Raw genomic sequence first — 72,089 nt, forward strand, 5'->3', positions numbered from 1 at the left:
AGCACATTACCAAAAAAAACCAACAACAACAATAATGCATGTTTCACTTTGCATCACCTCAGTAAGGCCATGTAAAAATTAAAACAAATCATTTTAGATTGACTTAAATGCCCTTTGTTCCCCTTTTGTTAAAACATAGAAAAATGCACCACAGACAAATACTGAAAAAGGAAATGGTGCAATATGCATATAGTGTACAAACTCAAAAAACATATTTCTCTTAAAAAATTAAGATTAGCAAATGTGAACAAATCAACGTGTTAGAGATATTAATCTCCACTTGAAAAAACAACAACAATGGATTGTTGGAGCATTACGGCTACCGAGGAGCCTCGCCGAGTAATACGTACTGTGCTTCAATGTAATATTACCGTACTGTGTGTGTATAAGGATCACAAATGGCACATGTTAAGAGACATGGTTACAAAGAGGATTTCAAACTCCAGGCTGTCAGTCACGCAGTAGAACCTGGGAACAGAGGAGCTGCGAAATGTCTGTCTTTGTTATTATGCTCAGCGTCTTTTGGTTTACATTTTGACTGCACAATTGTGAGCCTTTTGTTATGCACAAAAACAACATTGTTTTATTTTATTTATGGAGCATTATTATTTAATAAATGCTGATAATTTATTTCTGAGTAATTTTTTCTTGTAAATCTACGCTGTATGTTAATAAAAGTGCCTGTGTGAGATTTGGGACACAACTTTGACTAAGAACTCTCTTATTGTTCTTACTTTATGTCTTTAAAAAATATCAAGATATATATCGTATATTGCCATCCAGCTAAAGAATATCGAGATATGAATTTTGGGTCATATCGCCCAGTCCTACTCAGTTAAGACTTTAAGAATGCACAAGCATCTACCTAAAATCTATTTATTTAGTCTGTCGTATTATTAGGTACAATTATAATGTATTGTTCATCTCCCTTAAATAAACAGGCAACCTTAAAGTATGAAATATTCATATATCAAAAACACTTAAATTTGTCTGTTGCCTCAGTGCCCCACAGGCCTCAATGTGAGCTTGAAGCCATTTATAATTTATAAAAAATAAACAGATTTTGAATGAAAGCCAGGGATGTGTTACGTACACATTCTCAAAAATTATTTACTAGGACTCACCTATCATGTGACTCGAGAGCGCAAACACTCATTAAAACGGCAGTCTCCAGGTATGTTAGTGCACTCATCCCTGACTGTCCAGGGAAGGGGCGGGGTCAGATATTGAAACGGACTGACATGCAGAGGTGCAAGTCAGCCCAGGTTGTATACTTTTTGCCCAGTTTGACCCATTTAGCAGAAGTCAGCCTGTTTAAGGCTCTAATATCTATTCTGTAAGACTTAACGTCAAATTTGACCCCATGGGTTCTCTAGAAAACCAATGGGGTCGGATCTGACCCCATGGGTTCTGCAGGGTTAAATGTGCTACGTAAAAAAAGCTGACTTGACTTGTGAAAATTTCAGCCTTTTCTTCATCATCAGTTGCATTTATATCGTTTACTTAGCACTACTGAATAGTGATAAATACTTCAGACTTTCCCAGGTACTAACACCTGCTGTCACAGCTGACCCGCGCATTAAATCAGTAACACTCTGTGAACTCTCTTTTTCCCTTTCAACATCAATACACACCAAAATATTATCTTATGGATAAGCCAGAATATTTTAGAGTTGGATGTCTTTACCTTGCTGAACCACATTCCTACAAACATTCGTCAGAGATCCGTTTCTCAGTATTATAGCTCTCTTATATTCTCCCTACAGGCGTATTTATCGCTGTTGTAGCTGAATCTGGTTCCACTCACCGAACGACGCCCGTCGGGAGACGATTTATGATCACTTTAAATTCGTCCTCGTGTCTCGTTGTCACGGTTACACTGCGCTCACTGTCCGTGTCCTCCACATTACAGGTTTACTTTCACTCTGGTTATTGCTCTCCTTTTACGCTTTGTTCTTTGTTAGTATCTTTTATGATATTTACCTTATTTCACTATCTCTCCCGCCATGTACTTCTGCGCTCATTTCACTTCCTCATACGTCACTTCCCTCTGCCGTCTTATTCTTCTTCTTAAATGTTATTGGCGGTTGGCAAACAACTGATTGGTGCATTACCGCCACCACTAGTATGGAGTGTGGACTGGAATGAGCCCCCCCCCCCAAAAAAAACAAAAAAAAATCCAAAAAACAAACAAACACCTCAAAGCCTTTCAAACACTCTTCCCGCTTTAAAAAACTGAAATAAAGCCTGGTAACCCTTACTTCCAGAATCCTTTTGCAATAGGTCAACCAGATCCAACTTCATTTTCATATTAATAAGGTTTTGGGATAATTGTCTCCTCTCCACCTGATATTTCTGACAGTGCAATATCACATGCTCTATAGTTTCTGTATCTCCACAGAAGGCACATTTCCCCATATCATGTTTCCCAATCAAGAACAATGTAGCATTTAACCCAGTGTGTCCAAATCTCAATATGATCATTTCCTCTCTCCTGCTCCTTCCAGTGGTCCTCATCTCTCCTACCCCCCCCTTTGTATTGTATACAACCACCGTCCTCTCCTTTCCTCCTCCTCGTCTGCTGTCCATTCACAGCCCAACTGGTCAGCTCAGTAGCTCCTCCCTGTTACGACCCGGCTCTGCTAGGCGACAGTGGATGTAACATAAATGAGCCCAGAGACCAGGGGGTTAGGTCAAAAGAAAAACATAAGGTTTATTAACACAACTGAAAACCGTTAGTGAAACTCACTAGGCAGTAGGGGGCTTTAAACGAACATAACAAACAGCTCATGTATTCAAATAACGCTAATATAACACTAGTCATCTAATGACAATCACCTAAACATCTCACAGGTGGCTACTCCAAAACAAAGGCTCAAAAGGGCAGCAGTACAAAGGCAAAGACAAAGGCCGTTTATCAATTCTCAAGTACGCGAGTACGTACTCGCGTTCTCGGCGAGTACGTACTGGCCGAGAACGCACGGGAGTACGGACTCGCCGAGAACGCGAGCACGGACTCGTGATTTGTACAATTGGAACACCAGCGTACGTGATGATGTCACAGGTCCGGAGTTTTTACTGCCGTCCCCTCTTAATTTAACTGTGAGTAACATGTTATGAAGCTCAACTTTAATCACAGCCAAACCTGTTTACTCAGGGACAAATAAAACACTGAAATAAACCAAACATTAACATTTAGAAGTGATCTAAGTGACTTATATATCATTTTTAACCTCAGTAGTGAAACCTCTATTAATAAAAATAGTGTACATGTACATACCATAACAAAAACAAGCAGGTGAGATGTTAGAACGCTTTTATTTTTATTTTAGTGGACATTTAATACAATAGACAGCTGCTGGGGTTTGTTTAACCTGAGTAGCGAAAAGACCGCGGGTGGGGGGGGGGGTTGAAAACGATGTGCTGGGAGTCCGCTGTTCTGGACGAAATGCATTCTGGGATATTTAGCTGTACCAAGTCCACACCGATGCATGCTCGATGAAACGGGCGGAGCGAGAACACATCCGGGACTTTTTCGCGTTCTCGGCTTGATGCGTACTTCGAATTGGAACAGTACTTGGTCTCCGACTGATGACGTATCATGAGTACACGAGAACGCAATTACGCACAAGTACGCATATTGAGAAACGCCCAAAGGCAAAGGCAGGGGGGGGGGACAATCTGCACAGTCTGTTCAAATCAACAAGTCCCCCACGAATGAAGACTCCTCAGCCTTTTATACTCTCAGGTAATTGCAGGCAGCTGTGTCATTGGTCTGTTGTACTCAAGGCTCCTGCAGCAGCCAATGGTGTGAGTGGTCTGGCACACTCTGATCTGCATGAAGTTGGGGCGGGCATAGGTCCGGGCCAGCCAATCCCCTGTGAGTCCCGGAACACTTTGATTTCCATAGAGGAAGGCGGGGCCACCTGAGGCCAGAGGTACTAAAACACCCCTCCCCTTAAAATACCAACTATGTTGGGCAGAGGCAGACATTAGAGTGAACAAAAACAAAGAACAAACACAGCAACACATGTTTACAACCGGGACAGACCATCAGCTAAAACATTTTCAGACCCCTTTTTGTGGTGAATACTTAAGTTGTATTCCTGCAACAACAGAGCCCAGCGCATAAGGCGCTGGTTATGATTAAACATGCGAGCAAGGAACACGAGTGGGTTGTGGTCGGTGTACACAACAAGAGGTAACATGCTGGACCTCAGGTATACGTGAAAGTGCTGAAGAGCCAACAACAAAGCCAGGGTCTCCTTTTCAATGGTGGAGTAGTTTAACTGATTTTTATTGAACTTGCGGGAAAAGTAACAAACGGGGTGGTTCAAACCCTGCAAGTCTTCTTGCAACAGCACTGCCCCAGCCCCAACAGCACTGGCATCAACCTCAAGTTTGAATGGTCGCGTCAAATCAGGTGCAGTTAACACAGAAGTGTGGCATAGGAGGGATTTTGTACTTTCAAGGTACCCAAGTAAATTTAAGTAAGTGAGTAAAATAAGTAAGACAAGTACTTTATCACTTACTCTGAGGTGTCTTTTGAGAGAAGCCTTATAAGTGCGTTTCATTTTTCTTTGTGAAACAGCAATGAGCTGCTCAGTCAGAGCATTGGCCTGACCCCAGTCCACACTTCCTGCACCAGGTGGGTACCATTGACACATTAGCACATCATGTTCTACAAAATAGGCTTGTTGCTCTTTATTGACTTGCTCAGCACTTACCGTACGTTTGAAACAGCTCTGCAGTCTTTCATCAGCTAATTGAGAAGCTGACAGCTGGTCTCTAGTCAAGGGCAGCGAAGAGACCTTAGGAAATGGATCAGGCTCCTCAGGTTTCACTGAGTCTGGGGGTGACAGAATATTGTTTCTTTTAGTTGGTACTTCATTCTCCTCGGAAAATGAGGACATCAACACCGAATCAGAGAGGGCAACATCAGTATCTTTACGAGCTTGTGCTCGAGTAATCGCAGAGGCTGGATACAGCCCAGGGTGCATGGAAACATCAGAGGATTTCTGATTCAGGGGGTTGTCTAAAACCTCCAGACGAGGGAGCACTAACCCTCCTGCAATATCATTGCCCAACAACATGGCCACACCCTCTATTGGCAAGGCCGGGCAAACAGCAACAGGGAAAAATCCTGTAGCAAGTTTTGATTTGATAAAAACTCTGTGAACTGGTCTGGGAGCGTAACCCATCTCTATCCCCCGTAGAACAGAATTAAAACCACATTCACTTTCAGCAGAAAATGGTAAAACACTTGAGAGGATGACAATTTGAGAACCTCCAGTTTCCCTTAAAATATGCACAGGTTTTAAATCAGATGGATTTTCTGTTAGCGATACTGAGCCATCAAAAATGAATGGTTCGAAACAGGGGTCCGGCACCTTACCACCACAACCATGGACCTCATTACGGGCCTCAGCTTTTACAAAACCCACCCCTTTGGGTTGCTGAGCATTTGATGTTTTGCATTTTAAGGCTAAACAGTCAGCAATCACATGTCCAGTTTTATGACAGTAAAAACATTCACGGTTTTCCCTGGAACCAGACACTTTAGCCGTGTGGGGCTGTTGCACAGTGCTAACCCGTGGCTTCTCACTGCCCGTAAACGAGGCTTTATGAGTGAGCACGAACTCATCAGCAAGAACAGCAGCAGATGCGAGTGACGTCACTTTCTGTTCATTTAAATATAGCACAATACGCTCAGGAATGCATTTCTTAAAATCCTGTAACAAAACTAATTCGCGCAGAGCGTCATAGTCACTCGCTTTTGAAGCAACACACCACTTATCAAAGAGAATCCCCTTTTCTCTAGCAAACTCCACATAAGTTTGGGTTGGCAATTTCTTTTGCTGACGAAACCTCTGCCTATAGGCCTCGGGGATTAACTCATATGCCTGCAAAACAGCTGTTTTAACACACGAGTAGTCTAAACTGTCCTTTAAAGAAAGCGCAGCCACCACCTCTTGGGCTTTGCCGGACAGTTTGCACTGTAACAAAAGAGGCCAAATCTCACTAGGCCACTGCAACGCGCCAGCGATACGTTCAAATACTGCAAAGTATGTATCAAACTCAGTTTCTCTAAAAGTGGGCACTAAAGAAATGCACTTATCGATTTTAAAAGCAGAAGCGGACGAGGAGGTGGGACCGGAATTGTCAGCAGAGACAGATGAGGCTTGAGACTGAGACTCCAGCTCAAGCTTTCGGAGCCTAACGGCTTTGTCTGCCTCTATCTCCAGCCTTCTTATTTCGAGCTGAACCCGCCTGTTCTGAGCCTTCTCCTCAGCCTCCAATTGGAGACGTGCCAGCCGCACCTTCAGCCGAGCTCCTTCTCTGCCTTCTGAACTCCCAGAAGAGAGTGGATCATAGCGAGGAAGCGTGCGCGGTGTTTTTCCCCGCTCATCCCCCTCACCATCCCCACAAGAACCATTTTGGCCCTCTTCAACTACGGCAGCTTGGCTTGGCACACCAGAGACCACAGGCAAAACAGGCGCTTCAAGCACACCAGCTCCCACCAATTTGTCCACCACTAAAGCTTTTAAATCACACTTACGAAGGGTTTTTGAAACCTGCAGCTGAAAGTGATCCACAATTTGCAGCAAATCATTTTTGCGACAGCTATTAATAATCTCAAGAGATAGGGCATCTATAAAGTGCTGTAAACAAAACGCAGCCGACATAGCGCCTAAAGTGATAGAGATACTCTAAAACAAACACCTCCCCTTCTTTTTTTTTTTTTTTAACCCCCCTCCCAGGAACAAAGACCCCCTATGAGGGATCCTGGACGAGCCCCCACTTATGTTACGACCCGGCTCTGCTAGGCGACAGTGGATGTAACATAAATGAGCCCAGAGACCAGGGGGTTAGGTCAAAAGAAAAACATAAGGTTTATTAACACAACTGAAAACCGTTAGTGAAACTCACTAGGCAGTAGGGGGCTTTAAACGAACATAACAAACAGCTCATGCATTCAAATAACGCTAATATAAAACTAGTCATCTAATGACAATCACCTAAACATCTCACAGGTGGCTACTCCAAAACAAAGGCTCAAAAGGGCAGCAGTACAAAGGCAGGGGGGGGGAACAATCTGCACAGTCTGTTCAAATCAACAAGTCCCCCACGAATGAAGACTCCTCAGCCTTTTATACTCTCAGGTAATTGCAGGCAGCTGTGTCACTGCTCTGTCGTACTCAAGGCTCCTGCAGCAGCCAATGGTGTGAGTGGTCTGGCACACTCTGATCTGCATGAAGTTGGGGCGGGCATAGGTCCGGGCCAGCCAATCCCCTGTGAGTCCCGGAACACTTTGATTTCCATAGAGGAAGGCGGGGCCACCTGAGGCCAGAGGCCGTAACACTCCCCCTCCCCTACAACACTGCTCTGCTGTGGTTTGTTGTGGTGTGGCCACGTGACTCAGCAGAAGCTTTTTTTTTTTTGTTTATTTTTGGTGTCCAAAACTTATAGAAGCAGTGTAAACGGGTCCATACAGCAAATCTGCGATATACTAAAAGAAACGTACTTAATTTTGTTATCGATACAGTATTTATTACAGGTCCTCCATGCATTCTCCTGCTGTATATCATTAAATAAGGAAGAGCAGGAGTGTTTAGAAGCAGAGACAGTAACATAACTAATTAGATTACTAGTATTGTTCTTTCTCTTTCAACACATCAGTGACAAAAATATATATAGCTGTGATAAATTCTTCTAAACTGAAGGCTAAATCATTAACAGCAGAGCTTGGTAGCAGTATGAGGACACTTTTTGCTACAGCATCCAAAACTACAGCATATTCTTTTGGTTTTATGGATAGGACTTTGGAGCGTGATGTCACGGGAGTGGGGCAATGCCCCCTCCCGCCATGACAGTAGGCCAAAGAAAGCACACAGAAGCGTCAGCTATGGTTCGTACGTGCTGTGTTGCAACGTTAGATCACACGATAGGGAAGGCAAGAAGCTGGAAAATGGGCTCTCTTTTCATCGTTTCCCCTCCTGGAGGCAACGGGAGGGATCTCATGTATCCGATATTACTAAACGAAGACGTCAGGCTTGGATTGCAGCGGTCAGACGAGCGGATATCGAGTTCTCTGCCATCCCCAATTTTTTGTTGGTTTGCTCGCGGCATTTTCTTTCCGGTGAGTTCTAAATAAATTCATATCTCTCTTAATAGGCTTTTAGTGTTATTTTGAATGCGCTGAGGTCCTAGATAATTAGATAAACATCCTAATGTGTGATGCTGCAGAACCACGTCATGTTGACGGAGTAGCGTATTATTTGGCATTATTGCAGGCAAACCAGCATATGAAATATGAAACAGAAAAGAAAAGTATGTTTATTTTTTTTTATTCAAGATCTGTTCACATGTACTTAGCAAGTACATACACATGAAATGCAAACTATTTACATGGCAACGCACAGCTGGCAACCTCTGGCTGTATCTTGGTCATATGGTCAACGTACTCACAATGTGGAGGCTTAAAAACGGCCAAATCTTGTACCCAACCGTTTGTGAATTAGATGTGCGCCTCCAGGAATTTATAATTCCGCAAATGATTCACCGTGTATGCGCTAACTCCACAGACAAGGTACGCGAAGATATCGGGATAGGACAACGGCGGTAGGCCGTCTGGGTTTCCACTCCACTGCCTTTTTTCATACAGGTCCACATTACCGATGCACGCTATTTTTTCCATGTACCGTCTCTTGGCGTCTGGGCGCAATCGTTCGCGATACAGCCCTTTGTCTTTTGCGCTGATTTTAAGCATGGTTCTGGCAGTCCTGCTATCAACACAGTGTGTTTGTTTTGATTTGTGGCCTTCTGACATGGCGCCGCGATCCCACAATGCACTGCAGCGTGACGTCAACTCCAAAGCCCTATAATTTAATTTGTCCAGAAATTATTTGTATGATAACAAAAATATTAAATGGGTGTCCTTATTGTTCCATATTAAGTACAGTGGAACCCCGACTTACGAATACCCCATTTAACAAAATATTCAAGTTACGAAGGCACTTAACTGCAATATTTCTGCCCGTGTTACGGCAAAATGTCCGCGTAACGAAATCCGCTGGCTCTGATTGACTGAGCCCAGAATGCCTTCCGAATCGTGTGACAGCCCCCTTGGCTTTCGTACTTGCGCTTTGCTGTTCCACTTGAACGACGTATTGTTGTTGCAGTTAGCAATTAGCCTATAGCCTATCCTTCACTCAAAAGGTACGATGGGTGTCTCGACTTACGAAAATTTTCGACTTACGAAAGACCCTTGGGAACGAATTAATTTCGTAAGTCGGGGTTCCACTGTATTTGTGTAGGGAGAAAACAGTTAAAATATGACACATGATACACAGTAATATGTGTTTGAATACAACCTGAAACCTGTTAATGTTCTGATTTAACAGCAGATTTCTCCACATGCAGGACAGAGAAATTCCTGCCTTTAACGCAAAAAGTGGACTTTTTTTTTTTTTTTTTTTACAGTGAATCAACCATCAGTAAAAGTGTAATTTATTTAGTTAAATTTCAGTGAATATGAATTATCTCCAGGGGGTAAAAAGGGTTGGAGCTCAGCAGTAGTCAGAAGAGGCAGATGAGATGATGAAGAAGAGAGTGTTGAGGGGGGAAAGGCCAGTGAGCTCATGTAAATGCTGCTTCTGCTGTAAATGCTCCATGATTTTCATTTCTATCCATCATCTTGAACACAGACTATAAATGTACTCACTTCATTATTGTGTGATTTGGTTTCTTCACGTCTCCTCAGTGCAAATAAAGGACTGTTAGAGTGTGTGCTGTGTGTTTTTCTGAAGCATGACAATCCTTTCCAACAAGTATTTCCAGCTGTTTGTCTCCCCTCTGCACTTTAGTCTTTCCTCTTGACATGTCTGTGTTTGTCCACCAGGTGTCTCCCTCAGCTCATTTTCTCCAAATCAGAAGCATCAGATTTGTGGAGATGCTCTGCCTGCATGCTGTTTTTTTTTTTTTTTTTTTTTGAACAGCGCATTGGTTTCTGCGTCCTGATTGGCTGTAGATCATTGTCAATAAATCTCATGCCGTGTCTCCTGTACAGTACAGAATGAATTTTGAACTTTGAGAGTGTTTAAACAAGTTCATGTATGTCTGAGAAAAGTGTATAAAGCGTGTAGTTAGGGGTTTTACAGCTTTAAAACATCTATAATAATTGCAACTTCGCAGATTTCACCTATCGCGGGTTATTTTTGGAACGTAAACCCCTCGATAAACGAGGGAACACTGCAAGGGCGTAGATTTGGTTTTGGCATTGGTGGGGACGGATGATTCAACCACTGAACCCTGCCCTGTTTCTTTTTTTTCCCTTTTTGTCTTTGCTTCTTGATAAAAAAAGGAGAAATGGTGTCTCTGCGTGGTGTCCTTGGTGTGTGGTTATCCTGCTCGTAGTGTGGAGTTGTGGAAGCAGTATAGCTGCTAGTGACAGGGTGAGCTTGTGGGCCCCTGGAAGTGCCTCCTCGTGGTGTGGAGTTTTTGTTTGAGTGTTCTTTGTTGTTGTAACCTTTGTTTTTCCTTTTTCCAGGGGTTATTGGTAAAACGGCGTTGCCGGCTCTTTATGTTAAGGTTATTTATAATAAAGACTATTTTATTTACTAAAAACACCTGTCTGTTCTCCTTTCGTTCTGTTCTGGACTCATTTGTTACTGGTCCCCCCACTTGCATGCCTAGACCCCTTCGGGGGGGACGTAACAAAGTGGGGGCTCGTCCGGGATCGGAATGAATGGAGTTGAGCTAATTACGATTGTGAACAGGTGTTTGTGTGTTGTGTGAGGGTCATTTGACTAGCTGCTGCTCTCCCTGGCTAGAACAGGGGAGTGTCTAGCTGAGCGTTTGCTCTTCCTTCGGACACTCATTTTTTGTTTTTCCTTTGTTATTTTCGGAGCAAACCCGGGTGGGGATTAATTCTCTGTTGGGGGTAGGCTTTTCGGTGCCTTTGGCACTTGATGATTTGCCTTTAAAGTGGCCTCGAGCCTGGTACGCTCCAGAAGCTAGGTGAGGCTAGTTTCTGAGTAGGCAGGACTGGGGAGAGGTAGTATTTCAGTTAATGGTTGACTTGACACAACACATTTTGTTTTGCCTGTTTGTTTTTGTGTTTTTATAAAGGTGTTGTGTGGCCCTTCAGTGGTTAGCTTTTGTTTTGCGGGCCGTTTTGAGGTTTCATGGCCACTTTTGATATTTCTGGGTTTACGGCAGAGCCGTCGCTTGCCCTGCTGGATGTTTGTAGGAAGAGGGATCTACATGAGGTGGCAACATATTACGGGATCAGTGTCTCCACTGGGCTACGCAAAGCAGAGCTGAAGGCCGCTCTGGTGTCCGGGTTGTTGGAGAAGGGGGTGGTTGTAATGCAAGAACCCCCGAGCACACCCGGTCCAGCTGGACCAAGTGCATCGCCTCATGTTCCAAGCCAGGTCGTAGGACCGCCAGTGTCTACACCTGTGGGCCAGGGGCTGCCCAAGGGCGGGCCAATGACGCTGCCCCGTTTTGATCCACTCTCCACCCAGTCATCAGAGGGTTCTAAGCAGGATGCTAGGCTCAAAGTCCGTCTGGCTCGTCTCCAGCTGGAAAAGGAGCAGCTCGAGAGAGAGTTCCAGCTCAAAAGGGAAATAGAGCTTAGGCGTTTGGACGCGGAACTGGCTAGGACTAGGGAGGTCGAGCTAAAGAAGGTGGAGGCGGAGACTAAGGTCAAGATGCGACAGCTGGAACTCCAGCAGGCCTCCTCCCCTCCTGTGGCGGCCTCTCTGTCACAGACAGAGGTGCAGTTTGATGTAGGCAGGAATAGTCGTCTGGTCCCTGTGTTTCGTGACACTGAGGTGGAGGTTTACTTTGAATCATTTGAGCGGATAGCAACAGCCTTGCGTTGGCCGCGGGATGCGTGGGCCATCCTGCTGCAGTGCAAGCTGGTGGGCAAGGCACAGGAGGTTTGTTCCTCGTTGTCCACTGAGTGCAGTTTGGACTACGACAAACTGAAAAGTGCTATCCTGTTAGCCTACGAGCTAGTCCCCGAGGCTTATAGGCAGCGATTTCGGGGGTTGAAAAAGGTGCAGGGTCAATCCTTCCTGGATTTCGCGAGGGAAAAAAGTGTCCTCTTTGACCGATGGTGTATGGCCTGTAAAGCTGCGGATCTAGTTTCGGTACGGGAGTTAATTCTCATTGAGGAATTTAGAAACTGCGTCTCCGAGCGGATGGCAGTATATCTGAATGAACAGAAAGTCTCCACTTTGCAGCAGGCTGCGACAATGGCTGACGAGTTCGCACTCGTCCATAAAGCCAGTGTCATTAAGCAAGAGCGACGCGACACACTAGCGAAGGCTAGCGGTGCTAGTGGTGAGCAAGGCCCAGGGGGGGAGGTGCCTGTGCCACGTCCCAGATCAGACCGTAAGTGTTTTTTCTGTTTCAAGTCTGGCCATTTAATAGCTAATTGTGGGGCCTACAAACAGAAACGGTCAGTCTCGAGGGCTAGGATTGTGCCAGCTAACAATGCTAATACAGGCATGGTGGCAAGAGCCAAAACAAAAATCTGTTTTTTCTGCCACAAACCTGGCCACCTGATTGCTCGCTGTCTGAAAGCCAAATCAAAGCAAAAACGATCTGCTGTCAAAACAGTGAACCGTGGTTTGCAGACAGACAAAGTTGCCAGTCCTAGGCCACAATTGGAGCACAATTGCTCAGTGGTGCCATTTGGCCAATGTCAGAGTTCACCCATGTATGAGAGGCCACCTGTTGACAATCTGTCAGGTCCAGATGACCTGCAGTGTGACACCTTGTGTACGACACACACATTCAAACCTGCACCTCTGGCTAACCAGCATGCCCATCGCCATGACCTAGCAACGAAGCGCCTGAACAGTGTTTCGGAAAGGCCTTCTAGCTATTCGCTGGGTTCTCCATGTGTGATGGCTCAAAGAACATCTGGCTGTCGCTTGGGACACTATTTTGGGGGACTTGAGCCAACCCCATTCAGTGTTTTCGACCCATCAAAAAGGTCTTGGCAGATTTGGCAGGGTATGCCTAACCGTTATTGTGGTGCATGGTAAGTGATATGTTTAAAAGTTGGGTAGGACATTCCGTGACAAACCACTGGTTTGTATTTATGGGAGGGGGTGTTACGGCCCTAGCTGGGCCTCCTGACATTGCCCTTGTGTGGGCGTGGTGTTTTCTCTGCCTCCTCCCTTCTTGCTCCACCCCTCTGTCTCTCTCTCGCTTCTTCTCTCTCCCCAGGGCACAGCTGATGCTCATTGGCCTCATTTACCACCTGGGCCTAGTCAGCAATCACCTCTCTGAGGTTATATAAGCTGGGGATGGACTGAATGTGGGAGGGTGGCTTTCTCTGGTGTCTCTGCGTGGTGTCCTTGGTGTGTGGTTATCCTGCTCGTAGTGTGGAGTTGTGGAAGCAGTATAGCTGCTTTACGTGAGTAGTGTGGGCTTGTGGGCCTCAGCAGCAGTGAAGCTAGCTGCTAGTGACAGGGTGAGCTTGTGGGCCCCTGGAAGTGCCTCCTCGTGGTGTGGAGTTTTTGTTTGAGTGTTCTTTGTTGTTGTAACCTTTGTTTTTCCTTTTTCCAGGGGTTATTGGTAAAACGGCGTTGCCGGCTCTTTATGTTAAGGTTATTTATAATAAAGACTATTTTATTTACTAAAAACACCTGTCTGTTCTCCTTTCGTTCTGTTCTGGACTCATTTGTTACTGGTCCCCCCACTTGCATGCCTAGACCCCTTCGGGGGGGACGTAACAGTGGGCCAAAGCCTAGCATAGCCTGTGACGTTATTATGACGGACACATTTTATGAGCGAACTTGACTTTAAGTGACTTACAGGTTTCTTTGAAAAATACTATCTTATATCCAGGTTCTTCCTTTTTGCTGCCATCGTCCTCTCCTCCTTGCAGGTCCTCGCTTGTTCAGTGTTTTATTTGTTCCTGAGTAAATCAGTTTAGCTGAGATTCAGTTACAGTTTTCACACCGCAGAATAAACGTCAAACTTAAAACTGATTAAACAAAAATGTGAGATGGTAGAGATTTTACGCCAATGTCCTATTATAGTTTAGGGAGCAAGGAGCAGATGGCTGAGTTTATTAAACTCCACCGAGACAGCGGTGACGCAAATCTGAAGGCTAGACCGTCCATTTTCACAGCCTTCTTAGGCTTTGGAGGACCCGACCCACGTAGACTGTGAAGGCCGGGACCTCCGAAGGATGCAGCCCCTGAATTGAGACACAGCCTGTGCTTCACTCCAGGAAGAGGAGCGGTATGAGAGCGATACTGTGTGTTTCACCTTTTTTAATTTATTCCTGACCTCAACTTTTAAGCTTGGTAATACTTTCTTCTATATAAATAAATTGAAAATCCCGCATTAATGAAACCAGACATAAATGTCTCATGGTTGTAATCACATCACCAGATTCTGCTGTATCAATTAAAGCATATATGTAACAGGGTTAGGTTAGCAGAATCATGCTGGCTAACATAACCGTGTTTTATTGTTGGTTGTCCAGTTTTGTCAGTAGAGTCTGCACACATGATTACACATGTCCCTGCAAAAAGTTTATAACTCAAAAGCATTGCATTTTGTTTTGGTTTTGCATTTAGCTGCTGCAAGAGAAATAACCATGTTCCTTATGTAAAAATATTTTTTTTTCCTCTTTTTGTTTCTTTGTCCAAACAGAGATTGTTGCAAGCAGCAATTTGTCCCCATTACCTCCACGTTTCTTCTTCATATTTCAATTCAATTCAATTTCTTTATTGTCCCACAAGGGGAAATTAGTTTAGCAGCAGGATAAAAATAAACAGAACAATACTATAAAATAATAATGACAATAATAATGATAGAAAGTTCAAGGACAATTATTTGCCATTAAGGAGACAAGACGCAGTAGGGATAAAAGAGACCTGGAGTCTTTTAGTCCTCCTCGGAGGTACTCTAAAACGGCGGCCGGAAGGCAACAACTCAAACTCACTGTGAAGTGGATGGTTCACACAATTAATAATAGAATGAGCCTTTCTAAGCACATTTCTATTGTAGATGGCCAAAAGTCCATCTTGCCAGCGCCCTGAAATTTTGCTAGCAGTTTTTACCAGAAGTCCCAACCGATTCTTATTCTTCACCGTCAGGTTACCAAACCACGCAGCGATACAAAAAGACATCACAGATTCGATAAAACTTCGATAAAACAAGGACAACATCTCAGATGAGACATTAAAGGATCTCATTTTCCTTAAAAAGAACAGTCTTTGTTGAACTTTTTTAGTAGTGGCATCAGCATGAGATTCAAAACACAATTTATGGTCAAGTACCACACCTAGATATTTATAACTCTCAACTATCCCAATATCGGCAGTATTAATGATAGTGGGTGATGAGCTATAAGAGGACTTCCTAAAATCAATAATCATGTCTTTAGTTTTTGACACATTAAGTGAAAGGAAGGACTCATCACACCAAGCCACAAAATCATCTACAACCTGTCCATGGCCTGACTCATCCCCCACTAGAAGACTGACGATCACTGTGTCGTCAGCAAACTTCAGGATGTGTCTGTTCGTGAAATTGCTGCGACACTCATTTGTGTACAGAATGAACAGAAGGGGAGAGAGGCAACAACCCTGGGGTGATCCAGTAGAGGAGGAGAGCACATCAGAAAATACATTATTCACCCTCACACATTGTGACCTATTGGTCAGAAAGTCTATCACCCAGCCGACCAGACTAGTGTCAAGCTTAAAATGATTGTAAAGCCTGTCAGCAAGTAAGAGGGGTTGAATTGTATTAAATGCAGATGAAAAGTCAGCAAATAATAATCTTGCATGGGTGTGAGGGGCCTCAACATGCTTATACAAGAGATGCAGGAGTGTGACAACAGCATCCTCCACACCCCTCCCGCTCTATAGGCAAACTGGAAGGGGTCAAGATGGTGTTCAACCTGCATTAAAATCTCCTTCTTAATTATCTTCTCAAATGACTTCATCACTAAAGAAGTCAGAGCCACAGGCCTAAAATCATTCAGTGCCTTAGGAGAACTGCCCTTAGCAACAGGAACAATAATAGCATGTTTCCAAATCTTAGGTACTGTCTGTAGCTCTAAAGAAAGTGAGAAGATATAGTGAAAAATCCCACTCAGCTGATCAGCACAAGTTCTCAGTACCTGTCCACAGATGTTGTCAGGTCCAGGACTCTTGCTTTTGGTGTGTCTAAAAAGATTAGCTACCCCCCTCTCATCAATACAAATTGATGGGGGAGTGATAGTCTTTTCCCTCTGTGTGCTGGTCTGCCTAGAACAGTCATAGTTCTCAAAACGAAGGTAAAAACTGTTAAGACTGTCTGCCAGATGTTTGTCAGAGGTAAACCCCTCTAAGGTAATGCTACTTTTACTTTCTGTGTGTAGCCCTGCCATTGTTTTCATACCAAGCCAAGCTCTTTTGAGGTTGTTACTGCTGAGTTCTGCCTCAATCTTATTTCTGTACCTCATCTTGGCAATCTTTATTGCAGCCCTCACCCCCTTCCTCAATATTCTCACAGTGGGAACGTCTCCCTCGTTAAAAGCAATTTTCCTTTTAAGAATCAGATCCTTAATATCTTTAGAGAGCCACGGTTTGTTATTAGGGAAAGTCTTAGATTCTCTGACTGGAATCACGGAGTCTTTGCAAAAAGAGATGTAGCTACACACCACATCAGTGAGTTCATCCAAATCAGAAGAGCTCTCTTGAAACAGGGACCAGTCAGTGCAATCAAAACACCCCTGAAGAGCAGCACAACTGTCTTTTGTCCAGACATTAGTCCGCTTCACACAGGCCTTCTCCCTCCTAATCACAGATCTGTAAGCAGGGAGGAGGTGAATAACATTGTGATCCGAAGAACCTAGCGCAGGTCCAGCCACAGACTTATATGCCCCCTTAATTGGTCCATAACACAAATCCAGCGTTTTGTTATGCCTTGTAGGGCAAGTGACATATTGAAAGAAATTGTTCAGTGATTTCTTAAGATTACAATCGTTAAAATCACCAAGAATAAAATTAGGAGCATCCGGAGAGAGAGTCTGCAGATTGTGTACCACTTTAAAAATGGCGTCAGCAGCAACTTTAACGTCCGCTTTAGGATGAATGTAAACAACAGTGACAGAGATTTGAGGGAACTCCCTCGGTAAGTAAAAAGGCCTGACAGATACTGAAAGGAGCTCGATGTCAGGAAGACACAACCGCTCCCGCACAGTAAAGTTATTGCACCAGCCCTGGTTGATATACAAACATACCCCTCCTCCGTGAGATTTGCGTGTTACTCCACAGTTCCGATCCAATCTCACAGGGGTCCCAAAGCCGCTGATTCGCAGTGAAGCGTCACTGTCCATATCGGTCAGCCATGTCTCGGTAAGCGCCATCAGACAAGCCTCCCTGTATTCCCGTAGATGCAGCACATTTCCTTGTAATTCATCCGTTTTGTTCCTAAGAGATTGGACATTGGCCAGAATCATAGAAGGCAGAGGAACACGATTCTTCCTCCGAAGTATTCTTACACGCTGACGCACGCCGCCTTTCTTTCCGCGTTTTCGCAAGCGGCGGGGCTTTCCAAAATTAGTCTTTGACCGGGCAAATAAATCCTCACCAAGAATCACATCTGTCCGAGAATTAGAAGAGTCGTACATAGACAAACAGGACCACCGTAATCCAAGTAGTTCCTTGCGTGTGTAAGTGATTGTCAGTGAGAGTGAATGACTCCAGGTGAATATCGCCAACAACAATAAAACTAAGGTGTAGAAGATCTCCATCTCGGCAAAAAGTTAAAACCACGGTTAAGAACAGAGTTAAAACAAAGTTGAAAACAAAAAGAAAGAAAAGAAAGATAAAGAGAAAGAAAACGCCAATAAACACCTGCTGCAGGTCGCCACAAGAGCAGCGCCCCTCCCACTATATGAACATAAACAGCTCTTTTAAGAGCCATTCCTGTACTTATCTCTGCATTTCTCTCTCTTTCTCTCTCACACACATATACACTAACAAACACACACACACACACTTTCTTCCTCTTGTTTCTCTTTCTCTGAGTCTCTCTTTCCCATGCTTTTCTGGAAGCCTTGCTGATTTCAGGTAAGTATTATCTTTGCTTTACTGTCTCCGACTGCCAAATATAGTCTACTTGATTGTGAGCATGCAAGTGCCTTTGCCCGCCATACATCTATTGTTTGGTCTTTTTTGTTTGTCTTTCTAATGTAGTAGAGTTGAAATGGCTTTTCAGCAATACGGCTGAAGAGCAGAAGATTATATTTTTCTTGCAGACATGCTTGTGACTCAGGAAAAAGCATGTGTTTTATGATTTAAGCATAAAACAAAACAAAACATTGTGAATTCAAGAGTGAAAATTGTGTAAAAGGCATCCAATGTCTGTACAATCTAAGGAAAAAAAACCGTCTTTCTCCACTCCGTTTAGTTTGTACCAATTTGTCTCACTTCCATTCAGCTTGTTGGGAATCCTTGCCACCTTCCAACACCTCATGGACTAGGCACCACTTCCCCACGCTGCATATGCTGCCACCTATTTGGCTGACGTCATCATCCACAGTGATACCTAGGTGGAGCATTTGCAGAGGTTGGCAGTGATCCTGGATTCCTTGAGGTAGGCAGGTCTCACGACCAACCCAACGAAGTGTGCAATTGGATGGCGGGAGACACAGTATTTGGGGCACCACTTGGGAGGCGGGCGGGTGCGTCCACAGATGATATAAGAGCAGCCATCGTATCCTGCCTGCGCCTCAAGACCAAAAAAGACATGAGGTGGCTTTTGGGGCTGGCTGGTTACTACCGCCACTTCATGCCCTGCTTTGCGAACCTGACCATCCCCTTACTGATCTCATCAGAAAGGGTGCCCCAGATCTGGGCCATTGGACAGAGCAGTGCAGGCAGCATTTGTGCAGGTGAGGAAGGCTCTCTGAGGAGAAGCCCTGCTCTAGACGCCTAATTTTCCTCCCTTTTGTTCTGCAGACTGATGCCTGTAGACACCTTGGCCTGGCCATTTTGTCCCAGCCAGTAAGGGGGTGTCGACCGCCCAAGAGTGTCTGGCCATCGGGCGGGTGGTTGACTCTCTTTGTTATTACCTCCTGGGCTGCTCGTTCACCATCTGTTTGGATCATGCCCCACTACAGTGGCTTTATTGCATCAAGGATCACCCAGAGGTATCTGGCTCTCCAGGCTTTTAAGTTCAAGTTGGTCTATAGGCCAGGGGCACAGATGGCCACCCGAGGAACGGGTTGGGGTGCAGGGATGGGTTGGGTCCTGGCCACCCTCACCCTAGGAGCCGAGACAGGTGCAGGAACAAGCTGGACACAAACCATCCCCACTTGAGGAACTGGTACGGGTGCTGAAGTGGACTGGGCCTCTGTTGGCCTCACCCTGTGAGCAGGCACAGGTGTAGATGACAAATGGGCACTAGCTGCCCCTACCTGAGGACCTGGAATGGGTGCTGGGACACGCTGAGACCTAGCCATTCTTGGAACCGAGACAGGGACACCCACCCACCCTCACCCAGGAAACTTGAATGATTTCAAAGGAAGACTGTGTCCAAGCTCCCCTGGGAGTAGGAACAAGAGTAGGGACCAGCAGGGCCCCAGCCACCCTCACCCATCAAACTCAAATGCGCGCAGGGGAAGGCAGGTTCCAAATCACCCTGAGAGCAGGAACAGGCAAGGCAAGGCAAGGCAAGGCAAGTTTATTTATATAGCACAATTCAACAACAAGGTGATTCAAAGTGCTTTACAGAGACATTAAAAGCAAAAACAAATAAAAAGCATGATTTAAAATTGATTAAGACAAGCAAACAAACAAACAAACAAACAAAACAGTATTTAAAATCAAAAATCAAAACAGTAGATAAAATCAGAACAGTAGATAAAATCAGAACAGTAGATAAAGTCAGTAGTTAAAATGTAAGTTTTAAAATTTAAGCTTAAAAGTGTGGATTTGGTGCTTTATTCAAAAGCAGCTGAGAATAGGTGAGTCTTCAACCTGGATTTAAATAAACTGAGTGTTTCAGCTGATCTGAGGCTTTCTGGGAGTTTGTTCCAGATATATGGAGCATAAAAGCTGAATGCAGCTTCTCCGTGTCTGGTTCTGACTCTGGGAACTGATAAAAAACCGGATCCAGATGACCTGAGGGATCTGGAAGGTTCATACTGGGTCAGGAGGTCACTGATGTATTTTGGTCCTAAACCATTCAGAGCTTTATAGACCAGCATGAGAACTTTAAAGTCTATCCTCTGACGGACAGGCAGCCAGTGTAAAGACCTCAGAGCTGGACTGATGTGGTCCACTTTTTTGGTCTTAGTGAGGACTCTAGCAGCAGAGTTCTGAATGAGCTGTAGTTGTCTGACTGATTTTTTAGGTAGACCTGTAAAGATGCTGTTACAGTAATCAAGCCTGCTAAAGATGAATGCATGGACTAGTTTTTCCAGGTCCTGTTGAGACATCAGATCTTTTATCCTTGAAATATTCTTGAGGTGATAGTAAGCTGATTTTGTTATTGTCTTAATGTGTTTTTCTAAGTTTAGGTCTGCATCCATCACTACACCCAAATTTCGCGCCTGGTTTGTGGTTTTTAGGTGTATAGATTGAAGTTCTCTGGTGACCTGTAATCATTTTTCTTTGGCACCAAAGACTATTACTTCAGTTTTGTTTTTGTTTAGCTGGAGAAAATTGTGGCACAACCAGTCATTAATTTCCTCAATGCATTTACCAAGAGCCTGTACAGGGCCTCGGTCTCCTGGTGACATTGTGATATATATTTGTGTGTCATCTGCGTAGCTATGGTAGTTTATTTTGTTGTTCTTTATAATCTGTGCCAGTGGGAGCATGTAAATGTTAAACAGAAGGAGTCCCAAGATGGAACCTTGGGGAACTCCACATGTGATACTTGTCTGCTCAGATGTGAAGTTACCTATTGATACAAAGTATTTCCTGTTTTCTAAGTATGTTTTGAACCAGTTTAGTACAGTTCCTGAAAGACCTGCCCAGTTCTCCAGTCGTTTGAGTAATATGTTGTGGTCAACTGTATCAAATGCTGCACTGAGATCCAGTAAAACTAAGACTGACATTTTTCCACTGTCTGTATTCAGACATATGTCATTAAACACTTTGGTCAGAGCGGTTTCAGTGCTGTGGTTCTGTCTAAAACCTGACTGGAAGGCATCATAGCAGTTATTCTGTGTTAAGAAGTAATTGAGCTGTTGAGAAACTGCTTTTTCAATGATCTTACTTAAAAATGGGAGGTTTGAGATCGGCCTGTAGTTATTCATTTGTGTCTTGTCAAGATTGTCCTTTTTCAGTATAGGTTTTATTACAGCAGTTTTTAGTGGTTCTAGAAACACACCTGATATTAAAGAAAAGTTTACGATCTGTAACAGGTCTGACTCCAAAGTCTTTGAGACCTTTTTGAAAAAACTTGTTGGCAGGACATCTAAACAGCAAGAGGAGGAGTTCAGTTGACCTAAGATGTCCTCCAGGTCTTTGCTGTTAATAGGGTGAAACTGTTTGATGGTGTTTAAACAGTTTTTTGGTGGACACAGTACATGTCCTGGATCTGCTGTTGATGTACCAAATTGCTTGTCTAATCTTTTGGATTTTTTCTGTGAAGAATTTGGCAAAGTCATTGCAGGCCATGGTCGAATAAAGTTCAGCTGCCACTGACACAGGAGGGTTTGTTAGCCTGTCAACTGTAGAAAATAGGACCCGAGCGTTATGACTGTTTTTGGTGATGATGTCAGAGAAGTAGGCCCTCCTTGCACTCCTCAGTTGTAAATTATAATTGTGAAGTTTCTCTTTATAGATGTCATAATGAACCTGGAGGTTTGTTTTTCTCCATCTGCGCTCAGCTTTCCTACACTCTCTTTTTTCATTTTTCACCAGTGTGGAGTTTCTCCATGGAGACTTTTTCCTTCCAGAGATAACCTTCACCTTAATGGGAGCAATAGTGTCCATTACGTTTAACATTTTAGCATTGAAGCTATTGACGAGCTCATTGACTGAACCTCTGGACAGGTCAGGTGTTAATGGGAAGACCTGGTTAAAGATCTCACTACTGTGTTCAGTTATACACCGTTTTGTGATCACTGCTGTTGATATATTTGTGTGGGCTGAGATTTTACTTTCAAAGAAAACACAGTAATGATCAGACAGGCCCACATCAGACACAGTAACCTTTGAAATGCTCAGGCCCTTGGAGATCAGTAGGTCAAGAGTGTGTCCTCTATTATGTGTGGCCTCTGTTACATGCTGAGTCAGCCCAAAGTTGCCCAGAGTGTTACTTAGGTCTTTAGTCCCTTTGTCCTGAGGGTTGTCCACATGGATGTTAAAATCCCCAACAATAATTACACAGTCGAAATCAACACAGATCACAGACAGCGGTTCACTGAGGTCATTAAAAAAGTCTGTGCAGTATTTGGGAGGCCTGTAAACATTAAGAAACACAACTTTGGATGGGGCCTTCAGCTGTAACGCCACATATTCAAAAGACTGAAAACTTCCAGGAGATAGCTGCTTACATTGAAATGATTCATTAAATAAGACGGCAACCCCTCCTCCTCCCCTGCTCACCCTGGCCTCACTGATAAAACTGTAGTTAGGAGGGGTCGTCTCGATGAGAACAGCTCCACTGTTACTTTGGTCCAACCAAGTTTCAGTTAAAAACATAAAATCAAGGCTATGCTCAGTGATTAAATCATTAATTAAAAATGTTTTCCCAGCTAAAGATCTAACGTTTAATAAAGCCAACTTAAGTGTTTTAGAGGTATTATTTGCCCCCTCGTGTTTGGGAGCAGTCTGTGGCACACAAGGTATGTTTACTACATTTAAAGATCTTTTAGAGTGCAGCTCTCTGTGTTTTGACCAGGCCACATGTCTCCTTCTGTCACCTAAAAGTACAGAAATTTTAAAACCTTCTAATAAACAGGGTCCCAGCTTCTCCTGGGAAAAGTCACCACGGTCATAATCCTCGCAGCCCGGACCCTCCACACATCACACATCAGACTGCGGAGACAGAGCATGAAGGTGGTAAGGAGGAACTAAGGGGGGCGAGGCTGCGCAGTGTAACTCTGTTGAGGGCGGGGCTCGATGGCGAACCTTTGGCTGCTCTGGTGGGGGGTTTATGGGGGGACAAAAAGGGATTGGGCCGGGGGGTAGATCTGAGCCCAGCATTGACCCGCTCCATCATCTCCTCAGTGAATTTCAGGTGTGGGGAGGAGGGAGAAAGGGAGGGGGAGGAGGGTGATGGCCTGTCAGGGGTTTGGGGGACTGGGGAAGGTCGTGGTCCCTGGTCCTGGTCGTTGGTGTTGTTGAGAGAGTTGGAGGCAAATAGGGACCCCTCTTCTTGCCTCAGATGTCTCTCCTTTCTGAGGCTCTTCCCGGGTGGGGGCAGATGGAGCTCCTCCTCAAGGTTTCTGCTGGGCTTTGTTTGTTCTTGGAGTACTGTTTGTTCCTCTTTATGAGATAACTCCTCGTTTATCTCAGCCTTGGCACCAAGCACAGATGGATGACGTATGGAATAGAACAAGTTGGAGGTGAACAGTTTCACCCCTGACTTGTTAAAATTAAATCCATTTGCTTTAAACAGATGCCTGCGTTCCCAAAAAATATTAAAGTTGTTGATAAAATGCACTGAGTGGTCAGTACATGCTGATATAAGCCATTTATTCAGTGCAAACAATCTGCTGAATCTCTCGTCTCCTCCTCTGACGGGCGGTACAGGCCCACTGATGAATACAGCTGCATTCAGAGAGTTTACAGTATTTAATAATCCAGTAAAGTCCCGTTTCAGAACCTCCGATTGTTGTTTGGACACATCGTTTGACCCTGTATGCAGAACAATATTTGTCACAGTTGGATATTCATCTGCAATCTGAAGAATTCTCTCCTTCAGGTTGTTGACCATATCCTTAGGAAAGCAGAGGACTTTAGTGTTCTTACCGCACATCCTTTGTACATCCTTTACGGCAGAGTCATCCACAATCAGAGTTTCAGGCCTAGCCTTTAGCTTTCCCTGTGGCCTTTTACTTTTCAACAGATTTTCAGACCTTACTTCGCTACTTTTAGATGGATGGTTGTCCGCTATAGATCCAGGGTCCTTTGATAGTGGAGCAAATCTGTTCTGCAGTTTCACATTCAGTTGTTTTGGAGGTTTGTTGTTAACCTTCCTATTCATGGTTGTCCAGTCCTGTTTCCTCCCGTATACAGGGGTAGAAGAGCTTCTCTGTCTCGTAGGAAGTGAAGGCCAGTCGGTTTCAGAGATTTCAGCTCGCTGTACTCTGCCTGTGATACGTCCTCCCCCTTCCAGGAGACATGATTTATGTCTTGGTTTTGCACCAGGACAGTCCAAGGGGGGATTATCGCTTGATGATTTATAATAATGCACAGAGTCTACTTTCTTGGTCATGTTATCTGTGCTCCTTAGCTGTGTACTAGCTTGCTCATCGCCATTGCTTTGAATCAAAGGCAAGGTTGTTTCATTTCCACACAGTCCATTTACCTCCACATTTACTTCTAAGCGATGAATTTTTGTCTCCAGTACTGCAATCTTCTGCAGGAGTTTGTGGTAGTCATCCGTGGAGAGGGAAGGCATCTTGTTGCTAGTTAGCCTAGCGGTTAGCACCTTTCCAGGCTATTGAGGCTGTTCGGAGTCCAGACGCTGTAATCAGGCTTCAGCTGTGTCTAGGCCACAGACACACGGAGCGCTGAGGATAAGGTAACTAAAAATGTTGCTGTTTCTGTTAAGAACACTTTAGTCCTAATGATCTATAAGTGTCCAGAAGCTCTCGCAGGTAAGCTCATACAGAAAAAAGGGAAAAAATCAGCATAAAAATCAATAAAAATCAATAAAAGAAGCAAAGCATTTGAAGAGCAAAGAGAGGAAGCGTCCACACTCACAAAAGGGGGCGGGAGTATTGGGGCAAAGAAAAATTCTGGGATGATCGCATGAGGTGAGAAATGATCAGATTCAGAAGCATGACGGTCTGTAGGGAGAGCGTCAGAGGGCCCCCCAGTGCATAGCTGCAGTTTGGTGACTACCAAACCAGTCTACATGTGTCTGGCCCAATTCAGGGACGAATTTCTGCCCCAAGTGGAGGAGTTTAAGTATCTCGGGGTCTTGTTTACGAGTGAAAGGAGAAGGGAGTGGGAGATCGACAGATCGCTGCGGCTGCAGTCGATCTATGTCCCTACCCTCACCTATGGTCACAAGCTCTGGGTATAGACCGAAAGAACAACCAATTTCTTTCTGTCTTTGATAAGCCAGGGTCGTGGCAGCTCTGATCAGCAAGAACCCTACTATGGTTCCAAATAGGTAGATATCTTCAGTGTCCTTAATCATCAGTCTTGTCAGGCACACGACGCACCACTTGGCCCAACCATCCGGCAGGAAATGTCCCTGCAGGACAGTCAGGCTCTCCCAGCCCCAAGCTTCTCAACAACTCCACCACAGAAGATAAAACACTCACTGAAAAAATGGACTCTGTTAGAAAATAAAATAAAGTGATAAGATAAGCTATTTTGGACATATAAACAAGACAACCTGATATTTTTCTTTTTTCAGCACTTCTCCACAACCTGAAATACTGTTAAAGGACTACATGGAAAAACAACACTAACTTTCTCCTGACATTATAATCCAGATCACTTTCGGCCGTATTCAGTGCTTTGGATCATACACTAATAAATCACCTTTCTCTCCAAGCACGACATCCCAGTGTACTTCAGACCCAGCAACACACTCAGACAAAAACTGGTTCACCCGAAAGACAAAACTCCTCGCCCACTCACATCCTGGGCCATCTGACCTCAGGAAATTACATGATAGGGTGGGGCCAGGTTTCACAATGAGCTCACCCAAAACCCTGGCTGATTGTGACCTGAACTGAAGAAGCTTCTCGGATGAGAGGTGAAACGTCTTCAAGCAACTCAAAGAAGTCCAGACGCTTTTCCAGACCGCAGCGACTGAGGCACCAACAGCAGCAGGATATCGCTGCCCTGACCGGGGGCCCGCCATCTCCTGTATAGGAGGCCGTCATAGGTCTCCATTCCCTCCCCCCCCGAACCGCGTCAGCCTCCTGCTCCCACTTCAGCTGCTGTGTGGTCAATGGGAGCCATCCCCCTCTCTGTGGCCTGAGCAGTAGCCACACCCAATGCGTCCTGGGCCCGCTTCTCCTGCCGCCGGCAGTAGCGGCACTCAACAGCCATGCAGGGCCATCATGCAGCATCAGCGTTGCCATGCTGTCAATCTGCCCGATGCTGGGTCTCGAAGTCGTAGCCCTGAAGGACCTCCAGCCAGCGGGCCACCTGACCTTCTGGGTTTTTGAAGTTCAGCAGCCAAGTTAGAGATGCATGGTCGGTGCGCAGGAGAAACCGGCAGCCGTGCAGGTATGGCCGGAAGTGCCGCACCGCCAGCACTACGGCAAGCAGCTCCCGCCGAGTCATGCAGTAGTTCCTCTCGGCTCGCCCCAGAGCACGGCTGAAGTACGCCACCACTTGTTCTTTGGCCTCATCCTGCTGTGAAAGGACTGCCCCGACTCCTACATTGCTAGCGTCAGTGTCCACAATGAAAGGTTGCTGAGCGTCGGGGTAGGCTAGGGCTGGAGCTTTGGTGAGGTCCTCCTTCAGTTGTGCAAAAGCCGCAGCGCAGGCTTCACCCCAGCCAAACGGCTGGCCCTTATCAGTCAGGCGGTGGAGAGGGCTGGCTATCGTCGCGAACCCCTTGATGAACCGGCGGTAGTAGGAGGCTAGGCCCAGGAAACTTCGCAGTTCTTTGACGTTCCAGGGAGTCGGCCAGTCCCGGACAGCAGCCACCTTTGCGATACCTTGAGCGCTGATCATATGGCCCAAGAACGTGGTCTCTCTCGCCAACAGGCGGCACTTCGCAGGGTTGAGCCACAGCCCAGCTTGTCGGATGGCACTGAAGACAGTGCACTGTCGAAGTCGCCACCGTGCACCAACAGGTCATCCTGTTGGTGCTGTGCACCAACACAGCGGCTACGAGGGATGTTCATGAGTACCCGATATAAAATAAAATCTACCTGAGTTTTTTCTTTGAAAGAAGCCCCTTATTTCCATTGTTGTGTTCATCAGTACATAACTGAAACCGGTTTAGAGTGTTTTGTTTAGCCGTGGAGGGTAACAACTGAAAATATGAAATAAACACACATGTAAGCTAAAACTCTCTGAAAAAAGAAACAGCATTGTTGTTGTTCGGCTTTTCATTTCGCCATTTATTGATTCACTCAAAGAGCAAGTAATGTAATATGGGTCAAGTGATCAGTTTGATATCAATCTTTTGTTATAAAACTGACACGGTCATATTTACATTATTTGTTCAGTACGAATGATTTGCTTTGGTACTTGGTCAAATTTAAGTGTAGTTTTTGTTTTACACAGTTGTCAGTCAGTCATCTCCAAATTACACTCCAAAAGACCCCAGGCTTCTGAAAAAATGAGTAAGCCACCCCCCTCTCCACCGATGGTTGACTCCAAATCTCCCGAACACATCTGAGAGAGCAAAACCGAGACAGCGAGACCAAGACAAGTCCGAGGGATCCAAGACCAAGACAAGACAAAGACCAATGTCCGTCGAGACCAAGACAAGACCAAGACCACGTAAAAGTGGCCTCAAGACCAAGACCAGTCTTAAGACATCCAACACTAGATCTTTGTCAGGCGTCATCAGTGGTGTTTTTCTGAGTCCACGCAAATCACGTAGGAAGAGATGAAAAATAGCAGGTTTCCAGGTGAAACTCAGACTGCTCTGGAAGCTGGGATTAGCTGTACCTGGATCTACGAGGCGGTGCTACCTAAGGAGTGTTCATCCAGACTCTCCAGGTGTTTGGCGCTTTATCCCCGTGGTGAGTGGAATTTACAGGCGTTGCGGATCAAACCCTCAGTTTCTACGTCCACTAAATCGGGCTGTTTCTCGAAATAATTTGACTTCTCCGTCGCTGAATGTTGCGCTCTTTAATGCCCGATCAATGACAAATAAAACTTTCTTGTTGAACGATTTTATTCTTTCCAAAAAACTGTATTTTTTATTTCTAACTGAAGCCTGGCAGCGTGATGGTGACTATGCATCCCTCATCAAACTTTGCCCGAGTGGGTATTCCTTCGTCATCCAGCCTCAGATGTCCGGTCGTGGAGGAGGTCTCGCTGCGGTGGTTAGAAGCCAGTTTCACTGTCGTTCTGTAATGGTTGGACACTTTTCATCACTTTTCTAACCAGAACTACATCTGGTTAGAGTTGGAAATAAAGATCCGCTTTATTGTGCTGTAGTGTATCATCTAGGGGTGGGTTTTGATAATCGATTCATCGATTAAAATCGATTCTGGCTTGGATAACGTGATATCGATTCATTAAAATCCTGAATAGATTTTTTAATATAAATTTATTTTGCCCAAAACGCCAGAATCTCAGGTTAAACCTCACAAAATTTCAACAACCACCAAACAGCTAAAACAGTAAATGAGAGCAGGTACATGGATTCTGCACACAGCGCGGACCCGCGGATCAGAATCAGTGAGATGTCGCCTTTCTCACCCGACGGCACGACACGGTCGGGTCTGAAAGCCGACATCATGATGTTTCCAAACTACTGATTTTGCATAGGTGCTTAGATTCTATTAGAGGATCGATAGCTGATAACTTTCTTCAGCTAAATGAGGAGAAAACTGAAGTCCTTGTTTGTGCTCCCAAAAAATTGGTACCTATGGTTATGGAAAACGTATGCCCTCTCGTTACATTTGCCAAACCTTCTATCAGGAACCTTGGTGCAACTTTTGACTCCGCTCTGACTTTGGACACTCATGCTAATTTATTGGTTCGCTCCTGTTTTTATCATTTAAAAAATATTGCTGAGTCCCATTGTTTCATGTTCAGAACTAGAAATGGTCATCCATGCATTTGTCTCATCTCGTTTGGATTATTGTAATTCTTTGTCCACTTGTTTAAGTGAAGCCTCTGTGGATCATTTGCAAGTTGTTCAGAAAGCTGCCGCAAAGCTTTTGACCAAATCTTCTAGATACTCCCACCCCTGCTGATCCAGTTGCACTGGCTCCCCATAAAATTCAGAATCCACTTCAAGATTTTGACTTTGACATTCAGGGCTCTGCATGGACAAGCACCGACCTATATCAGAGATTTTTTACATCAGTACATCCCCAGCAGGTCCCCGAGGTCATGTGATCAGGGCTTGCTGGTCGTCCAACATACGAGGCTGAAAACGAAAGGCAATAGAGTGTTTGTAACTGTGGCCCGCAAACTCTGGAACTCCCTTCCTTTGAGCCTGAGATCTGTGTACTCAGTGGTTTCATTTTAAAAAAACAGCTAAAACCCCATCTTTTTAAACTTGCTTTTGGCCATTGGAACAAATTCAGACTTATATTGATGTATACAAATGTAAGTACAGTTTGAATCAGTGCAATTTTATTTTCACACATTAATGGACCACTGAACTTCTCAGCTTATAAAATGTAAAGCCTCATTTAGAAACTACACAAGTACATATAATGGTCAGGGATCAACATGAACCTGTCTTCTCTATTTGACTTTAATCAACTCTGCAGTGGCTCCGTTTCCCCAAATATAAAGTCCAGCATAGAGAGGCTGAGTGAATGTGGTCTGGACTCTGTGGAGGAGAGTCATGGTTTCAGAGACGCTGTAGAAAGACAGAATACCTGCTCTGTGATCCAGGTACACTCCTACTCTGGAGGACTGAGGACCTGAGAGGTCAGTGTTAACATTGTTGTGCAAAAATGTATAACTGTTTGTGTAACAATATAATGCCCAAGATTTGTCATTGTATCCAAATCCACATTCATTTCCCCTCCCTGCTCTGCTGATACTCTTGTATGTGACTGCTACACAAACTGTGCCCCCTCTCCACTCCACCTCCCAGTAACAATGTCCAGTCAGACTCTCTCTACTCAGGACCTGACGCCATCCAGTGAATCTGTCTGGATGATCAGAATAAAATTGTTGTTGTTTCATAAATGTTACTTTTCTGTTCCCCTCAGATAATAACAGATGTGTGTTTGCTGTGTTTGGATCCAGTGTGATTTCATGTGTATATTTTAAGAATCCAGCTCTGGTCTTTGGCTCTGGTGGTGACAGTAAAACATCCACTTCAGTGACTGTCAGTGAGATGTTTGTCCGTTCCTCTCTCAGAATGTCCTGTAGTTTATCTCTGGTCTCTGACACAGCTGCTGTCACATCCTCAAAGTACCTCAGAGGACAAATATTGATGCTGGATGAGTGTGTAGACTCACTGAGTGCTGACAGTGAGGGGTAGTTGTGTAGAAACTGGTTGTGATCCTCTGTGTGTGAGAGCTGCTCCAGCTCGCCGCCTCTCCTCTTCAGCTCAGCGATCTCCTGCTCCAGCTTCTCCTGAAGCTCTTTGACTCGACTCACTTCAGTTTCCTGCTGGGATCTGACCTGCTGCTTCACATCAGAGCTTCTTTTCTGGATGAGACGGATCAGCTCAGTGAACATCTTCTCACTGTCCTCCACTGCTTTATCAGCAGAGCCATTGATGGCTTCCACCTCCTTTTGAAGCAGCTTCACATCTTTCTCTCGCTCCTGGATTCTCTGCTGGATGTTTAGTCGTCTCACCTCGAGCTCCTTCTGCTTCTCAGTCCTTTCTGCTGCAGCTGGGACTGTTTCATGGCCTTTATGTTCATCCATTGTGCAGAGATAACAGATACTCTGCTGATCAGTACGACAGAAAATCTTCATCACCTCATCATGACGAGAGCAGATGTTCTCCTGGAGCTTCTTGGAGGGGGCCACCAGCTTGTGTTTCTTTAATGGAGCTGCATCATAGTGAGGTTGGAGGTGTTTCTCACAGTAAGAGGCCAGACAGAATAAACAGGACTTGATGGCTTTCAGCTTCCTCCCAGTGCAGACATCACAGGCCACATCTTCAGGTCCAGCATAGCAGTGATCAGCTGGAGCAGCTTGGAGTCCAGTCTTCTTTAGCTGCTCCACTAAATTTGCTAACATGATGTTTTTCTCCAGGACAGGCCTCGGTATGAAAGTCTTCCTGCACTGAGGGCAGCTGTGGATTCCCTTCCTGTCCTCTTCATCAAAGTGGGATTTAATACAGTTCATACAGTAGCTGTGTCCACAGGCTGTAGTCACCGGATCCTTCAGTAGATCCAAACAGATGGAACACGAGAAGGCTTCTTGGTCCAGCTGAACTCCTTTCTGTGCCATTTCTCCTCTCAGTGTCGGTGACTGTGTGAGTTTCTCTTCCTTATAACTGAAACTAGTCTGAGCTCTGATCTCAACAACATGTGTTTCTGCAGTGAATGGAGCCTGTCAGCTCTTACATGTCACCACATGTTGGTTACACCCATCTTCAAAGTGCAGATCTGAAGGGGAGGGAACTAGGAAATGTGAGTGAAGTTGCCCCCCCCCCCACCTTCTTCAAATCCAACAAATGTGGTATCAAACGTTTGTGCTGGTTTGTGCTGCAAAAATTTTCATTTGTGCTGCTATCATTTTAAAGATATTAATAAAAATTTCTAGAGGTCATCAGAGGTCAACCAGCCCCCCCATATTAATGGAATCAAACAAAATTGGTGTCAATCAGTTGTGCTATGTTTGTGCTGGTTTGTGCTGCTAAATTTTTTGTTTGTGCTGCTAGCATTTTAAAAATTTTAATAAAATAACGTCTTGATGCGTGCTTAATCATCCAGGTAAGTAAATCCCAAAAGGTTGATTCTGTTCATCTGGACATTTTCAGTTGGAGAATCGTTTCGTCACTCATCCAAGTGACTTCTTCAGTCTCAGCTGACTGCAGGTTTCCCCAACCTTATAAACAGTACATTTGCACAGTGAAGGAAACTACCACCACTGAATGAACAATGGGCTGGGGGGTTAGTTCCATGATTGTTAGTATGCAAATTCTTATGACCATTGATCAATGACAACTAATCAAAGCCTACTGATCAATGGCCATGAGTACCATTCACAGAAAGTGGGGAATAGCTACAATCACAGTATTGTAGGATGGCGAAAGATGTACCCTTGGGCCCCCCTTCTCGATTCAGAGATGGTCAGCATACTGACAGCCCGATGGACGAAGCTGTCTCTCAGTCTGTGTGTTCTGGCCCGGAGGCTCTTCAGTATCCTTCCTGATGGCAGCAAACTGAAGACGCTGCTGAAGGGATGAGTGGAGTCACCTGTAATGGAGAGGACCTTCCGGATGAGGCAGGTGTAGCTGCTCTCACTACCTGTTGTCATTTTTTCCTGCAGAACCCAGTGCAGGAGTCATACCACACAGTGATGCAGCTGGTGAGGATACTCTCAACTGTGCCTCTGTAGAAGGTACTCATAATGGGGTGTTGAATCTCTTGTGCTTCTCAGTTTGCAGAGGAAGTAGAGTCGCTGTTGGTCTTCTCCACATTCAGGGACAGGCTGTTGTTGCTGTACCACTCTGCCAGATGGTTAACTTCACCCCTGTAGTAGATCTCGTCGTGGGTCAGCAGAGTGAAGAGAAGGGGGCTCAACACACATCCTTGGGGATCCCCCGTATTCAGTGTTCTTGGGCTGGAGGTGTTGCTGTCGAGTGTACTATCTGCTGTCTTCCTGTCAAGAAATCTAGCAGCCAGTTAACAGCAAGGTGCTGATCCCCAGCAGATCCAGTTTGTGAATGAGTTGTTGGGGAATGATGATGCTGAAGGCTGAACTGAAGTCTATGAACAGCACTCTGACATATGAGTCTCTAGTGTTCAGATTCCATCATCGGTTGAGCGTTTTGACCGGTGTGCGAACTCAAATGGATCCAGGTTGGGGGAAAGCGATAATTTGATTTGATGCATGACTAACTGTTCAAAGCACTTCATAATGATGGAGGTGAGTTTGACAGGACAGTAGTCCTTAAAGCAGGAGGTAGATGGACTCTGGACTTTGTGGACTGGTGTCAGCAGAACCAGCTGCTGATCAACGCCGGGAAAACCAAGGAGTTGGTGGTGGACTTCCGGAGACGCAGACCCACCACACTGACACCGGTGAACATCCAGGGAGTGGACATTGAGATAGTGGACTCGTATAGGTACCTGGGTGTTCACCTGAATAATAAACTGGACTGGAGCCACAACACTGATGCTCTTTACAGGAAGGGTCAGAGCAGACTCTACCTGCTGAGGCGGCTGAGGTCATTTGGAGTCCAAGGAGCGCTTTTAAAGACCTTCTATGACTCTGTGGTGGCATCTGTCATTTTTTACAGTGTGGTATGTTGGAGCAGCGGTTTATCGGCAGCTGAAAGGAAGAGGTTGGATAAACTCATCAGGAAGGCCAGCTCTGTTCTGGGATGCACCCTGGACCCAGTGCAGGTGGTGGGAGACAGAAGGACTCTGGCCAAAATAACATCTCTGATGGACAGAGGCTCCCACCCCATGCATGGAAATGTTGCTGAACTGCAGAGCTCCTTCAGTGACAGACTGCTGCATCCTAGATGCATGAAGGAGCGTTTCCGCAGGTCCTTCCTCCCTGCAGCTGTCAGACTGTACAATCAGAACTGCTCCCAACAAACATAATGTTTACATCAGCACTGTAACTGCAATAAGTTAATTAACCGAGTTGCACTACAACCTGGTTTGCCTCTTATCTGTAGTTATTTTTATTTAATTTAATAACTGTACAATACTCTGTATATAGTAACCATTGTCCTTAATGTAAATATTTAAGAAAAATTGTGTATGTTTCTGTTCTGTGTCCTGTGTACTGTTTGTTTGTATATGTGTCTTTTTGCTGCTGTTACAACCAAATTTCCCCTTGTGGGACAATTAAAGGATTATTCTATTCTATTCTAGATGACTTCTTGGGTACAGTAATGATGGTGGAGGCTTCAATGCACGTGGGAACGACAGCCTGACCCTAGTGATGTGTTAAAGATGTCTGTGAAAACATTTGTGAGTTCCACAGCATAGTCCGTCAGTGCTCGTCCAAGGATGTTATCAGGACCTGGAGCTTTGCGTGTACTGATTTTGGCAAGGGATCTCCACACTGTCTGGGGATTTGTTCACCACGGTCTGCAGAGTGGGCTTGTAGTCTGTGATGGTTTGTATTCCTTGTCACTGCTTCCAAGTATCTCTGCTGTCGCTGAAGCTTTGCTGTAGCTGTAGCTGATGCCACGTGACAGGTTTGCCCTTGCTGTTCTTTGGCTCACCTAATTCCCGGCTCTGAAGGCTTGCATTTTTCAACCTTAGGAGCATTTAAACCTGACCTGTGAGCCATGGTTTCTGATTGGCCCGGACAGTGATAGTCCTGGTGTCACGACCTGCAAGATCGGCAAGGTGCTGATCAGAATCTCTCCACTCCTAGCCCTCCTTCTCTCCTCTTTTTCCCTCTCTCTCCCCCTCTCTCCTTCTCTCCCCTGTTTTGCCGGAACTCATGGCGGCTTCACGCCCTCGGTCCACGCCTTCCTGGATTGGGAACACCTGGGCCTCATCAGACCAGCTGGTATATTAGAAGGAGGAGATCAGCTGTTCAACGCTGGATTGTTGTGAAGGCTCTAGTCAGTACACGTCTAGCTCAAGTTTCCTGTGCCTCCGTCTCAGAGACTTAACGAGTGTTTCTTTGTTCCTAGATTCCCCGGACCCGTCCCCGTGTTTCCCCGTGTGGAGTGTGGAAGGAGTGACTGGTCGCTAGCGGAGAAGAGAGAGGTTGAACTGAGCGCGTGTGTGATTTCCCCGTTTTCCCTGGAGGCCTGGACCCCTGCACCTCACGTCTTGTATATAGCACTAACCCCGCACTGTCTGTACATACACTTGGTGAAGATCTGTAAATAAACCATCTCTGTTTAAACGCTACTCAGGAGTCCTGCGAGTGGATCCTCTAAGCAACCCGTGACACCTGGTATCTGTGACATCATCGATGCATTTTGGGATGTAGGCAATAACATTTTCTGTATATTCCTGAAAGTCTGTGGTGTTGTCGTGTGTGGCAGCCTGTGGTGGAAAAGCAGTCTTGCAGTGCCTCTGAGGACCCTTCTGGCCACACCTGTACCTGCTTACGAACTGGTTTGGTGACTTTGACCAGGGGCCTGTGGGAACCCATGGCACACCTAGGTTTCTGCCTGTAGTACTGACCCTTATGCAAAATAGGTGGAATTAAGACACAGTTCCAAAAGCAAACACAGCTGATCAGTGCTGAGAGTGGTCCTGTTGCTGAGGTTGGGGTGATCCTGTAATCTCTTATGAACTACCTCCAACGCTTCTATGACTGGGATGCAAGTGAAGACAGATGTAACATCTTTCTCTCACTGTACATGTACTGTTTATAAAATTAGGGAAACATAACCTGCACAAACAAAATAATTTGCAGGACAAATGTTTGACATCAATTTTGTTCGATTTGAAGAAGGTAGGGGGACCAACTTCACTCACATGTGTTTATAAGGTTGGGGAAACCTGCAGTCAGCTGAGACTGAAGAAGTCACTTGGATGAGTGACGAAATGTTTCTCCAGCTGAAAATGTCCAGATGAACAGAATCAACCTTTTGGGATTTACTTACCTGGATGATTAAGCACGCATCAAGACGTTATTTTATTAAAATTTTTAAAATGCTAGCAGCACAAACGAAAATTTTTGCAGCACAAACCAGCACAAACGTAGCACAAACGTTTGATACCACTTTTGTTGGATTTGAAGAAGGTGGGGGGGCCAACTTCACTCACATAACGAGGAAACATGTGGACAGAGAGGAGGTGCTGTGTTTAAGAGTATGAAAAAGAGGGAGGGTTATCAGCCTGGTCTCAGTTGTTTTAACTCTAAGTATCACAAAGTAATGTGGTAACATCTGGACTGACAAATTTACTATCAGCATTTTAACCCTGGAGTGACGAACCCCAGTGACGAATAGTAAGATGTTCTGGCTTTGCGGAGGGCTTTCTTATAAAGCAACAAACTATTTCTCCAGGCTAAATGATGATCCTATAAATTTGTGACACGTCATTTCCTCTCCAGCTTACGAGTAATCTGCTTTAGGCATTTTGCACACTTCCCTACTGGTACGCCTAACTTTTCGACAAATTTAAAAGCCTCTAAGCCCAGGTTCGCCCACCTTGCTGGTCAATTATAACCGTTATCTGTCCGGGACAGCGGCCCGATTCCTAAGTCCTATGTTAATTTATAAGCGCTTCCCGCAGCTCGACAGCAACCCCACCTCAGCAACGCCCAGCATCCTGCTGGTTTTCTGAAGCTTTACGTAAGGTTACCTGTCGGCCACGTTTAAATGGTCACGCCCGAGGCCCCGCTCTATCGGTCAAATGGTGCAAGAAAAGTGGTGCTTGACCACAGATTATTAACGACTGTCCCTACCTGTCGCGGGTATCACCCGAACTAACCCTCTCGCCGGAGGAAATTGCCACGCGTCTGTGGCAAGATGGAGCCGTAACACTAAGAACGTTTGCACCCCTGGAAGTCCAACTTCCGTCCTAGAATAATTTAAATACATTTAAAAGCATCACTGTGGACTCTAACCTGCAGTCTATTATCTGATGCCCGAGTCCAACTCTGTTGATCAATGTGGGAATAAAATCCCTTAACCAAATGCCCTAATATAATCTCTTTTCTTGGCTGACGTAACACACACTCACATAACACACCAACTTCAAACATACGTCACAACAACTTTGAACTTCACCCCAGGATTAATCACAATAAATTTTGTCAAATATCCCCAAACTTTACTTTTATTTATCCCAAATTACCCAAAATTATCATGGACATGTCACCTGAAATCTACTTCACAGATTTTATAATTTAGTTTAATTTCACCACTACTGAGCCAATTTGACGGTGATGTTCATCAACACGGCGAACAGATAATTTAGAATTCATCCAATGTGCACAATTTTACTTTTACTTTGAACAGGCTTGTTCCTACCTTTAAATCTTTTTAGACCGGTCTGTTGTCCGCCTCATATCAGATCGTACCTTAAGGTCCAAATTAGTCCTCTCAGCCGCAAAAGAATCCGGGTCACTGGCACCAATTATTAAATTCAGTTCTTTGCATTCTTTTGGCGGCGAAGAAAAACACAGCTCAAAGTGGTCTAACTCAAAAAATTATCTTTATTTTACATTCCCAGGAATGGGGAGCTGTCAGGCGCTCTCATGCCCCCACAGCTCTAAAAAAAAAAAATCACAAGCTGAATCTGTATGTGTCTTGTTCGGCTACGTCACACACACATCCTCAGTTTACTCAGTTCCTCTTTCTTTGTGTCAGATTTCCGGTGCAGCTCTGCCCTAAACTTCCCTTTTTCTTTACTTCCCCTTTCTAAGGTCTGTTGCCAGGGCAACTTGTCACCTTTAACCTAGTTCTTGTCTCGTCTGGGTCTGGTTTATAAAGGCCAGTATTATTAACATACATAAAACAATATAATCAGCAAATAAGCACTAAGAATATATATTTAAATCCCAATAGTGTTTGAGAATTATACCATGGAGTCAGGTACTTCTGATTTGAGGCCTTAGTTTTCACAGGAGCTACAGTATCCAGAGTTGTACATAGTGAAGAGGTAAAATTATTAACAAGATAGTCGACCTCTGTTGGAGTAGCGTTCAGATAGCTGCTCTGCTCTATGTTGGTACAGGGCATTGAAGATTATAACAGTGGGTGGATTATATTCTTAAACGTAGTTACAGCGCTTTCAGAAAGACATCTACTGTGATAAAGTCTACTCTCCACTGCTGTGTAATCAATTATTGTAAATGTAAATGTTATCAGGAAATGATCAGACAGGAGAAGGTTTTCAGGAAACACTGTTAAATGCTCAGTTTCTATGCCATATGTTAAAACAAGATCTAGAGTGTGATTAAAGTGGTGGGTGGGTTCTTTTACATTTTGAGACAAGCCAATTGAGTCTAACAACAGATTAAATGCCATGTTGAGGCTGTCATTCTTAGCATCTACATGGATGTTAAAATCACCCACAATAATTATTTTATATCCTCATTATATCCATCTCATTTGTCCCATCCTTGTTAAAAAATCCAAAATACGTCCAGACGTTTGATTTAAACGCAGATGGTGCTTTCTTGATTTCTTTCTCTGCCTCCATCTTTGTTTGATCAACTTCCCCACGTGCTGACATAACCTCTGCTGACCTCACTAGAGAAAAAGCACAAACGCACCATATGGTGGACTGGAAGTTTTTATAATAAAATATCAATGTCTGCTGTCCCTGTATAGATAACATTATTACCAAACAAAATATCGCGATACTATATAGTATTGATTTTTTCCTCAACCCCTACTAAAGAATAATGACTGAAACGTGTCTAGCCATTGAGCGTGTGGTTGCACGATGAGACATTACATCTTGTTTAAAGACACAGATGGCAACAATAAAAACCCTCATTTCAAGGCTTCAGAAGAGGACTTCATTAACTAGTTGATGGCGTAATTCAGTGTGCTACTGCAGTATTAAAGTAGAAAGTGTCTAATTCGTGGGTGAAATCTCAAGCGTGTTCTCTCTGCTGTCATTACTACTTTCAGCCAGCAAAAGAGGCTTTTTAGCGATGCCATAACAATAGAGAACTTTAAATTGTTTTACAGCCTATATTCAATTGTTAACGACTTGTTTTTTCTCTCAGTGTTTTCTCACAAATAAAACCCATTAATGAAACTGCTGAATTGTGTTCATTTAAACATGTTTTGTGTGTGGAAAGTGTATTTTATTAACCATTTATAATCAAGAATATGAAGTACATTTTTCACATTATTCATTTGGATAACTTTAAACTCTAACTTTTAACTTTAAACTCTAGTCTCAGGCTGAAAAATATGACATTCACCATTACTCACCTTATTCATAACCATTATTCATGTTATTTATCAAAATATATTCTGTGAATTGATGCAAAATTTGCAGCAGCATCTTTGAAAAAACAATTTTTAGCCAAACCAGGATAGAAAAGTGGAAGAATGATGTACTTTAGGTAATTAGTTTTTATTTAATGTTAATAATTTAAAACAAATCCCCCTTGGGCTATATCAGGAAGGGCATCCAGAGTAAAAACTACTAAATCAAGCATGCAGAATTACCCTCTGTGCAAACCCTTATGAAAAAGGTATGAGATAAAAAAACATTAAAAATTAATTCAACAGGGTTCAATAAAACCTTGTCCCAGCTTAGCTCTTTCTTTCTTTTTTATCGCTTTACAACCTCATAAAGTTCAAAGGTCAGGACTACAAAGCAGGTGAACACCAGAGTCTTTATATTGTTATGCCACTCTAATGATCAAGACCTGTTCAATTATCTGTTTGCTTTAGACCTAAGTCAGTTTTATATTCTGCCCTGCTGGATCCAGCCAGTGTACCAGACAAACTTCACAGAGACTTTGAAAGGTCAATAGCATGAACAATTCTTCACATTTATTTTATGGACACAGTGGCCAAATGTCTTTGGGACAGTATTGCCCTGAATGATGTGAAAGTAATGGTTATAATTGTAGGCCTCTTTGAACACTTCTTGATGGTAATGAAAGACATTTTCAGAAATCCTACCCTTAACCCTATGAAAATCTTAATCAGCTGCACTATATGTAAAAAAAACCCCCAAAAAACTAAAAGTGCTTAAACATGAAAATATCATTGCATATGACGGCCTCTGTGATTCATTTATTTTAAGGAGGATATAATTCTTGATATATCGTAATTCAAAATTACTCATTACCTATACTCCAAAAAATGCTGGGTTATTTTCACAACTTAACTGCTGGGTAAAAGCCGTAGGTTCATAAGTTGGGTTTTTGTGACCAAATATTGGTTCAAAACTCATGACTCAGGAGTTGGGTTGGTAATGTGCCAGGTTCTTCAATTCACTCCACAGCTTGAGTAATTCTGTTGGGTCATAGGTTGGGCAGCTTTAAAAAAATATTGGTTCAAAATTTTACCCAATTGTTTCGGTTGACAATAAGCCTCAGGAGAAGCCACATCATTCTTCACAAACTGCCATTTTCAACTAGACTGTGACCTGATCAGATATCACTGGATTTCTCCACTACTATGAAATAAAACATGGTAAGTAAAAAGTTTGAAATCATAGGGTTAGTTTTGATAATGCAATGTATGGGTTTATTCTAGAACTTTACCTACTCATTAAAGGTGTTTTAACAGATAACACCAGCTAGCTTGTGATGAAGAAAGTTATTTCTACTTCAAAATGCTTGATATCATCTTTTAAAGCTATAATTTGAGATCACGGTATATAGAACAAAGAAAGTATGAGATTGGGTGTTGCATTTGTGGGAAAAGGGTAAAAAAAGAAACAGGAACACAGTCTATCTAAACTATTTAATTTAATTTAATTTAATTATTTAATTTAACCTAAATGACCTCTATGTTGATAACAACATATTTTCATTTTAAAATTTAAAGGTAATGATAATTCGTTGCATTTAGATTTTTTATAAAAAGATAGATTGCGCTAATACTTTGACCCCCTTTTTTCCCTCGTTCACTAGACCGCGCAAAGGGCATGTGCATCCTTGCACTTAGCTCTCTTGCTACTAATGAAAACGTGATGGCAACACCATACGTGAGTATTTATACTGCCACCATGAATATTTAGCCACCATCTTCAATCGTCACTCTGAGACGTCAGCAACTTTAACGTCTGCCACTCCGAAGTTTACGTGTAATAAAAGTAAAATAAAAAACACTAATTTAATGCCTTCTAAATATCGTCTGTGTTAAGCCTTTTGGTTCTTAGTCAACACAGAAGGCTAGGTTGTTAAAGGGTTAACCTGGCGCGGCTGAGAATGTTGGCTGCATTCAAACCCTGAAGAGCAGCTAATCTGCTCTTAGATGGAGGCAGTGCTTGCTACTCTCTGACACTGGGTGAAAGCAGCCTGTCATTACTTCACAGACGAAAGTCACCGACTTAGTTGTCCGAATGATCGGTCCAGGGTGCACAAGCTGTGCAATCACACTTGCTTATATATATATATATATATATATATATATATATATATATATATATATATATATATTTAACATATCTATGTACATTCACTTTAATTACAATTAAAAATGAGAAATGTTATCCTTGCTAACTTTTGAGTATTGTGATGGACGTAAAACGTCAGGCACAGGTTAAATTCCAAAAAATGTTTTTATTTGACCCTAAAACAAACCTGGTTAAATTATACAGAAAATTCAAAATCTTGGACCCATAAAAGAGGTCAAAGTAACAGAACTCTTCTCAAAAGCTGGCAACAAACAATACCACTAACTCAAACAAACTAACCTACCTAAATGAGAAAAGGGGAAACTTAAACAGTGGCCAACAAAAACACAGAAAGGCATAGAACACACAAAACCCAACTAAAACTAACATAACAAATTCCATTTTCCCCCATGATCCAGAATTGTGGTATGACCCAATTTGCAGGATTCCACATAGGCTTGCTCCGCCCCTTTTCCACCTTTCGGCTCATCAGCCAAGGGACTGGGAGCAGCTGCCACTGAGGTAACTCAGAAAACAAAGAAAGATTAAATCATACATACATAACAGTGTAAACTAAAATGTGCGAACTTATTTTAGAATACAGTATTATGTGATTGAATTAGTAAATTAAAAACAAATTCTTTATTACCCTGTAAATTAAATCCTATATTTAAAGAAAGAAAATGTAATTGTAGTGTTATGGTTAAGCCTCTATTGTAACACTGATGTTTGGTAGATATTACCACTGTGTGGCTGTAACTGCAGCCATCACAAGTTAACATAAAAAATGTTTTAACTTTAACTATTTAACTTTAGAACATCTGTGAGGTACACCTGAAGGGGATCTTTGGTTGCCAGTCTTGAGAAACACCAGCACATATCCATACATGAAAGATAGAGGGCCTGGATACTTATTTTACACTTAACGGAGCGCTATGGAGAAAAGTGAGTATTTCTTGTACATAAAATAAATCAGTTATAAGGATTTTTGTTGTTGTTGGTGGTCGTTTGTGTGTGTGTGTGTGTTTGTGTGTGTGTGTGCGTGTGTGTGGCATTTTCACTGTGGCAATATTTGGCTTTCTTGATCAGAACGTCAGGGACACTGCGCTGTGCTGGCCCAAGTAAAATGACTCCAGTGGCAGCTCCTAAAGTGTGTGCGCTGGGTGATGAAAACAAAGAGGATCAGTCAAAAATGTTAGATTTTTTTTATTCTTCAAACCTTCTGCTCTTTGCATTTGTTTATTTTACAAGAAATCTACAGAAAAGTACAGTTTTTGTTTATCCAATTTTATTAAATGCAACTGTTTTTGCTTGCAGCCAGACTTTAGGAATAAAGTCAATTTTGGCATCATCAATAGTAGATCAGTTTCCATGTTTAAAGGACTGCCATGGCACAGGATATGTAACTATCTACACTTCAGTGGATACACACAACAACAATTAAAAAAACCTGAATACTGGTCAGTTTTTCAATCGGTATACTGAGTGTCATTGTGATTATAAAAATAAATATACAGTTTGTATGTACTCAATTTCCATATCTTTAAAAAAATGTACGCACATTATATGTCACTCATCCAAGTGACTTCTTCAGTCATATGCACATTATAGATGGATAAATAATAACATTTGTTTAAATCTATTGAGAAGTTGATAAAAAGGTTTGTAGAACCTTGTGACAGTATAAAGTGTGTGTAACATGATACTTGATCTTGGCTTAGTCCATCTCCTAACAATTAATTACAAGCATTCACAACCACAGACTGCTCTGCTTCATTGTTGTTTTCTCCTCTCTGAGCAAATGTCAAGTGTAGTGTTGGAGCTCACCGCTCCAGGATTACAGACAACTTTACATTATCCAAACAACTGCAGATAATCATTTAAATCGTACTTTACTGACCCTTTTCTTTTGTTTAAAAATTTCAGGATGTGTGGTTAGCCCTAGCACAACTCATAGTCCAGCAACAATTTCTGGAGGAGTGTCTACGCAATGTGAGGAAAAGGCTTCGTTCTATCAGAAAGAAGAATTCAGCACCAAAGGAACGCCAAGAAAATGTTCTTCTTGCCTGGTACTAGAAGACAGATTTGTTTCTATATCCTCTAGCTCAGTTGGCTCGCCACAACATCGCACTGCAGCAGAACTTACCTCTTGGATACTGGTCACAACCCTCACAGGATTTCCGCCATGCTCCAGGAAAATAACACCTCACCTGCCTTCACAGCTCACAAGGACTGCTGAAATTCAGGTCAGCTCATTTCTGCTGTTTTCAGCCTGCCACTCGGTCCTCTGCCTCTCCCTCCAAGCCTAAGCCTTCCCCTGCAAAAGTAAGCCACACAATCTGAAATTCCACTCTAGTCTCTGAGCCAACCTGTGCACACACTAACTCCGTTCCTCTCTCTCCTCAGTGCAACCCTGTGACTGCCACGCCATCAGGCAAGTATAATATTTTGTGTTAAACCATGCCAAGTTTCTAGGTTTTGTTCCCCACATCAAGTATAACCATATATATATATATTTTAAATATTATTAAATAAAATTTCTCAATAAGTTAACTGAACCATCTCTGCATGTCTGTCTTGCACTTGAGTCAAGTTTTGAACAGGCCTTTGGCCACCTTGACAACATGTTTAAAATCTTACAGAGGTCATGCTTATCCTGAAAAGATGAAGACAAAGAACCTAGTAGACACAGGCATGGACATAAACTACAGGCATTAACAGGTGTCCTTGTCTGCCACCTGCTCCAACGGCCACTCCTTTCCACTGTGACACAAAAAGGAGAGATGAATTTAAATTTTTGTTATACAGATAAACTGTAGACACAAGACACAGATTCAAACTCCTGTAGCTGTTTCCCAATTGTTGTCTAAAGATATATGAATGAGTGTCTATTTCTGAAGTCCATCAATGTCAACAAACTCATCAGTCTGATAACATTACTTAGACATTAAATGAAAAATGATTAATTACTAAATAAATGAACCACAAAACACCAGATTGAGGCATTTTATTTATATTCCAGGCAGTGATCATTTCCACATTGACACAGTTGTCCTTGTCAAGAGGAACAGCAAATAGTTGAAATGACAATAAAGGTTGTGACCAAAGTGGAAAATATATTTGTTTTACATTTTCATAAAAAAAAAAAAGCAATAAACTCTTTGTAGATCCACATTTTTGGCAGATAGAAGAGAAGAAGTGAAGAGATTGTTTCAGTGGAAAAAGACCAGTGACTTGATGTAAATGCTGCTTCTGATGTAAGACACAGACCTAAAAATGCATAAATGCTCCACGATTTTAATTTCTATCCATCATCTTGAACACTTCACCTCATTATTGTGTGAATTCGTTTCTTCTCTATCGATTTGACTGTAATCAACTCTGCAGTGTCTCCATAATCCCAAAGAAAAAGTCCAGCATAGAGCGGCTGAGTGAATGTGGTATGAAATCTGTGGAGGAGAGTCATGGTTTCAGAGATGCTGTAGAAAGACAGAATACCTGCTCTGTGATCCAGGTACACTCCTACTCTGGAGGATTGAGGACCTAAGACGATGGTGTGGACATTGTTGTGCAGAAATGTATAACGTTTTCTGAACCAATAAAATGACCAAGACTTCTCGTTGTTTCCAAATACACATTCATTGAGGCTCCCTGCTCTGCTGATATTCTTGTATGCAACTGCTACACGAACGCCTACTCCTCTCCATTTCACCTCCCAGTAACAACGTCCAGTCAGACTCTCTCTACTCAGGACCTGAAAACATCTAATACATCTGTCAGGATGATCATAATAAGATAGTTTTTGCTTCATTACGGTTACTTTTCTGTTCCCCTTAGATAATAACAGATGTCTGTGTGCTGTGTTTGGATCCAGTGTGATTTGACGTGAATATTTTAAGAATCCAGTTCTGGTCTTTGGCTCTGGTGGTGACAGTAAAACATCCACTTCAGTGACTGTCAGTGAGATGTTTGTCCATTCCTCTCTCAGAATGTCCTGTAGTTTATCTCTGGTCTCTGACACAGCTGCTGTCACATCCTCAAAGTAGCTCAGAGGACGAATATTGATGCTGGATGAGTGTGTAGACTCACTGAGTGCTGACAGTGAGGGGTAGTTGTGTAGAAACTGGTTGTGATCCTCTGTGTGTGAGAGCTGCTCCAGCTCGCCGTCTTTCCTCTTCAGCTCAGCGATCTCCTGCTCCAGCTTCTCCTGAAGCTCTTTGACTCGACTCACTTCAATTTCCTGCTGGGATCTGACCTGCTGCTTCACATCAGAGCTTCTTTTCTGGATGAGACGGATCAGCTCAGTGAACATCTTCTCACTGTCCTCCACTGCTTTATCAGCAGAGCCATTGATGGCCTCCACCTCCTGTTGAAGCAGCTTCACATCTTTCTCTCGCTCCTGGATTCTCTGCTGGATGTTTAGTTGTCTCACCTCGAGCTCCTTCTGCTTCTCAGTCCTTTCTGCTGCAGCTGGGACTGTTTCATGGCCTTTATGTTCATCCATCAAGCAGAGATAACAGACACTCTGCTGATCAGTACGACAGAAAATCTTCATCACCTCATCATGACGAGAGCAGATGTTCTCCTGGAGCTTCTTGGAGGGGGCCACCAGCTTGTGTTTCTTTAATGGAGCTGCATCATAGTGAGGTTGGAGGTGTTTCTCACAGTAAGAGGCCAGACAGAATAAACAGGACTTGATGGCTTTCAGCTTCCTCCCAGTGCAGACATCACAGGCCACATCTTCAGGTCCAGCATAGCAGTGATCAGCTGGAGCAGCTTGGAGTCCAGTCTTCTTCAGCTGCTCCACTAAATTTGCTAACATGATGTTTTTCTCCAGGACAGGCCTCGGTGTGAAAGTCTTCCTGCACTGAGGGCAGCTGTGGATTCCCTTCCTGTCCTCTTCATCAAAGTGGGATTTAATACAGTTCATACAGTAGCTGTGTCCACAGGCTGTAGTCACCGGATCCTTCAGTAGATCCAAACAGATGGAACAAGAGAAGGTTTCTCGGTCCAGCTGAACTCCTTTCTGTGCCATTTCTCCTCTCAGTGTCGGTGACTGTGTGAGTTTCTCTTCCTTATAACTGAAACTAGTCTGAGCTCTGATCTCAACATGTGTTTCTGCAGTGAATGGAGCCTGTCAGCTCTTACACGTCACCACATGTTGGTTACACCCATGTTCAAAGTGCAGATCTGAAGAGGAGGGAACGAGGAAACACGTGGACAGAGAGGAGGTGCTGTGTTTAAGAGCAGGAAGAAGAGGGTTATCAGGCTGTGTTTCACTCCAGGAAGAGGAGCAGTTAGAGAGCGATACTGTGTGTTTAACCCTTTATTTTCTGCTCACTCAAACTTTCAAGCTTGTTAACACTTTCTTCTATATAAATAAACTTCACTTTAGAAATGCCAGAGTTCTCACCGAAGTTAGCAAACAGTCCTTCAGTTTTAGCCAATGCAGGAGGATAATGATCCTAAACATAAAAGGTAGCCACCTATATGATGCTTATGTTGCATTTTAATTGTTTCTCTCCCTCAAATACCATCACAGGTGAGAGGGTGCAGCAGGTGTAGTAGTTGGTGTATGAGGCAGTAAACAAATTAAAAGCCTTTCAAACACATTCAGCTCCACAAAAATATTATAAATGTTTGACAGGAATAATAAAAAGAAACTCTGGCTCCTTCTTTAGAAGTATTTTTCTGTTATTACAGTCAAGTTAATCAGAACTTCTACAATCAGCATGAAAAGGGACGTGGCTAATTACTTATGCCAGAACCAGTCAATATGTGGCCTGGATATTAGAACTTGGTGGTCTGTACCAGCAGCCCACTAGTATAGGTTTCACAGGAGGAAGCTGGACATGTATGGGCTCAAAATGTGGTCATAAATATTTTGTACTTGTAAATCAGGATTTGTATGTGTGAAAAGAATTTGTGTGTGCGTAAAAAAGATTTGTGTGTGGACTTAGCCAAAAAAAACCCCGTGTGAATCTCTGCAAGTTACAAGTACGAATTTTGACCCTATTTTTCTTCCTTTCATCTGATTGGTCAATGTCATGTCAATCACAAATGTAACAATCCAATCAGAGAACAGATGGGTTTGGCTGTCGGAGGGGCGCTTTTTTGAACTGCAGGTCCTTGAAGGGAATAAATGCCCTTTTACATGCTAACCCAGCGTTTTCCTTCATCACCACGAAGGAAAACAGTCTGTGGTCGTCCGAGTTTGGTGATTTTTGTGTCAAAGGTCTACGTGCTTAATACAGGGACTTCCACAGCCCTTTCAACAGCGCTGCGGACCGCGGGGGGCGGGTGTTTTGAAAATGACAGTCTTCACTACAAAGCTTTCTTCGTTATGAATTAGCATACACGTTTTTATTGAACATTTGAAGAACTAGCAAAAAAACCCCCAGAAACTCTTGTAGAGGACATAAAGTCAGAGATAGAAACGACAAGGAGCAGGTGCATCTAGTACAGGTAGAGCTGCTGCAAAAACCCACAGAGCTCAGCAGCCAGCGCAACAAATTCTGGATCCTTTGCTTTTAGTTAGCATTAGCAGCACATCCTGCGTCCGATGTGAAAGGACTTTTATGCTGCGCACTGTGACTCACAGAAATGGTCCCGGGTCAGCCCTGACTTTCTGTTAAACTAATCCTAAAGTAATAATGGTATTTCTAACCACTGATATACCACAACTTTATCCTTTCAACAGCTGCTGAAAGTTAGGGGACCTAGCTGCTATCGGATATTTATATAGAGATCCTCCAGCTTCAAACTGTATTACCCTCCAAGGACCTGCAGTTCAAAAAAGCGCCCCTCCGACAGCCAAACCCATCTGTTCTCTGATTGGATTGTTACATTTGTGATTGACATGACATTGACCAATCAGACGAAAGGAAGAAAAATAGGGTCAAAATTCGTACTTGTAACTTGCAGAGATTCACACGGTTTTTTTTGGCTAAGTCCACACACAAATCCTTTTTACGCACATACAAATCTTTTTTACACACACAAATTCTTTTCACACATACAAATCTTTTTTACACACACACAAATTCTTTTTACACATACAAATCCTGATTTACAAATACAAAATATTTATGACCCCATTTTGAGCCCATAGACATATAACCACAGTACTTCCAATCGGATCAATAGTCACTGCAAGAATCAGCATCTGCACATTTATCATCAAGAACAGCAGGGGGCGCTGTTACACACAGAGGTAGGTTCTCTCCCAAATTTGTCCAGAACAAAAGCTGAGCAGCTTTTTCTGTGAGTCAAAGTATTTCTAACAAAATACAGCAGATATCACAGCCTGTGTCAGCTCAGCTATCAGAATCAAATAGTGAAGCTGACCTGTATAAGTAGTGAGTGTCTGATGAGGGAAAGAGCTAAAGGTTTCTCTTCAGTCTCATCATCCTCTTCATTGTCTTTTGCTTACTGTCTGCTGCACACATGTCTCTACAAGAGTAAAGCAAACACCACAGATATGAGCCTGTTAACCTGCTCATAGCCTCATACTGTTTTCAACATCAGAGGCCAAACCAGGTCACCAAGGAGCGCCATAACAACTGTAACTAATACCAGTAATCAGCATCTTAATTGCCCCGTGGGGATAAATAAAGTCTCTCTGACTCTGACTCAGGTCAAAGGTCAACGTGGTTAAAGTGGTTCTATGTATGAAATACTCAACAGTGTGTCAGAGAGAATGGAGCAGCTATCTGTCTGAGTCATACAATGAGCAGTTTGGCAGCATTCATGATTTTATTGACACAGTTATGATCAGTTTGAACTGTTGCGGCATGTTCACTCCTGCTCTGCTTGTTGTGCATTTGTTGATGTGTTAAATTTGTGTGTGCAGGCTGCGGCTCTGTTTCACTTCCACAGTTCAACTACAGAGGGCGCCAAAAAGGTCTAGGTCATGTTAGTCTTAAGTGCCTGAAAAGAAGTTCAGTTTCCTCAACTTAACTTCAAAGCAACAGTTAAAGCATCTACCAGTGAGAGCTCAGGATACCACTGACTGAACAATGACGTGGTAGTAAATTCATCAGAGGCGTACCTTGGGTGTTTTTATGTCTAATTAACAGTAACTGTAAGATTATTGGCTGAATTTACACTCATGACAGCACTCCTCAAAATAACTATTAATTTTTTCAAATTCTTTTCTTTTATTGTGAAGGTCTTTCCATGTTTGGTGTGTCTAACTGTGCTTAGTGTCATACAGTGATCAGGGATGTATGATGATTTTATGATAATGATGGTGGGAAGCCACAATCAACCCTAATCCTAACCCAGGAGCCAGAGGCATACAGATATAGATCCGTCCGCAGCACTCAAGATTATCAAAGACCTGAGGCCGCACATCTGGACAACAACTGCATCCAGGACCCAGCAGGAAAAGGAGTGAGGCCCCAGATGGGGCGCCCAGAGTCAAAGGGCCAGAGTCTCAAAGTAGCAAAGGTGATGGGCACCCTGGTATGAGCTGAGGACATAAACTTCATGGAAGATGAGGACAGAGGGGTCAAAGCAATAGAACAGGACAGTGCTGGTTTGAAGCCTGGTTTTACTCATGTTAGATAAATGACATTTGACACAACTGTTATACACCTACTACTGCTGTACTTTATGATCTCAGATGTACTCATTGTATTTTTATATCTTTACTTTTAATTCAACTCACAACATGGCACAAAGGAACGATATCTTAGCCTTAAGAAAAGATTAACCCACAGTGAGGAATAGAAAGTTTGATCATCTTTAATGTGGATAAAAAGGTGAGAAGGGTCCTCCTCCCTTCATAGTTCGTCCAGCTGTGGACACACCTAAGGTTCTTAGGGACCAGTTGATCAAATCCATAATCCTCTTCAGGTTTAGAGAACAAGAACTAGACTGTGGGGGGCTCTGAGGGTTAGAGTTAGGCGAGACTAGACTAATCAGAAATAGAATCAGAATCAGAAGCAGCATACTTTATTAATCCCTAGGGAAATTATGTGGGTTACATTATGTGGGTTGCTCCAGTACAGTAAAATTACATAAGAATAACAGACTAGACCAGGGGTCACCAACACGGTGCCCGCGGGCACCAGGTCGCCCGCAAGGACCACATGAGTCGCCCTCGGGCCTGTTCTAAAAATAGCTCACCATTACAACTTACCAGTAAGCTGCACCTATTTTTATTTTTTCTTGCTATTTTTTTTAAATCACAATTGCAATGGTGTCAATTTTTTTTATATATTATCTCTAATTAGAGATAATATATTAAAAAAAATGTTTATTATTAAATATTAGATCAGTGCTAGCTGGTCTCCACGGAAACAGTTGCAGTGAAGGCCAGCAAAGGTGAGGAGATGAGGAAAACATGGCGGAAAAAAGAAAGAAAACATATAATTTTCACAGTGAATGGGAGGAAGAGTTCTATTTTACCACTGTGAAAGATTCATGCGTCTCATTTGTGGGGCGACTGTGGCAACGGCAAAGCGGCACAACGTGGAGAGACATTTCCGAACGTATCACACAAGCTACCATGCTAACTACCCAAAGGGCAGCACGCTGCGAGCGGAAAAGGCCCGCGAGTTAAAGGCAGGTTTGAGCAAACAGCAGTCTTTTTTCACGAGACCGGTGAAAAACTACCAAAAGCAACCGAAGCCTCATTTAGAGCTACTCATTTCATGATTAAGAAAAAGAAGGTATTTTTAGACAGGGATGTTTTCAAAGAAGCAATGATGATAATTGCAAAAACTGTGCTTAAAGACGAGAAATATGGAAACTATATAATCTCCACTCTCTCCGATGTCCAGCTTGGGGCAACTACAATTGTTAGAAGAGTGTGGGCTATGTCCGGGAACTTGGCCGATCAGTTGGATCAGGATCTGGCAAAGTGCAGTTGGTTTAGCATCCAGTGTGACGAGTCCGTGGACAGCAGCAGTACAGCACAGCTGATGGTCTTTATCCGGATGGTATTTGATGGTTTCTCCACAAAAGAAGAACTTCTGACACTACTGCCGCTAAAGACACCTACGAAGGGAGTTGACATCTATAACGCGGTGAAGGAGTTTTTCGCGAAGAAAAAGGTACCGTTGGAAAAGCTGGTATCAGTGACTACCGACGGGGCTCCTGCTATGATCGGCCGACATACAGGATTCATCGCTCACTGTAAAGGTTACACAGAGTTCCCAAACTTCATGCATTACCACTGCATCATTCACCAGCAGGCGTTATGCGCAAAGGTGATCGGCGTCGTGAAGATCATAAACAGCATCCGCTCCAGAGCTAAACAGCACAGAACATTCAAGGTGCTATTGGAGGAGCTGTCAGCTGATTAAGGTGACCTGCTACTACATACGGAAATCCGATGGCTCAGCAGGGGACGGATTTTGCTTCATTGTTTTGTCACTTTTGGGTGAAATCAAAGAGTTCATGCAGTCCAAAGGGGAAGACACATCTCTGGTGGAGGACACTGAGTGGACACTTGACCTTGCATTTTTAACGGATATTACTGGGAAACTGAACCATTTGAACCGTGAGCTGCAAGGCAAAGGTAAGACTGTTGCTGACATGTGCTTTAAATGGATTTAAAGCCCAGATGAGCATCTTCTCTGTGCATTTACAGAGAAAAAAGGTGCTGCACTTTCCCTCTGTGCAGATTGTGCTGAAAGACAATGCTTCTGCATCTGAGACTTTTGACAAAGTTGCAGAAAAGTACACTCAAGTCATAAACCGACTTGGTCAAGAGTTTGAGAACAGGTTTTGTGACCTTGATCAGCTTGAGCCATGTGTCTCATTCGTTTCCAATCCTTTCATGAATGTGGACACAACATGCATTGCTGAGCAACTAAGTTCAATGTTCAGCTTGGATGCTGGACAGGTGGAAATTGAAATTGTAACATTGCAAAATGACATCTACCTCAAAGCCTATCAGGGTGCACCAAACTTTTGGTGCCTTGTTGACACAGAAAAGTACAGTGGTGTATGCACAGCAGCTATGAAGGTTGCCAGCCTGTTTGGTTCAACCTATCTTTGTGAATCAGCCTTTTCTGACATGAACTTCATCAAGAACAAACACAGAACACACCTCTCTGATGCACATCTGCAAGACTCACTCAGAGTTGCAGTGTCAAGTTAAAGCCCAGATTACAACACATTGGTGAACAGCATGCAATGCCAGGTTTCCCACTAACAGACAAAGAAAGCCATATTAGATGTTCTCAGTGGCAACATTACAGTGTCATGTCAAAGTTGAATTTAATTATTGAAAAACAAATGTGTTTGTTAAGTGTAACATGTGACAGTTTGCTTTAAAATGCTGCCAATTAGGTGAAAAGTTCTGTAAAATTTGAAAGTTGATTTTTGTATGTTACATACATACAAAAATAATGTATGTAACAATGCATGATTTGTTAAAATTTGTTAGTGGTAAGTGAAAATGTAAATACTTGCAGAGATTTATAGAAATAAAGTGTTGCATATTGATATTTATCTGTTTCCTACCTTGTTTCCTACTTGCATTCTTTATAATTATGGTGAAAAATAATTAACATAATTAGTGTCTTTACATAGATGAATATCCTTAATTATTAATGATAACACATAATTAACTTAAATTGAGGAAATTTTTTATTTGAGAAGTGTGTGTCAAACTGGTAGCCCTTCACATTAATCAGTACCCAAGAAGTAGCTCTCACTTTCAAAAAGGTTGGTGACCCCTGGACTAGACTATTTAACAATACAATATGTTAAGATATAAGGAATAGCACAATATATACAAATCACCAAATGATAAATATCCAAGGTTGACGGATCTGATTATAAATAAACATCAAGAAAATAGACAGCAACATTACCAAGTAAAAAAAGAGTGTGTGCAAAAAGGATGTAACTATTCAGGGCCGGTTATACACTGGGGCAAGAGGGGGCAATGTCCCCTTAAATCAAACTTTTAAAAGTTGAGAAAGAAAATAATAGATAATAGAAAATTGAATATGGGTATGATTTACTACAGTAGCTGAAAAATCCGCTGGAAAATGCACAAATAACATGATAGGTTTCCCCTCTCGTTCGCTCTTTCCCTCCGTGCTCTTTTTGTGTGTAGGCTCACACAGCACTCCCCCTCCCCCCAGCTAAACAGTCACTGTGAGTATGCAAATTAGCTGGTGTCAGGTTTCTCAATAGGCAGGGCAGAGCAAAATGAAGCAGCAAATCTCTGTCGTCAAAATCAGCGATTCCTGAGATAATTAACAACTAAAAAATACAACTATATTTGTACAGTCAGTGGGGGACTAGTCCATTGTTCTTCTCACCGTTTCAGTATGGTAGAGACATGTTTCCTTCTGTTAGCCTGTCTGCTGCACAGAGCCGACTGGAGGACTTGTGTCTGTCAGACCCAACAAACCTCTGCCTACCTTTAACTCTGCACTCAGCAGTTTCCTCGTTTCATACACTGATGTAATCACAGCGATTGTAGTAAAGCTTATTTACTTTTGTTACATAAAAGAAAGAGGAATTTGATGATCTTGACCTGTGAGAAGTCCATAACAAATAACTTGGATATGGATGAATCTGTGAGAGTTTTTGGATGGGAAAGCAGGAAACATTTGTTGTAAGCTGTGTCCCAAAACCTAGGCCGCATCCTTCGGAGGACCCGGCCTTCGCGGTCTACGTGGGCCGGGTCCTTTGAAGACCGAGAAGGCCGGAAGTGCAAGGTTGTGAAATGGGACGGTCTAGCCTTCAGATTTGTGTCACCGCTGTCTCGGTGGAGTTTAATAAATTCAGCCGTCTGCTCCTTGCTATCTAACAGGACACTGCTGTAAATTCTCAACCATCTCACACTTCTGTTTAATCAGTTTTCTGTTTGACGTTTATTCATCTGTGTGAAAACTCCGGAGGAACCCACCCGAGGGCTTAATAAAGTTTTATTTAATTTAATCTAATAACTTTAATCTCAGCCAAATGTACTCAGGAACAAATAAAACACTGAAAAAAGCAAAACAATGGCATTTTTAAGTTATCTGAGTAACTTATATATCATGTTTAACCTGAGCAGCGAAAGACAGTGGGTGTCTGAAAACGATGTGCCGGAGTTCGCTGTTCTCGCCAGCTCAAGTGACCATTGAACCCCCGGCTAGCTATCGAGCTGGTGGGTAACAGCCGTCTCCAAAAACGTCGGAGCACTTTTGCAAATATGCGATGTCTTGATAAACCAAGCAGATATTTGAAGTTTACACAGCTACAGTCTTGCCTGAAAATATCTTTAAAGTTTATTTTGTGACCCAGAAAGAGTAATAAGAGTAATATTAAAACTAAGTAGCTGCCACCATTGTTGGAAACTGAAATTGGCTGGGCCGCGCTATGAATTCTGGGATATGGTGGGCCACGAAGGATACACCCGACCCATCCTTCAAATCTGGGGAAAAGGAGGACGCATTTGTCAGCCGCATTCGAGGGAGTCGACGAATTGGGATAGCATTCGTCGTGTTGCTGTGACATAATCGGTCTACAAATGCAGCCCTTTAGGAAGATGCAGCCTAGTTTTTGGAGTGGAGCTGTTCAGTTGCAAACAGAGTTTAGTTGTTGCAAAACAAACAAGCTTAAAATAAGTTCAAGTGTCCTGTTCTACAAATTAGTTTGAGAATTGTAACTAATAACTTGGTGAATTGTTTTTTTTTTTTTTTATTACTATGCCAACCCTTTTTAGTTTTGTAAATATTGACTATATTGAGAGGCCTTATTTTATTCTTACCTTATTTTGCAAATTTATTTGAGAATTAGGCCCAAGTGGTACCCCAAATACTGTACCTCCCTCTGGTCAGCCACATACTTCACAAACTTCTTTGGATTGGCTGTGAGCCTGCCTGCCTCAGGGATTCCAGGACCACCAGCCACCCGCTGCAAATACTCTGCCCAGGTGTCACTGTGGATGATGACGTCATCCAAATAGATGGCACCATATACAGTGTGCGGGTGATAGTACCTGGTCAATGAGACGTTGGATGTTTAGACAAACTGGTACAAACTGTATGGAGTAGAAAAGGACATTTTTCCCCCTAGAGTAGTCCTTAAATCCTGTACCATGAAGAAGAGAGCAGTGCCTAACTGGTGCAGGAGCTCGTCGAGTCCGGGCATAGGATGAGCATCAAGCTGTGACATATTATTTTTTAAAATGTAAGTAGGAAATTTTTTAATGTTTTAAATAGTTGGTCGGAGAACGTTTCCTGACTATCATCCGCGCTTATGCGCCGAACGACAGTTCAGAGTACCCAGCCTTCTTGCAGTCCGTGCGGGGGTTGCCTCAGGGTACGCCACCTGGGGACTCTGTTGTCCTACTGGGAGACTTCAACACACATATGGCCAACGACGGTGAGACATGGACAGGCGTAGGCGTGATGGGGAGGATCACATGGTCCACAAGATTTTCAACTTACACTTATGGCAGAGTTTCAAGAGCATTCTGAGAGAGACTGGGGACATTGACCATATTCAGCACCTTCACTGAGCTGTGGCTACATGGTGGTTGGTGCCTGTCGTGGTGGTGACCCCCTGAACTAAATGGTGGACACCAGAGGTGACGGGAGCCACCAGGCTAAAGGAGGAGTCCTATCGGGCTTGGTTAGCCTGTGGGCCTTCTGGAGTAGCTGATGGGTACCAGCAGGCCAAGCAAACCGCAGGCAGTGGCTGACGCAAAAACTCAGGTGTGGGAGGAGTTGGGAGAAGACATGGAAAAAGAGTCTAAGGAGCTTGGAAAGAAAAGCGTCTGGACTTCTTTGAGTTGCTTGAAGATGTTTCACCTCTCATCTGAGAAGCTTCTTCAGTTCTAAGGTCAAATGGTGGAGAGTCCCAGATTTAAACCCAGTGGGAGTTTCCCCCCAAAGAGGGACAAAGGACCCCCTGATGATCCTCTACCTAATCACATGAGCCAAGGTGTGAAAGCGGGTGTGGGTCACAATCAGCCAGGGTTTCGGGTGAGCTCATTGTGAAACCTGGCCCCACCCTATCATGTGATTTCCTGAGGTCAGATGGCCCAGGATGTGAGTGGGCGTCAAGGCGTCTGGGAAGGGATCTCAAAACTGGATTAGGCAGACAGTTGGTGTCGTAAACCACCGCCTCTGTTCAAAGATGGTCGCTCACAGTGGACGTAAATGGCTTCTTTCACTCCTCTTTCAAACCATCTGTCCTCTCTGTCCAAAATGTGAACGTTGGCATCCTCGAAAGAGTGACCTTTGTCCTTTAGATGCAGATGAACTGCTGAGTCTTGTCCCGTGGAGGTGGCTCTTCTATGTTGTGCCATGCGCTTGTGAAGTGGCTGTTTGGTCTCTCTGATGTAGAGGTCTGGGCATTCCTCGCTGCACTGTACAGCATACACCACATTGTTAAGTTTGTGTTTAGGAGTTTTGTCTTTCGGGTGAACCAGTTTCTGTCTGAGTGTGTTGCTGGGTCTGAAGTACACTGAAATGTCGTGCTTGGAGACAACTCCTGAGTTTCTCCGATACACCGGCTACATAGGGGATGACAATGTTGTTGCGTCTGTCTTTCTTTCTGTCATCCCCTATGTAGCCGGTGTATCGGAGAAACTCAGGAGAGTTTTCTCCAAGCACGACGTCCCTGTTTCCAGTCTTCCTTGGCTACTAGGTGTGCTCCACCCGCTGTAACAGGATCTTATCCTAAACGAGCTCCACCTTCATCCCCCAGCTGCTACTGCTCCCCTGCCCGACTGCCGGACGTGGAGCTGCCCGACCCATCGGAGCCGTCATCAAAAGGGAAGTGGCGATCACGCCGCCGAAGCCCATTGCCACAGCTGGACCCCGAGACTTCTGAGTTGCTGGCCGTGGTGAGTGAAAGAGACAATAACCAAGAGTTTTTTGACTTGTTTATTCCGGGGCCGTGTTTTTGGAGTCAGCTGCCCAGCCTGAAGCTCATTTAGCTGCCCAGCCACAAGCTCAGTTAGCTGCCCAGCCTCAAGCCTAGTCATCTTCTCTGCCACTGCCTCAGTCTCTTGTGACCCTGCTAGCCCAGTCTTCAGTGTCCCCGCTAGCTCAGTCTCCAGTGTCCCCGCTAGCTCAGTCTCTAGTGTTTCCCGCAGCTCAGCAGTGTTGGGCAAGTTACTTTGAAAAAGTAATTAATTACAGTTACTAGTTACTTCTTCAAAAAAGTTACTGAGTTACAATATTCTAAAAGTAATTAATTACTTGAAAAGTAACTATCATTCTTTTCAGCACAACCTAATGTGTCTGAATTTACAGTTATGTTTTCATTTTGATATACTGTGTTAACACAATTGATCTAAAATCAGACAAAAAACATAAAATCCGAGTAGAAAAAGTTATATTTTTTTACTGTAACAACCACAAACATGTTCAATGAATCATATTTCATAACTTTAAATGCAAATATAAATTGTCAATTTTAAAATCATATGCACAAGTTTTGGAAACAACAAAGCTATTTGCAGCCATTTACCTTTTACCTCTTTTTTAAATAACCATTTCAAACTATTTACAGAACAATCAGGTGTTATGCATTCAATAAGATGCCACACAAATTATTTGCTCTCTGGAAGCTTGCCTCAGGTGGTTTTATCCACACCTGATTAGGTGTGGCCAATTAGCACCAGCTGAACACATTAAGATGATTAGGGGCTGCAGAGGGACGTAACACCACTCCAAATATTTCTGTCCACTATAAAGGAGAACATCACAGCCTGATACCTGCAGGTCTGACAGCAGAAGGTGTATCACTAATGGTCTCTACCTGGAGACAGCAGTCGCCTCATTGTTCTGACACACAACACAAAACTATTCACAACACTACACACTAACTACAAAAGACAACACATTAACTACACGCTTCAAACACGCTAAATGTCACAAATCTCTCACATCTCAAAACTCCCTCTCTCTCTCTCTCTCTCTCGCCATCACTCCTAAAACTTCCCCCTCTTCCTAAACATCCAAATGTCATGTTACCATATCATTTTTGATTGGTTGGCAAGGTGCATTTTTCCACCAAGACGAAAGGGCAGGGGTTATTTTTGTTTGTTTTTTTGGTCATAAGCAGAGAGTGCTTGCTAGCGCTGTCCTTAGATGTTAAATGTGACGAAACTATTCAGGAAAAAAACCCTATTTAAAAACTGGTATATATCATATCTATTGCTCAATTACCTGTTCAGTCCATCGCTCATTTGCCTATTCAGTACATAGCTCACCTTCCTGTTCAGTCCCCTGTTGCATTTCAGTCTCCTGGTCAGCTACATACTTGCCCACCTGGTCAGCTATACATTCAGCCAGGGGTCCAAATACATTCTGGCCCTGCATCGGTTCCTGCTGGAAGCTTGGGTGAGCCCATCCAGCACTCTGCAGCTCCCATGCTGCCATCTGCCTCATCCGCTGGGGGTTCTGGAGAGCCCGTCCAGCACGTCCTCGTGTCTGCTGGGGGTTCTGGAGAGCCTGTCCAGCACTTCCTCGTGTCCAAGGGGCCTGTTCAGCAACATGTCTCCGCTGGAGGGTCCAAGGGATCTATCCAGCCTGCAGCACCACCACCTGTGGCTCCCACGCTGTCGCCTGCAGCACCTCCGCCTCTGGCTTCCACGCCGTCGCCTGCAGCGTCTGCCTCACCTGCCTCGCCTGCCTTGCCTGGTCCTGCCTCACCTGGTCCTGCGGTTACTACGCTGCTGTCCAAGGTATGTCCAGCGCCTCAACATCGCCGGCTGCTTTCCAGGCCACTGTTTGGGCGTCATCGCCGTCGTGGGCGACCTCTGGACCTGCTCAGTCTCCGCCGCTGCCTTCCACGCGGCCAGCCTCCTGATCTCCTTCGCCTGCGTCGCTGCCGCTGCCTTCTGCGCGGCTGGCCTCCGGATCTCCTTCGCTTGTGTCGCTGCCGCTGCCTTCTGCACGGCCGGCCTCCAGATCTCCTTCGCCTGCGTCGCCGCCGCTGCTTTTCACACGGTCGGCCTCCCGAACTGAGCTGTTTTGGACTCCTGTGTTGCCGTCCTCCGGGTCGGCCCCCTGAATCATTTATGAACTGCTCCCTGTGCGCCAGTTTTTTTTTGTGCACCTTTTGGTTTTGGACTCTTTGTGCTCCTGTTTTTTGTTCCGTTCCTTGTCAAGTATCACAGCGATTCTTGGCAAGAACATTGTTGGGCGGTGGAAGGAATATTTCAAGAAACCCCTTAATCCCCGTCTTCTGTGGAGGAAGCAGAGTCTGGGGATGAGAGGGAGAACTTGTTTAATACCGGGGGTGATGTCACTGAGGCAGTTAAACAACTCCTTTGAGGCAGGGCCCCTGGAGTGGATGAGGTTTGCCCTGAGTTCCTGTAGGCTCTGGATGTTGTAGGGCTGTCTTGGTTGATACGCCTCTCCAGTGTTGTGTGGAGATCAGGGGTGGTACATTGGATTGGCAGACCAGAGTGGTGGTTCCCATTTTTAAGAAGGAGTACCAGAGGATATGTTCAAACTATAGGGGGATCATACTCCTCAACCTCCCTGGAAAAGTCTATATCTGGTCGTGGAACATTGGACCAGCTCTATACCCTCTCAAGAATACTTGGGGGTGCATAGAAGTTTGCCCAACCAGTCTATATGTGTTCTGTGGATCTGGAGAAGGCATCTGACTGTCTCTCTCGGTGTGTCCTGTGAGAGGTGCTTTGGGAGAATAGGGTGTCTGGTCCATTGGTATGAGCCAGTCAATCCTTATACAACCATTTCAAGAGCTTGGTCCGCATAGCCGGCAGTAAGTTGGACATGTTTCCAGTGGGTAATAGACTTCGCCAGGGCTACCCTTTGTCACCGATTCTGTTCATAATTTTTATGGACAGAATTTCTAGGTGTAGCCAAGTAGCGGAAGGCTATTCTCTGCTTTTTGCAGATGGTGGGGTTCTGTTGGCTTCATTAGGAGATGGCCTCCAGCTCGCACTGGAATGGTTCACAGCTGAGTGTGAAGCAATGGGAAAGAGAATCAGCACCTCCAAATCTGAGGCCATGGTCCTCAGCCCGAAAAGGGTAGCGTGCCCACTCCAGGTAAAGGATGAGTTCCTGATACAAGTGGAGGAGTTCAAGTATCTCGGGTCTTTTTCACGGGATATGAGAGAAGGGAGCGGGAGATCGACAGACAGCTGCAGTGATGTGGACGCTGTACTACTCTGTTGTGGTGAAGAGGGAGCTTGACCTCTCATCCAAGAGGCTTTTTTCAGTGAAACAACTTCAAGAAATTTAGAGAAGTTTAGACGCTTTTTCATTCCAAGCTCCTTAGACTATGATGACCTGGAGGCATATAAGAATGCAACTCTGCTTCCTGGTCCCAACTCTGGGTAGTCACATTTTGGGAGGTTTAATGAATTTGTCCAGATTTCTAGAAATGACAACTGATCCATCGAAAGTGGAATGGATGCTGTCTCTCCTAACAAAACCAGTTTTCCTCCAGAAAGTTTCCCAATTATCTATTGAGCCCACATTGTTTTTTGTCCTCTTGATGGCCTTTTCTGAAGTGTGACAATCCGTTCCAACAAGTATTTCCAGCTGTTTGTGGCCCCTCTGCAGTCTTTTTACTTGTCATGTCTGTCTTTATCCACTAGGTGTCTCCCTCAGCTCATTTTCTCCAAATCAGAACCATCAGATTTGTGGAGTGTGGGGATTCTCTGCCTGCCAGACACAGCTCAGGGCAATAAATCAAGTCTTTCCTCCACAATATAAAGGCCTGTATCATTTTGTTTTTATATTATAATGTATATATCAGTGTGATCAAACTTTTAATCAGAAAAAAATAACAATACGTGTCATCACTGTAGACAGAAGAATAATAATATAATATACAAAACTCAAGGATTCTATTTTTTTTTGCATTTAAAAAGTTCAAACCTCAAAGACATTAAGTTTACGGTCATATATGATCAAGAAAATCAACAATCTTCACATTTCAGAAACTGGAACCAGCTTTATATGTGACTAAAATAATATTAAAACAATCAATTCTCTAATCATTGACTAACTGATGAATCATTGCATCGCCAATATATCATTGCATTTGACAACCCACTACAGCAACTACAGAATAAAACCACCAACCAAACTGATAAAAGATTACAAACATGCTGAATATGAAGTGTAGTATAATTTAAACTCACATAATTATCAGCCATAAGAACAAACTTTGATTTATATTGACATAAGGTATATAAATGTAAGTAAATTTTTAATCAGTGCAATTTTATTTTCACACATCAATGGACCACTGAATTTCTCAGCTTCTAAAATGTAAAGCCTGATTTACAAACTACACAATAATGGTCAGGGGTCACGACGATCTTCTCTCTCTAATTGAATTTAGTCAACTCTACAGTGGCTCCATAATCTAAAAGTCAAAGTCCAGCATAGAGCAGCTGAGTGAATGTGGTCTGGACTCTGTGGAGGAGAGTCATGGTTTCAGAGACGCTGTAGAAAGACAGAATACCTGCTCTGTGATCCAGGTACACTCCTACTCTGGAGGACCGAGGACCTGAGAGGACAGTTTGAACATTTTTGTGCCAAAATTTATAACTTTTTCTGTAACAATGTAATGCCCAAGATTTGTCATTGTATCCAAAAATAGCATTCATTGCCCAACGCTGCTCTGCTGATATTCTTGTATGAGACTGCTACATAAACTCCTCTCCCTCTCCACTCCACCTCCCAGTAACAACGTCCAGTCAGACTCTCTCTACTCAGGACCTGATAACATCCAGTGAATCTGTCTGGATGATCAGAATAAGACTGTTGTTGTTTCATAAATATTGCTTTTCTGTTCCCCTCAGATAATAACAGATGTCTGTGAGCTGTGTTTGGATCCAGTGTGATTTCACGTGAATATTTTAAGAATCCAGCTCTGGTCTTTGGCTCTGGTGGTGACAGTAAAATATCCTCTTCAGCGACTGTCAGTGAGATGTTTGTCCATTCCTCTCTCAGAATGTCCTGTAGTTTATCTCTGGTCTCTGACACAGCTGCTGTCACATCCTCAAAGTAGCTCAGAGGACGAATATTGATGCTGGATGAGTGTGTAGACTCACTGAGTGCTGACAGTGAGGGGTAGTTGTGTAGAAACTGGTTGTGATCCTCTGTGTGTGAGAGCTGCTCCAGCTCGCCGTCTTTCCTCTTCAGCTCAGCGATCTCCTGCTCCAGCTTCTTCTGAAGCTGTTTGACTCGACTCACTTTAGTTTCCTGCTGGGATCTGACCTGCTGCTTCACATCAGAGCTTCTTTTCTGGATGAGATGGATCAGCTCAGTGAACATCTTCTCACTGTCCTCCACTGCTTTATCAGCAGAGCCATTGATGGCCTCCACCTCCTGTTAAAGCAGCTTCACATCTTTCTCTCGCTCCTGGATTCTCTGCTGGATGTTTAGTCGTCTCACCTCGAGCTCCTTCTGCTTCTCAGTCCTTTCTGCTGCAGCTGGGACTGTTTCACGGCCTTTATGTTCATCCATTAAGCAGAGATAACAGATACTCTGCTGATCAGTACGACAGAAAATCTTCATCACCTCATCATGACGAGAGCAGATGTTCTCCTGGAGCTTCTTGGAGGGGGCCACCAGCTTGTGTTTCTTTAATGGAGCTGCATCATAGTGAGGTTGGAGGTGTTTCTCACAGTAAGAAACTAAACAGAATAAACAGGACTTGATGGCTTTCAGCTTCCTCCCAGTGCAGACATCACAGGCCACATCTTCAGGTCCAGCATAGCAGTGATCAGCTGGAGCAGCTTGGAGTTCAGTCTTCTTCAGCTGCTCCACTAAAGCTGCTAACATGGTGTTTTTCTCCAGGACAGGCCTCAGTGTGAAAGTCTTCCTGCACTGAGGGCAGCTGTGGATTCCCTCCCTGTCCTCTTCATCAAAGTGGGATTTAATACTACAGGCTGTTGTCACCGGATCCTTCAGTAGATCCAAACAGATGCAACAAGAGAAGGTTTCTCGGTCCAGCTGAACTCATTTCTGTGCCATTGCTCCTCTCAGTGTCAGTGACTGTGTGAGTTTCTCTTCCTTATCACTGAAATCAGTCTGAGCTCTGATCTCAACAACGTTTCTGCAGTGAATGGAGCCTGTCAGCTCTTACATGTCACCACATGTTGGTTACACCCATCTTCAAAATTCAGATCTGAAGGTGAACGAACAAGGAAACACGTGGACAGAGAGGAGGTGCTGTGTTTAAGAGCAGGAAGAAGAGGGAGGGTTATCAGGCTGTGCTTCACTCCAGGAAGAGGAGCAGTTTGAGAGTAATACTGTGTGTTTAACCCTTTTTTATTTAGTGCTAACCTCAACTTTTAAGCTTGTTAACCTTTTCCTCTATATAAATAAACCTCACTTTAGAAGTGTCAGAGTTGTTACTGAAATTAGCAAACAGTCTTTCAGTTTTATTCAATGCAGGAGGATAATGATCCTAAACATACAGATAAGGCAGCCACTGACATGATGCTTATGTTGCATTTAAGTTTATGTTCATTTTAATTGTTTCTCTCCCTCAAATACCATCACAGGTGAGAGCGTGCAGCAGGTGTAGTAGTTGGTGTGTGAGGCAGTAAACAAATTAAAGGTTTTTCAAACACATTCAGCTCCACAAACATGTGATAAATGTTTGACAGGAATAATAAAAAGAAACTCTGACTTCTTCTTTAAAAGTACTCCCAAAATTGTCCAGAACAAAAGCTGAACAGCTTTTTCTGGGAGTCACAGTATTTCTAACAAAATACAAAAGATCACAGAGCCTGTGTCAGCTCAGCTATCAGAATCAAACGGTGAAGCTGACCTGTATAAGTAGCGAGTGTCTGATGAGGGAAAGAGCTAAAGGTGCAGTAGTCCAGGTAACTGCAGGACCAATGAGCAGTGGTAACAGCTGTGTTGATGGGGAACGAAGGGAAAGTGTGAGGGCAGTAAAGAGTTTATGGACTGTGTCGTAGTGGTTTTATTTATGCACTTTGACTCATTCAAAACAGTCTCATTATAATAATAGACAGCAGGTCAGACATTATGCTAATTAAGGGAAATCTACAAACCAGTAATGAACTGTTTCATAAACCACATTTAATGCAAATCTATGATATGTGTTAAAATGAAATTGCCTGAATTTGCGGCAGAGTGTAATGCAGGACTCATCTCCCTTCCAGAAGTAATAAATGTGTAAAATGGTCTACTGAGCAGTGTGTTGTCTTCCATCAGATGCCTATGAGGAATCAAAAGAACTCGGTGAAGTGTTGATATTTAAAAATTGGGGGCTCGTCCGGGATTCCAATAGGAGGCTAAAGAGGACAGATTGGGTGATCTTAGCTCGTACAGCGAGGCGAACAGCGATCTGGGTCATTTTAAAACAAAGGTAAGCCCCACCTGTTTAAATCAAAGCGTGCATATTTGAGCTAATCTAAATTGTCTGTTTGTTAAGTTGATTGGAGACTCAGTGTCAATTTGCTGCAGTAGACAAAGAGGTGGTGTGTGATCCATCCCAGTGCATTAGAGCAATGAAATTGGGTGTGTAATAAGTATATAAGCCGAGTAAACAAAATTGGTGGTTGCGGCTAAAGACTGAAGGTGTAACAGTAATTATACTAGGGCATGGTCACTCCCACTCGACCTTGGATGCGAGGTGAGACCTGTGGGATTGGATACTAGGGTGGCAACCTGGGAAATTGAGGACCCCCGAATAGCTAAAGTCGAGGTGAGTGATCCTCGCCACAGTCTGCATGACAGTGGGCCCAAGTTCTTTCGCTGGCCAGGTTCCGTGCTGAGATTGGTGAGCTGCAGTGCCTCTACACTATGTGTGAATGTTGGGTTAGTTAATTGGGATTAAAGTTGAAATTTGTGTCTAAAACCATGCATTTGGGTGTGTGTGTAGAGCGAGGCACGAGCTCTGCAATATTGTGTTAGTACTAGAATAGCACAGAGCAAGAGACTTTTGTTAACCACTGCAGGTTGATGTCTGCTGGCCATAAAGTGTAAAACTCGCTTTGACTGTTTAGAATAAAAGGACTTTAAGAGGCCCATATGTTGTGACCCATCCCACAGGCGAGTGATTTAGTTTGTGTTGTTTAATAGCAGCTGCGTTGAGAAAAAGAGACGGGTTAGATTGGCATAGTAAATTTCCGCAGATGTGTGTATGTGTGTGTGTTTGTGTGTGTGTGGAGTAGAATGTGACAGGCATCATGTCACATTCTAGGAGAGGAGAAGGTGTTGGGCCGTGAAGGCAAGAGAGGAAGTAGAGATAGTGGCTGTGGGTGGAAGACAGTCACTAAACAAATGGCAGAGAGGCAGAGAGGCAGTTTGTATGACTGCATGGGGAAAAGTGCCTAAAACAGAGGATAAAGAGGCAAAAAGAGAAGTAAAAGAAGTGCCAAGGGAAAAAGAGTATCATTAAGTAAAATCATTATGACAATTGCAGAAAATTTAAAGAAGAAGTAAAGAAGAACAGGAGGAATTGGAAAAAGAAGGCAAGGGAATATTTAAATTAGGAACAAAAGGAAATGCGAAAAAGAAGGGTAAAGAGGTGGCTAAACGGGCAAACTGGGGTGTAGAAACTGAGGAATGCAGTGACATGAAGAGTGTGTGTGTAAGAAGCGCTGTGTGTGCGTGTATAACAGGAAGTGAGAGTGTGTGCAGGGAGCCTGAAGGAAATCGGCTGATGTGAGTAGAATGAATGATGAAACAGACGTGTTAAAATGTGGATAGACAAATCAGAATGAAAGTGTTATTGAGCAGTGATGAAAATGATATTAAATGAGTGTCTTAGTGTGTTAGTACAGGTGACCACGGACCTGGATCAACCTTTCCCCACGAGCACAGCGGCTGGAGCAAAATGATAGATTAACATAACTGGAACCATAACCAGGCCATGTTTTGGCTGAAATTTTCACAGCTTCACCTCCACGTACATGTTATTCTGAAAAACAGGCGAAGGTATTCAACCCCCCTCTGAAGACAAAATACGGCTTAAGAGTAACAGTATCCACTTCAAGGCTCAGCAACTGGGAAACGGACAGCAGCGATGAGAGAATTAGAGGAGACCATGGAGGAGAGATGAAGGCTATGAGAGTACATGAAAACTGGGTTGAAGTTTGGGGCAAACTGACTCGTGGAGGTTGAAAAAGTGTCCGAATCAATGAAACAAATGGTAAAATGAAATACACGCACATAAGCAGAGAGGCGCAAAAGAAAAGGCACCTTTTAAGGAAAAGCCTTTTTTGGAAAAAAAAAGGAGCTAGGGCAGAGAGAGGCTTTGCTGAATCTGCAGCTCCCTGAACACACATACAATTAACCTGCCTACTAACGTACAAACATGCAATGAAGATCAGCTTACACTCATGAACACGTTAATATCTCCCTGCAATACTAAAGCAGGGGAACTAAACATACACTTGTTATTAAATGTTAGATTTGTCCACAGCTGACAGATAACTCTCCAGGTTGCATGACAACTGTGTAACTTTTGTAAAAGAGACTGGTATGACCAACCAGTGATCAGATAATAAATGTAGTTGTTAAGATAGTTAAATTGTGGGATGTTTTCTGCTGATTGAGCAACATGAGTGAGTTACTGTGGGGAGGAAACTCTCCTCTGTGATAAGATTTAAACATGCATCTGTGTTGTCCTGTTAACTTGGGGTGTTATGAGTTGACATGCAAATTAGTTGGTTGGATTAGATCAGAGAAAAGATGAGATGATCATATTTTAAAAAAAAAAGAAAAAAAAAAAAAGGTGTCTGACAATGTGGATAGAAGAGGCAGTGGGAAAAGAAAAAGCAACTTTAGAAGAACTGCCTAAAGAAACACTTAAAAGTGAGGTAGGAGAGAAGGAGAAAAGAAGGGAGGGAGAGAGAGCTGACACAGAGCCTGGGTAGGCTCTACCCTCTTCGACTTGAGCCTGACCAACCACTGCAGCAGCTGGACCCACCACAACAACCTGAAAATGTTAACAGTGCTGCAGGAAAGGGATCTCACACAGCGGAGACGGAGGGCGCTAAACCCAAGGCCCGTGTCATTACACGGGGGGAAATTCCCAGACAACTTCAGCTGACAGAGCTGTGATGACACGCCCATCAAGCCCGGATGAAAAGTGAGGCCGAGCAACATAATGCTTACCTCCATAACTCTGCATTAACGCTGTCCAGGGCAATGACGGCCAAACACGGATGATTGGGCAGCAGAGGAAAGGGCGTGGCAGAGTAAGAAGGAGCAATTGAGGTCAAAAGCCACCTCAGAATGAACAAAACACAGAACACTATGCAGGATTCACCTGCGGCGAGCATGTAGACTGGAGAAAGGACTGCCCCAATTGGGGTCAGAACCAGGGTGGACAGCACTGTGAGCAGCAACAGCGGTCGCAAACAGACTGAAAAGGAGGAGGGCAGGACCCCAGGGCACGCTTCAGACCGTGGTTTACCCAAGACACCAGAAGAGGAAAGTGATGCACACCTACATGCTGATTCAGTGAAAAGTGATGCCCGCATGAATACACATGCACAAGCTTGTGCAATGAAACGTGATGCAGACACACACACGCGCTGATGCAATGAAGAATGCTTTGCTAACAAGTGTTCATGCTGATGCACAAAACACATATACACACACAGAGAGATCTGGTTGCAAGAAGCCATTTAACACTCAGAATGCATTTCATGCCACCCAGAGGCAGAGAGAACAAACAAAGTCTATAAATCTCTGCTTATGTAAACAATTTATTTTTTTGCGTGGCGAGGAGGTGGAAATTCTTGTAGAGTCAGGAGCCACAGACTCCATGGTATGCTCTGACTCCCTGAAATTCCAGCTAAGATTAGGAGGAAGGTACACTCACTCTGTCTATGCAGCAGAGCATGTTTAAACAGAGAATTTTACCATTCCCCTGTCCTGTATTGATGGGCATGGCCAAATGTTCAAAAATGTTTTTTATGGGCAGATTTATGACCGGCAAATTTACTGACAAGAAACTTGATGTGTAAATTAAACACAAAACTGATGTCCTGCCATGATGTCAGCACAATCACACAGTCAGAATGTGACTAAGCAATGCTCCGAAGGCCCTGGAGTGTCCTCAGGGAGAGAGGAAATTAGGACAGGAGGACTAATGGAAGGCAAACCAGGGCCAAGTAGCAGCTGTGGACTTCCAACCTACCCCCTCTCCTGACCCTGGATACTTGCAATCCTAAAGGCAGAGGAAATCAAAAATGACAGTAGACAAATAAAAACAACACAACAACTCTTAGTAATTGCACATTTATTAACTTGTGTTCTTAAGAATTATCTTCTTGATAACACACATACGTACTTTGTATTTCTTTTTAAGTTATCCCATTCTTCCGGCAAGGGGGTGACTTTCCACTGTAGGCTCATCTTCTCCACAATTGTCCTGATCACAACAAATAAAAGAAGAGAGAAAACCATCCTTAAATCCAAAGGTTTTTACAGCAGAACACCAGAGGAATACCGTCTGGACATCACAGGTACAGCAGCGGTCCCCAAGTCGTTTGGTACCGGGTTGCGAGAGTTGAGGCTCTGGTGTGAAATTTATGGTTTTCAGGGTTTTTATCGTTAACTCGGTTTCCCTGGGTTTTTTCCCATATTGTAGTTGTGTGTCTTATTTTGAAAGAAATATTTGCACGTTACCATAGCGACCAGAGAGGATTAAGGGGCAGAGAGGAGGATGTTACTCTCAATGTTGTTGGCGCATTTCAGGAGGACGCTGGTAATAAAGTTACACAACTACACAGTGAATTCGCATTTATTATTATATTTACAAAATACCACAGTTTTTGTCTTTGTTTGTATCATTTTATTTTGTTGACGGCGGTTCCTGTCTGACATTAAACCGGTCCCTGGCGCAAAAAAAGTTGGGGACCGCTGCTGTACAGCATGAGGTTTAATAAAACCGTACTCATATAAATATGATTTGTAAATTGATTCTTGTACCTCCACGCCACAGTGGCCCAATTCTTCACCCCAGGGAAGAGGTGATTGTTTTCTCCTTGTTTTAATAAATTGAGCCGTTTGGTCTTTTTTGCCACAACAAATCACTAAAATGATTCATTTGAAAAAAATCAAAATTGGCTGTATGAAATTGGCTATACATGAAAAACTGCAGGACCCACCATACAAGCTAGTTTACGATTATTTAAATAAAAAAACCCCCAAATAACAACATGTCTATGCAGATGCCCATAGCTTAACAACACAACCGCTATAACATTTTAACTTTTGTACTACCAGATTTTTATATACTTACGTTTGAAGTGTTTTCCTCTCCCGCTTCGACCACCATCGTTATCAGAAAAAAAAATCTCCTGTATGGCCAGCAATGAATCCTGGGGTATGGTAGGACACGAAGGATATACCGGACCCATCCTTAAAATTCAGGGAAAAGTAGGATGCATTTGTCTCCACATTTGGAGTATTCTTTGAATTCGGACAGCCTTTGTCATGTCGCTGTGACGTCATTGCTTCCAAATTGGCATTTGACGCATCCTTCCCCTGAATTTGGACACAGCCATCCTTCAAATTCGGGGAAAAGTGGGACACATTTGTTGCCACATTTGAAGGACTCTTTGAATTCCGACAGCCCTTCGCTGCAGGTGAGCCCATGTCCCCTGCACGACACTGCAGACTGTGCACCACAATCATCCTTAGATTAAAAAAACCCCTGATATAATTAATTAAAACTGTAAATACCATCTATCCATCCTCTACTGTTTATTCTTTTCAAGGTTGTGTGGTGGCTGGAGCTTATCCCAGCTACCACAGGGTGAGAAATACAAAGAGTTATTATATCTTTCTAGCAATTACTTTTACAGAAAAGGCAGACAAATGTTTAAAACATCTCCCACAGAGCAGCAGAGAGCACATTCTGTTTAGTCAGCTGTAAATTTAGTCAATATCAGAGCTTAGGATTAACATTTTTAAAAAGGAACTTTAACTTGGAACTACTCTATCCAGCTACAAAGTGGAAAAGCAAGTTTAAAAAGAACAGAGATGACAAAGTTCAAAGGTAACTGAGAATATTCTGGTATTCATGTTTATGCAAAAGTGTTTGGTTTTACTATTATTATTGCACAATGCTAAGTAGATTTATTCAAAAGTCAAATAACATACCGACATTGGCTTTGATGGTCTGATGTAGGGCGATCGTGGCTCAAAAGTTGGGAGTTCGCCTTGTAATCGGAAGGTTGCCGGTTCGAGCCCCGGCTTGGACAGTCTCGGTCGTTGTGTCCTTGGGCAAGACACTTCACCCGTTGCCTACTGGTGGTGGCCAGAGGGCCTGGTGGCGCCAGTGTTCGGCAGCCTCGCCTCTGTCAGTGCGCCCCAGGGTGGCTGTGGCTACATGTAGCTTGCCATCACCAGTGTGTGAATGTGTGCGTGAATGGGTGGATGACTGGATGTGTAAAGCGCTTTGGGGTCCTTAGGGACTAGTAAAGCGCTATACAAATACAGGCCATTTACCATTTATGGGGCTTTCCATTTCTAAATGTTACAGATGAGATTTGCATCCAGCTCCTGTCCTGCACACAGTTTGGACAAAATCACCCTGTTGCCACAAACCATCAGAAACCCCAGGCTGGAAAACAGTTAAGTTGAAAACTGTTTAAAAACAAAACAAAGAAAAAAAAGCAAAAATGTAGCAAATGCCTTTTTTTTGAAGAGCGTTACGCAGAGAGGTGTGGTGTGGAACACATCAGACATCACTCAGTCTAAACTGAAGTAGCGGATGGCACAACACAGAACAGCTACCTCGTCAGGCCAGGACTCTGCAGTCTATTTACACCTACAGGCCAGTGGACACTCTTTCAAGGATGAGGATGTACACATCTTGGACAGGGAGGAACGCTGGTTTGAGCACGGAGTCAAGGAGGCCATCTACGTGAAAAGGGAAAGACCATCTCTGAATCGAGGAGGGGGCCTAAGGGTACATCTTTCGCCATCTTACAATGCTGTGATTGCAGCCATTCCCCAAATCTCTGTGAATGGTACTCATGGCCATTGATCAGTGGTCTTTGATCAGTGGGTTTTGGTCAGTGGTTGTTGATCAATGGTCATGAGAATTTGCATAATTAAGATTAAGGAACTGACCTCTCAGCCCATTGTTCCTTCAGTGGGCTGGTTTCAGTCATTATGTACTGTTTATAAGATTTGGGGAAACCTGCAGTCAGCTGAGACTGAAGAAGTCACTTGGATGAGTGACGAAACGTTTCTCCCACAAAACGCTACGTCCAGATGAACAGAATCAACTTTTGGAGACTAAACTGAAGTAATTAGTACTTAGTTTATTGGACAACTCTTACACATACAAACAGCAACTTCCAAAAATGCCCCCTATCTTCTTCTTCTGTCGTTTTTAACGGCAGCTTGCATCCAAAGATGTTGCACTACTGCCATCTCCTGGCTTTTATTCTCACTTCACTTCCAAATCCTTAGATCCTCTCTAACGATGAGACCAGTATTTCTCAAAAAACGAAAAGCCACTCCTTTCCCTTCATCATGACTTTACTGATTAACCACCTTTTCAAATGTTAGTTCCATTACACCACCCATTTCTACCCTCAACACTCTCCTTTGACTTACATACTTCCTACAACTAATAAGCACATGTTCAACCGTACCCATAGCATTACACCAATCACACAACCCAGTCGGATGTTTCCCCATCCTAAAAAGAGTACCATTTAGAAAGCAATGACCTGTTCGTATTCTACTTATAGTAACCTCCTCCTGTCTATTTAACCCACTATGGCTCTTAACTATTATTGTGTTTTGTACCCTGTATAAATGTCTCTCTTTTACTTCATTATCCCATGCCATTTTCCAGAAATTCTTACTTTCTGTCCAAACTGTACTTTCCCTTCAGATTTTAACATTGGTATCTGCACATCAATATCTACTTTTTTAACAGCTGCTTTAGCCAAACTATCTGCTCTTTCATTACCCACAATACCTGTATGAGCCCGAGTCCACATTACTATATTTTTATTTTATTCAGACAATCTGTCATACAAAATTTGCTGATGGTTAATAAATAAATAAGTGTTTTCCCTATCAGTTACAGCTACTTAATTACTCCTATTAAGTACTGGATAACTCCATTCTCTTCTGTCTCCCCCCATTTTCCTGATCGTCCCCCAAAATTCCCCTATTTGAGT

The 72,089-nt window shown here is 43.5% G+C and overlaps 3 protein-coding genes and 1 pseudogene across 4 annotated transcripts in view; all 4 read right to left on the reverse strand.

Moving 5' to 3' along the window:
• Positions 1-2,036, reverse strand: part of LOC134624609 (zinc finger protein 3-like) — an 11,616-nt gene extending 9,580 nt beyond the window's left edge. The window contains exon 1 of one of the 2 annotated variants that reach the window (XM_063469615.1): positions 1,984-2,036. The gene's annotated coding sequence lies outside the window, so the exon portion shown is untranslated. Of the gene's footprint in view, positions 1-1,807 lie in introns of both variants that reach the window. The other variant, XM_063469614.1, reaches the window with a different exon arrangement.
• A 27,528-nt stretch (positions 2,037-29,564) lies between these two features.
• LOC134624619 (tripartite motif-containing protein 16-like) lies at positions 29,565-31,253 on the reverse strand. Its single transcript, XM_063469628.1, has one exon. The coding sequence runs from the start codon at positions 31,236-31,238 to the stop codon at positions 29,565-29,567; it is 1,674 nt and encodes a 557-aa protein (XP_063325698.1). The 5' UTR covers positions 31,239-31,253.
• Positions 31,254-44,260: 13,007 nt separating this feature from the next.
• LOC134624602 (tripartite motif-containing protein 16-like) lies at positions 44,261-46,019 on the reverse strand. Its single transcript, XM_063469604.1, has one exon. It carries the CDS (start codon positions 46,017-46,019, stop codon positions 44,310-44,312), a length of 1,710 nt encoding a protein of 569 aa, XP_063325674.1. The 3' UTR covers positions 44,261-44,309.
• A 15,297-nt stretch (positions 46,020-61,316) lies between these two features.
• On the reverse strand, positions 61,317-69,220 carry LOC134623563 (tripartite motif-containing protein 16-like; annotated as a pseudogene).
• Between the last annotated feature and the right edge of the window lie 2,869 nt (positions 69,221-72,089).

This window comes from Pelmatolapia mariae, linkage group LG3_W, assembly GCF_036321145.2.
Source record: "Pelmatolapia mariae isolate MD_Pm_ZW linkage group LG3_W, Pm_UMD_F_2, whole genome shotgun sequence".
In the NCBI taxonomy this organism is placed as follows: domain Eukaryota; kingdom Metazoa; phylum Chordata; class Actinopteri; order Cichliformes; family Cichlidae; genus Pelmatolapia; species Pelmatolapia mariae.

Coding starts and splice junctions, on each gene's coding strand:
- LOC134624619 (XM_063469628.1), bottom strand. CDS start 31,238: ATGGCACAGAAAGGAGTTCAGCTGGACCAAGAAGCCTTCTCGTGTTCC.
- LOC134624602 (XM_063469604.1), bottom strand. CDS start 46,019: ATGGCACAGAAAGGAGTTCAGCTGGACCGAGAAACCTTCTCTTGTTCC.